Source organism: Nymphaea colorata, chromosome 4 (genome assembly GCF_008831285.2).
Source record: "Nymphaea colorata isolate Beijing-Zhang1983 chromosome 4, ASM883128v2, whole genome shotgun sequence".
In the NCBI taxonomy this organism is placed as follows: Eukaryota; Viridiplantae; Streptophyta; class Magnoliopsida; order Nymphaeales; family Nymphaeaceae; genus Nymphaea; species Nymphaea colorata.
In genome coordinates this window covers 24,804,492-24,874,194 of record NC_045141.1, presented here as the reverse complement: position 1 = coordinate 24,874,194, position 69,703 = coordinate 24,804,492, and the positions used below count along the sequence as shown (strand labels likewise).

General features: G+C 39.8%; 7 protein-coding genes and 1 non-coding gene across 13 annotated transcripts in view; 3 read left to right on the top strand and 5 right to left on the bottom strand.

Moving 5' to 3' along the window:
* Positions 1-3,259, bottom strand: part of LOC116252770 (uncharacterized) — a 4,634-nt gene extending 1,375 nt beyond the window's left edge. Inside the window, exons 1-2 of one of the 4 annotated variants that reach the window (XM_031627286.2) lie at positions 3,046-3,259; positions 810-2,607 (exon numbers count right to left, since the gene is read on the bottom strand). In XM_031627286.2, coding sequence (XP_031483146.1) covers positions 810-2,438 — 1,629 coding nt within the window. In that variant the 5' untranslated portion in view covers positions 2,439-2,607; positions 3,046-3,259. The other 3 variants (XM_031627288.2, XM_031627287.1, XM_031627285.1) reach the window with 3 other exon arrangements.
* A 7,199-nt stretch (positions 3,260-10,458) lies between these two features.
* LOC116253748 (uncharacterized) lies at positions 10,459-24,006 on the bottom strand. Its single transcript, XM_031628729.2, has 7 exons — positions 23,912-24,006; positions 22,209-22,301; positions 19,285-19,422; positions 15,595-15,684; positions 14,286-14,435; positions 11,920-13,550; positions 10,459-11,830 (listed from the first exon to the last, which is right to left on the bottom strand). The coding sequence occupies exons 1-7, from the start codon at positions 23,972-23,974 to the stop codon at positions 10,927-10,929; spliced, it is 3,069 nt and encodes a 1,022-aa protein (XP_031484589.1). The 5' UTR covers positions 23,975-24,006; the 3' UTR covers positions 10,459-10,926.
* Positions 24,007-26,295: 2,289 nt separating this feature from the next.
* Positions 26,296-29,543, top strand: LOC116253634 (uncharacterized). Its single transcript, XM_031628566.2, has 5 exons — positions 26,296-26,676; positions 26,775-26,957; positions 28,862-28,931; positions 29,040-29,111; positions 29,193-29,543. The coding sequence occupies exons 1-5, from the start codon at positions 26,398-26,400 to the stop codon at positions 29,243-29,245; spliced, it is 657 nt and encodes a 218-aa protein (XP_031484426.1). The 5' UTR covers positions 26,296-26,397; the 3' UTR covers positions 29,246-29,543.
* A 2,620-nt stretch (positions 29,544-32,163) lies between these two features.
* LOC116252153 (uncharacterized protein At2g29880-like) lies at positions 32,164-35,939 on the bottom strand. 3 transcript variants are annotated; one of them, XM_050077231.1, is made up of 5 exons: positions 35,548-35,939; positions 33,647-35,252; positions 33,166-33,501; positions 33,009-33,081; positions 32,164-32,929 (listed from the first exon to the last, which is right to left on the bottom strand). In XM_050077231.1, exons 3-5 carry the CDS (start codon positions 33,496-33,498, stop codon positions 32,463-32,465), a joined length of 873 nt encoding a protein of 290 aa, XP_049933188.1. In that variant the 5' UTR covers positions 33,499-33,501; positions 33,647-35,252; positions 35,548-35,939; the 3' UTR covers positions 32,164-32,462. The 3 variants fall into 3 exon arrangements, with proteins under 3 accessions (XP_049933188.1, XP_031482108.1, XP_031482111.1); XM_031626248.2 differs by lacking the exon at positions 33,647-35,252; XM_031626251.2 differs by lacking the exon at positions 33,647-35,252 and having other exon boundaries at positions 32,164-32,926.
* Positions 35,940-39,195: 3,256 nt separating this feature from the next.
* LOC116252277 (protein WALLS ARE THIN 1-like) lies at positions 39,196-42,394 on the bottom strand. Its single transcript, XM_031626433.2, has 6 exons — positions 42,132-42,394; positions 41,968-42,030; positions 41,614-41,730; positions 41,112-41,514; positions 40,096-40,247; positions 39,196-39,675 (listed from the first exon to the last, which is right to left on the bottom strand). Exons 1-6 carry the CDS (start codon positions 42,344-42,346, stop codon positions 39,444-39,446), a joined length of 1,182 nt encoding a protein of 393 aa, XP_031482293.1. The 5' UTR covers positions 42,347-42,394; the 3' UTR covers positions 39,196-39,443.
* Positions 42,395-51,511: 9,117 nt separating this feature from the next.
* Positions 51,512-60,367, top strand: LOC116252517 (uncharacterized). Its single transcript, XM_031626833.2, has 5 exons — positions 51,512-52,233; positions 52,557-55,499; positions 57,218-57,271; positions 57,364-57,697; positions 59,058-60,367. The coding sequence occupies exons 1-4, from the start codon at positions 51,751-51,753 to the stop codon at positions 57,598-57,600; spliced, it is 3,717 nt and encodes a 1,238-aa protein (XP_031482693.1). The 5' UTR covers positions 51,512-51,750; the 3' UTR covers positions 57,601-57,697; positions 59,058-60,367.
* Positions 60,368-60,932: 565 nt separating this feature from the next.
* Positions 60,933-61,006, top strand: TRNAT-AGU (transfer RNA threonine (anticodon AGU)). Its single transcript has one exon. It is a non-coding gene; the product is annotated as a tRNA-Thr (tRNA).
* Positions 61,007-65,663: 4,657 nt separating this feature from the next.
* On the bottom strand, positions 65,664-68,686 carry LOC116252156 (probable pectate lyase 5). Its single transcript, XM_031626254.2, has 4 exons — positions 68,205-68,686; positions 67,143-68,037; positions 66,745-66,953; positions 65,664-66,285 (listed from the first exon to the last, which is right to left on the bottom strand). The coding sequence occupies exons 1-4, from the start codon at positions 68,351-68,353 to the stop codon at positions 66,072-66,074; spliced, it is 1,467 nt and encodes a 488-aa protein (XP_031482114.1). The 5' UTR covers positions 68,354-68,686; the 3' UTR covers positions 65,664-66,071.
* Positions 68,687-69,703: the final 1,017 nt, after the last annotated feature.

Here is a 69,703-nt window from a genome sequence, read left to right as displayed (position 1 = left end):
AAAGGGTTTACCACAAATTCTATAGTTAGCAGCACACTAAAACTAAAACTATGGGCGAAAATTTTTATAGCTTCCTTTTCTAGGATCTTAGTTCAGATGTGGATGAAGACAACACTGCTTTAGCTCTAAGCACCATCAGAAGTTCGCGATTTCATCTCAAAGCGCTACAACCTTGACGAGCTTCACTCAAATAACATCAGGTGATTGAAAAGTTCTTAACCGAAAACCTTGTTCATATAATGAAAATTCCACTCATAACCTTGTCCGCAATATGCAAAACACAATGTTGATACAAATTAGAGCTAAAATCATGAACGATTACAACAATGGATTAGATTGCAACATCTGTAACGTTCAAAAACAGTGAGTTTAACACTCAAAATGTAAAAATAAGAATTTTCTGGCTTCTAGCAACCAGACACAAGAGACCCATAATTTTTTCTTCTCTTGTGTCTTAACTTTTGTTTTGCATAAATCTAGAAAGCTAGAGTAGGGACCATCCTGAACCCCTCTCTGAAAGTCATAGACCATCCAATGGTCAACGTTCACATGATAGTGATAGTAGACTTGTGCTATAGTTTATCAAACTTTTCATCACCCTGCTCGAATGGAATGTGATATCATCAAACTGATAGTTGACACATAGAGACAGTAAGTACCATTTGAAACAGGATTAAAACTACACAAGTCATTCTATTATAGAAGCCAAGAGATGCATAAACAAGAATTAGCTATACAGTCAACAGTAGCATTCAACACCAATGCACCTTCGTCATTATTTTTCATGCTTAAAGCACAAATGGTGATACCTTGACTGGGAAAGTTCCTGTAGGAAGCTTCGTGGTAAGCAGCTCCCTCAAACGACGAATGGCCTTGACCTTGTTGGCCAAAATGTCAAGAAGTGGCAGGAGCTCTTCAGTCTGAAGTGGGAAGTCAGGAGAGAGCCAGAGGACAGGTCTCAACCCTTTCTTATACTCACTCTCACGGCTGCCACCCTTTTTGCGACTCATATTTTCGGAACTTATTGCCCCTTTTTTAGCTTCTCTGTCTCGAGCTCTTTGCAATTCTTCCCCACGAACAATCTCCACTGAGTGCCTTCCAGGTCTTGTTTGAAGCCTAGATGGAGATTCACCAAGGAGGTCACTCACTTTCTCCTCAACACAGACCGAATTTCTAGGGGGAATCATTTTCTTCTGTCCTTCATTTTTCACTCCACGCCTTCCCCAATTGCCAAACCACCCTTTCTTCTCCTGCTTATTCTCCACTTTGGGACTATTTTGCATGTCCTCGATTGGGATCTCTCGAGGTTCATAACAACTATGTCTGTGAGTGATGAAGCCATCACCACCCCCATCATCAGCGGCCTCAGATGAGTCTACTTTCAGAGCAATTTCCAGTTGACGTTTCTCCTCATCTGTTAGCAAGTCCTCATAATCTTCGCTTTCAGTATCATTCTCATTACAAGAAGAGAAAAATTCCTCATCTGTCATTGCACCAGGCACACGTCTAGACTTGACACTTACAACGACATGATGCATATCATAGACTTTGCTTTTCCATGGGCCAACCATTTCGGTTTTCTCCTGCCTTCTCCATGTTAACTGCGGGAGTAAAACAGCCTGAGTGACATCAATTCCGGGCCTAAAAATGTTAGTCTGTGACATAGCAGCCACTTCCTGTGCTACTTCAGCCTCTGAAGCAGGTGTGCCCGCACCATCCAAAGCATTCATAACTTCCTTATCTTTATGAGAAACCATACACAATGATCCTGGCGGGACTTTACCATCCTCAGATCCCTCACCAAGAAAGAGGATGGTTTGGTCTGAGCGCTGAATCCTAAATCCATCAAAGCCAGCCAAGGTCATATCGGCTCGCAAGTTGGATCCTCTCTTCCAGATCTTGTATGTATCAGATGGTGCGATCCTAGAGATAAACGGAATCACAGAACTCTCAAAATTGAAACTGATTTCCATATAAAAGTCCCTCATCCTGTTCATGGTACCCACAAGCCTAGGAAGCCTTCTGCACCACTTAGCCCACGCAAGTGGCTGGTAATGGCGGACAATGATCCGTGCAATCGCTTCTTCTCTGGCACAAATGGCCTCTTGAAGGGGGCTCCATCCTTGCTCATTTTGCAAACTCCAGTCAGCCCCAGCTGCCATCAAAATCTCTGCAGCAACTGCATCACCAAGCTTCACTGCAAGGTGAAGCGGTGTCTCGCGATTGGGAACGTCCCTCCGGTCGATAACGTTGGATATCGCTTCCGCTTTTTCCTCTTCAGAGATTGAGACGGCTTCAGTTCGGATCTCAGAGGGATCACGAAGGCGAGGAAGGGTGGAGACGATGCGCCTTAGCATGGCATGGTCACGAATTGCCACAGCCCTGTGAACTGGGCTGTGAGCATACCTGGAGACCTCGACAGGCAGAGTCGCTGCCATCGTCTCCCCCCTACCTTAAAATCCTCTAGATTGGTCTTCCTCCAATTCACGGTAAAATGCCTAAGAAAACTCCACACTTCAACGTTGACAGTCCATCAAATCTACCAACCAAAGGGAAGAACGGAACGCCCCAATTTCAATTCTTCGGTTGATACTGCAAGAAACCCATCTCCCAAAAACAAGAGAAATGAAAAAGCAACAGTATCAGAATGAAAGTCAAGGGCATGAAAACCCACAACCCACCAAAACTTTCCTCTCAACCCACTCTGAATCAATACAAAGAACGCCAATTCAGACCACCAAAAAATAACTCAACACCGACAGGACCTAGATTTTAACCTCCCCTTTTCCACCACAGAAAGGAAGCAGAAGCAACACCTACAAACGCCTAATATGGTATTCATGTACAGAGGATGAAAAAGAAAAGAAGGTAATGGGTACCTAAAGATCCTAAAGAACACCCAATAATCCAGAGGCTGCCGTGGGAGGACCGCAAAGAATCTCAAGAACTATACACGTACTTGCAGAGAGAAGAAACTATGAAACATGTACCGGAAAGCCACACTCCAGGAAGTTGACAAAAAGGATCCCACAAGAGAAAGCTTACCTCATGGCAGGCACTTGACAAACTGGTGGCATGTTCGTCTATTGTAAATACGGTGGTGAAGAGTAAAATGGGGGAAGATAAGAAAGCCAGCATGAAAAAGCATGAGCAGAAAGAAGAGAGATAATAATGACCAAAATATTGGTGGACTTTAGTGTCAAAAGAGAGGAGACGACTTGTGGATATCAGGTGATCGATTGCGTTGGTCGCTGTTTTATCTTGTGCATTTTATTCTGCTTTTCCTATAAACGATATTACTTCGCTTGTTTCTTGCGGTCTTTTGCTCTTTACTGCAACGGACTGCAACGAATTGAGTATTAATGGTTGATGGAGATTTAAATTTAGATTCAAGTATTAAATGACGAAGGTGGTGGAGAGGCGAATAATGAATCTGAAGATTTTTAGCTTGGGGAAATCTTGACAAGTTTGGAATGAGAATATCTAAAAAACAGGAAAAGGAGGTTGTGGGGAAATCTGGTCCCCTCCCCTTCTTCACGGGCAGTCAAAGATGCCACAGGTTTTTTTTTTTTTGCCCTTTCTTTTCTTGAAAAAAATAGCATTCACTTGTCCCTTTATGCACTGATACGTGCCAATCTTCGCTCTCAAGCGTGTGATTCTTTTTTCTGTTTCCAGTTAAACAGATAGAAGGGCAGCCATGGCCATTTTTACGCTTTACAGTGTTGGACTTACCACTTTGGGAAGGGAGGAGAGACATTATCATATGAGTGCATATGTGTATAGGAGAGAGAAAGAAAAAAGGGGAGCATAGATGTGTGCATGTGAGAGAGAGAAAAATGGTGCAATTGATGATGCACATGCATGTGCGCGGTCACACACATGCATATGCATCATAATTATATGATCGTAATATTAGAAGAGTTTAGATGAGAAAATCAGCTTGATGGCGTCTTACAATCTTATAATAAACCAACTGGATATATGTTCCATACAAGCCCCTGGATACAATTATATGTGAAACTTTCATATTAATCATTCAGATCCAAATCCGACTCTGTAATTAATCAAATTGCTAGGCATTACCCATTTAATCAAATGGGTTTCTAACTTCGAAGCTAAATCCACTCTAAATACATCTTTTTATTCAACTCTCTCTCTCTCTCTCTTTCTCTCTCTAACTTTCCTGAGAAATTATGTAAAGGTAGCAATATGACATGGCAACATATTTATGTCCGGACTTGTCTAACTTTCTATAACTACAAACCAAAAACATGCATATGCTAGAGAGGGGAGGAGAGAGAGAGAGAGAGGACCCACAGGTTACTCGTACTTTGCTTTCAATCCCAGCGCTCCCTTCCATTGAATCCAAGGGCTGGCACGTGAATATGACGCAAAATTCTGTACCCCACCATCTTGTCTATCTTCTCAATCATCTCTGTGGTTGGCCTCAATCAGAGTCTAAAGAGTCCAGCGGCTACTCACCTACAGAACAAAATTTATACTGCAAACTTGGCAGTCTGTGAAAGAGATGGACTGATCACCAGCTAGCTGCTGCCTGCTGCTGCTGCATCCACCCCACCTTCTCCTCTAAACTTCTGAAAGAAAGTAGGGGAATCTCTTTCTCTGTCTGCCATCCCATCCCCGCCTGCAATCGTTTCTCTTGGTTCTAGCAAATGCATTCTCCTTTTCAGCAGCGTTGAACTCTTAAAACGAAGAGCCTTTTAAACCCCAAAAAACATTTACCAAAGTAAGCACGGGCAGTAAACTGTTAACCATGACAGCCCTCTACTGCGGCGCCTTTCCTACTTCTGCTGACCCCTAGTGTTCAAGCTTTTGATTTTCTTTTTGACAGGTAAAACTCAAAGAAAAGCAAGTCTTAGTAATTAAAAAAAGAGAGCAGGAGCTGTCTGCAGAGATTCACAACTGGTTCATGTTAAGAACTCGATCGTTTATGTGAGCATGTGCTGGTTAGGTTCCTTGAGAGTTCCTTTCTTTTTTCTTCTCCATAAATTACTGACTATAACTGAAATTATTATAATTACAGAAATAAAAGATTATAGGGAATATAATGAACTGGATCGGCAGAAATTACAATCTCAGCTTGGCTGTCAAAACTAGAAAGATTAAAGGAAGAAGAAACTAGTTAATTTAAAATTTTGTTTCTACAGGCGGTCAAAGTACACGTCCATTCTAGAAGTGCCAACCAATGGAAAGGCACCGGCAAGATGGATATGTGTGTGCACCAGAACCACAACTGTTTATTTCTTCTTTTTTTCAAATGCCTGTCTTAAAAATTTGAGAAAAAAATCCCAATGTAGCTAAATTATTTCTTAATTAATAGGAAGGTGCTCACGCTATGATAAATATCAGCTGTTTTTGAAAATTTTCAGGACCTCACTGTGATCTTCTTGAGAATGAGACATATATGTGTGACTGTGTAGTCTAAGGATGTATCATGAAAGGTAAATGCACATATGCACTTTTATATATGTGGCCAAAACTTTCTCTTTCTATATTTTGCAACTTTTGATATTTCCATTCAAGTTAGTTTTTTTCTAAACAAAAACAAAAGATGACAAATATATAAGCAAGTGAAAATGAATGAAGTTAATGATATATTGGTACAAATTAACATAAAATATAAAATATAAGCAAGACAAGAAGAAGCACAAAAGATTAGTTGTTGTCAATCACCCTCTGTCAGTACCTCTACACATGAATCATGACATTTCGAAAATGCAGCTGATATTTGTGACACCGATATATACTTTTGAACCTCTAGTGCATATTTCCAAGCTTGTTTTCTCGTACGTGCAGATCATGATATATAATCTGTGTGCGCCCTACCATTCATTATTCTCTCTCTTTTCCTCTCCTCTCCTGTGCAATTATGAACATAGTTCAGAGAGACGTATAATTAAGTGTGTTCGACTGACCCTCATTTGATGAGGTTGGTCTGACCAATTCTTATACCTTTTGACTATTTTTGATGAAAATCATATATTTCACCAATTTACTAGTGAATCTTTTTAAACCCTTAAAAAATCATATATGTTATATTTGCTTCATGTATCTTTAGTTTAAAAAGTAATTTTCAAAGAACAATTAATGGGACCATCCCTCTCTCACTCTCTCTCTCTCTCTCACACACACACACACATCTTCTCGACTCATAGATATTATAGCGGGAGATTCAATCAATCCTCATTAATCTCTTTTATTACAGTCTAGCTTTTTTTGTTACTTATTGATTATTATATGTGACAATTTCTTAACTTTTTCACATATAAAAAATAAAAATAGAATAAACTAGAAATGGCGTTTTTTATGTTTATCATCTCTCTCTCTCTCTCTCTTGTGTGTGTGTGTGTGTGTGTGTATAAGGAGAGAGAGGAGTTGGCCAGTTGCAGGTCTATACATGTCATATGGACATGAGGCACCATAACAGAGATCATATGGACATGAGGCACCATAACAGAGAAAGCAGTCATAAGACCAAGTGGTACTTGTGTACAGCCCTACACTTGTAGCAGAAGGGCACCAGAGCAGATGGTCATTATGGTGCTGGACAGTAACCCCACCCTTCAAATGTGGAATAAATGTACCAAGCAATTGTTTTCCTGCTTGTCAATGTCTCAAGTACTTGGACCTTTTACTTGGTTGGAAGCTGTGGCACCACAAACACAAAGATGTGATCTATGGAGCAATCAATGCATCTTGGCAGCACTGCTCCCATGCAGTTGGTCACCCCAAAAAAAATGACAGTAGGAATTAAAGAACACTCCATGTAATATCATTCAGTTAGCCCCTTTCATTTACCAGCTAATTACAATATTTTTGGTTTGTGTTCGAGTGCGCAGAGAGCAATGTGTAAAACATTAAAGTGCTAATTTGCCAATCTATTGTCAGAAAAAGCAAAAGCCATTGCTGCCAATCAAACTTAGCAGCAACTTGTTAATCTAACACTTAATTCTTCATAATATAATGAAGCAAAATCTCTCTCTCTCTCTCTCTCTCTCTCTCATGTGCAGAAGCAAACAAAAAGTGAAAGCGAGCATCTTTTGAGGATTATTTTTTGTTGGTATCTACAGATGATTATTAGCAGTGCATATAACAGAATCAATTATAGCCATGCCACCAAGGTCCATAATGCACATTTTTCTAATACTTATACATGACTGGATGCCTTATTGCACCCAGCATGTGGCATCACCTATGGACTATTTTATGTCATTTGAATAAGCTAAGGTTCTTAATTAACCATATCTCTCAGACACATCCAAATTTTATAGGGTTAGACTACACACTAACTTTATTGAGTCCCACATGGTTGTGTCATAAATTTATTGCCCTTTCTAACTTTTTATGCCAGAAAGGACCCCAAACAAAATCTCTATACCAAAATAACTACCACTAACATTTAGAAGAATTGTTTTGCTGACAGGAGACATTTGGGGAACTAAAAAATATTGATGATTGTGATTGCGGTATATATGCATCTTTCCACTGGCATGGTACGGTCCCATGTGGCTTTTTAGGCACCACAACAATGGTGCATTCAATAGATGTAGATATAGACATAACGAGAAAGATTTACAGGACTGTTTGCCTTTAGAAATCATTTCCCTTTTAAATTTTTTCAGAAGAGCTTGTCCCCGCAGATCTATGAAGAGATCGATGGTGTTGGATCTTGATGTCTATGAAGAACAGAGTTCCACGTCTCTCTAAAGTTGGTAGTATCCAGGATCAGAGATTCTCTGTCCAGCCTTCACAGAAAACTTTGATGGCTTTGTTTGAAATCTAATATATATATATACTTTTTTCACACGGCATTTCAGTCTCTTGTTTCCTGTAAATAGAACCAGAGTCTCAGAAGAAAATGCATGCTGCCAGCTTTTCTTTTTCTCACTTATCATTTGGTAGAATTCTGTTATACTGCTCCATAGAAAAGTGTGCCCTTACTTAAATCCATGAGGAATTTCTTTTCGTTTTCTTTTCTTATTAAATTTTTCTCGACGTCATACTTGTTTTGGTTTCAGTTGGTCAATTTCTTTTACTTATCTTCTTCAAATACTTTTTTCCTTCAAAAATCGCATATGCACGCGATGAGACATCCCACTTTATCTGGATAAATCGTGGCTTCATCCAGTCCCCATCCTAAAAGGCGCATCAATTTCTTCATTCATTCTTACGCCGGTACTTCATCACTCCTTTTACTCATTTATGCTTCGGCTGGTGCTTCACAGTAAAACATAGTCCTGTATCTGTTCTTGAGAAAAAGTTTGAGTTTATTTATAAATCTTAAGTGGATGCCGTCGATAACTCTGAGGGGGCCCTGGGTGACCTCGGGCTGTGGTTGCATCCTATTTCCTAACCCTAAACCCTACTGCTCATGGCGGTTTATACTACATCAAAGGGAGGGCTGTTTCTCCAGAGTTTTTCCCTCGCGTCTTTAAAACTGATAAACTCTGATGCCGTGTGACTACAGCGTCTTTGGTTTGGGAAGAAGACGGTGGTTTGAAGGTAGTATGATGCCGGTGACCCTTGTTTAAGGCACTTCGCGTCATGCTTGAATTCCTCGCCCCTTCTGAATCCCTAAGTTGCCCCATTTTTTGCCCTTTAGCTCTCGGTCCCTTTCCTCTGTTTGTTTTTTTGTTGATCAGAGTGTTGGTGGCGCAAAATATGACTGAATTTCTTTATGAATTGAAGGAAATTCGGAAACAAAGTTGGGCATTATGTGATGTTTGACAAATGGTTGTTAAGCAATAATTGCAGACTTGTTCCGAAGAGATTTTAGAATACTGCCATGCTATTCAGAACAGTTAAGAGGAGAACACAATTTTTTAGAGAGTGGTATACCATTCATCAACTTCTTGTGTGTTTTTATAGAGGTTCTGCATTCTTGATATTTTCTTGGTAGACGAGGGCGGAGTTTTTTTTGAGTTTTTACACCAAGGGGCGACCAGAGCAGTGTAACTTGCCAGAAGACGATCCTTAAGATGTCTGAAAGATTTAGACCATCATAAGGTTCTTGTTTTGTCTGGAGACCAAGATCTTTTTGGTAATGCTTTTCTTTAAGACTCATGGTTTTGGTTGCCTTCTTGATCAGTCCTCGTCCTTCGTCTTTTCTTGTTTGAAGAGAGCGAAAGATACCAATACTTTTTTTCTTTTTGTCAGTTCCGTTCTAACAAGGTTGAGCCAGAAAACATTGTCCAAACAGAGGAGGATTAGAAGGAAGGAACCAGAAAAGATGTGCACTGTGCGAAGCTTCACGCTTTGTGGGGATTGTTCCTTGCTTGTCCATCTAATTAGATCCTTTCTTCTTCTTCTTCTTCTTCTTCTTCTTCTGTTGAGAAATCCTACGAGAAACTTGAATAAAAGGGAAATTGATTCTTTTATTACTTTATTCTTCTTGGTACACGGCCAAGATCATATTCTTGAGGTCGGCAATCGGCATGTATTGGGCAGGTACGCATTGCACGTACTGGCCGCGTGCTGAAGCAAGCCAGGCCTATGAGAAGCCTGTCCTTTTTAGGCTTTTTTTTTCTTATTTACATATTTTGAGTTCAGATTTATTACTATGTTATAAAACTTAACCAAAAAGAAAAGGAATTCGAGGCAAATGAAAAATGCAGCTAATCTTCTCATATTGTTAAAAAAAACACCTTGCAACATTAACTTAAAAGAAGAGTCGTTTGTTTATTATCCCTTAGATTGTCACCAACTTAAGCTTGCAATTTGGTTAAAATTTAGCACTCTAAAATCAAGTCCAAATGTGTGTTCCATTATGCATACACCACAAGCCAAGATCAGAATTTTGGATCTAGATATGCCTCTACAACCCATTTTGCTTTTACCGTCTTAGAAAGGCCAAAAAAATGGGGAGCAGTTGCACGGAATGGATATGCCAGACTTTACCTATCACGGGCCCACAAGCATTTCCTCGAAAGGATGGCATGAAAAGCCATTCTTATCCTCATGTCCCCGTCCTTGAATCATGTTTCGGTAGCAGGCAACTGGTGGGCCCTTCCCTTTAAATGGATGGTTCAGACTCAGACCCACTTGAGAGGTGCAATAATTGACAAAAAAAAAAAAAAAAAAACCCGGCCTCTTCTTAAGACACTCGTAAGAAAAGTTATTCTTTCGCATGAAATTAGGCATTTTCCAAGCAATCTTCCAATCGTCTTCAACTTATAGGCAATCGATGATCGATGATTCTATCCTCACGTTCGCGTTTTCAAGAAAAAGGCTGTCTGTTGTTACTTGTTTGGCAATTTTCTATAGCTTACTATCAGCAAAATGGAATTATATCAACTAGAAAAATATTTGTATGACATTTACATATTCATTTCCTTCTTGTTGCTCGCTCTTTATAGATAGCCAAAAAAAATCATTTCCATGTAAAAGAAGATAACATGCAGCATAGCATTGGCAGTATTACTTCATGAATCCCACAGATGAAGATCACAAATTTCTCTTTTCAAACTCAGCAAAAAACTAACAAGAAAGCAACAAACGAATAGTTGATTATTGGTTTTCCTTGTGACAACATAGCACCAGACTCAGACGTAACCAAAATTTTCTCTTCTCCTTGGTCGTGTGGAAAACTGCATTGTAGGGTTAACGCTTATGCTTTCGACCGGTTTCCACCTGTGGCTGTATATGAGCCCTCAGTGCCTCGTGCTGTTACTGCTACAAGGTTTCGACTAAAGCCATCTTGTATATTCCTAGGTAGCATCATCATCCAAACAAGGTGTCAATTTTGAGATGGAGCGTCCCAAACGTGATCTAGCCCATCAGGTCTATTTACTCAGAACAGGCAAAGATGTGCCAAGGTAATGTGCTTCTCGTGAGACAACACCAAAATAGGTGTGATCATATGCTGCTTTAGATTAGATATTTTAACTATAGAATACAAGAATCCAATCAGCCTTTGTCCTCCAAAGCCACCAAATGAGCAATCACATCCTCAAGACAGGAGAGGTGTGTGGATAAATCATCCTGCAACTCTGGACAGCCATCTTTCTGTCCACGCCATTCTTCAAGACCATTCCTCACTATCTCAAGACCCCTCTGGAGAAGCATCATGCCTTCACCAATCACCTCAGGAAACTTTCTCTTTTTTTTCGCTACATGGTTTTCATCATCAACCTCCATAGCTGTCGACTTCAAAGCCAGATGCTCTGGTTCCTGCTTGAGCCTTCCCTGAATTGACATTGCCTCTTTTTCTAGTAAACCAAGTTGTTGCTTGCTTGGAGAATCTGCAATGAGTGCAACTCCTTTCTCAAGATACCCCTTCAACTCAGACATAAACCTCTCTTCAGTTGCCTCCAACCCTGTGTCTTTGTCAAATGAAAGCGCTGCATCTTGTGGTACAAATCTCCATAGCTGATTGCAAGAAGTTCGGGCAGCAAAATATCCAAATGCTGAAAGTGCCAAATGAGCTAATGCCCAGTGGCGCTCTCTCAATAAGCCATGATATAGCTCCCAGATTGCGGAGCTAACTGCATTCTCTTCAACTTCCGCTATTTCCATATGACCAAGGCCAGCTAGAAAAGAAGACAAAGCTGGTTTAATAAAAACCAAGAACTTGCCTGAATCTGTGGAATCCATTGAGAACAAATTCTGCAAACCCAATATGACCCCCTCCATGTCATGAGAAGAGTATGCACGCTTCATGCTTGAAATCATCATCAATGCCTGGTGAAGAAGCTGACCATAACTATCTTTTTGTGAACTCTCATTACAATCTTTAAAGGCATTAATAACAGTTATTGTGAATTTCAAAATCTGTGGTATAAACTTGGTGAGTTCAGAATCTTTGACATGGCTGCAGGGGTAAAAAGAACTCATGAAGTCAAACCTTAAACAGCAAGCCAAACTTAATTCAGTAAACAATTTTAATAAGCCAATACTTACTGATGACAAAGTGCTGCAGATAAAGTGTACAGTGGCTCTCCAAACAATCCAGAACCTGAAACTCTTGATAAATTTAGTTTTCCTTGTAGTCTGGAACTATTTTCCATCAGTCCGCAAAGTGCAGTTATTGCCCGCTGCACAAAATGCTTCTGAAGTGCATCTGACAGTGAATCCAATGGATAACCTTCCAATAGCAAAGGCAAGTATGCTACCTGAGACACAGCACATCCCTTTCCATCCAACCTGAAAATGGCTTCATATATTTGGTTAGCAGTAGATTGTGGGGCATCAATACAAAGAATATTCAATGCTCGAGCCATCTTCCTGACAGCAGAAGAAGGTGATAAAATTGTCTCAGAAGAAGCAGTAATACTGTAAAGTGAGCAGAGCTTATCAATCAAGTCGTTTATCACATCAGCCTCGGCATGACGAATCAAAAAACACCAGAGTTCCATTATGATTTCCCAGCAAAGGTGGTGAGGATGAATGATGTTGCAGAATAAAAAGTGCTGTATCTCAAGCCAGGCAGAACTTGAAGCAGCCACAACCATAAATGTCTTCAATGTATGGAAAACAAAAATAAGCATGGGTTGCCAAACAACTTCTGACATGCTTCCTGCACTAGACAGCACAGGAATGTGCAAACCTACTATTGAGGAGTAGACATCTGCACTGACAATTGCATCCAGAACAAAATTTAACTTTCTAGAAACCCCAAGAACCATCTCTTCTTTGAGATCAGAAGAGCTCTTCAGAAGATTCAATAAGATGGCAATGCGACCTAGTAATAATGTTGTTGCTCTGGGTTTATCTTCACACGTTAGAGAAAATATTGCATCTATAGCGTTCTTTCCCTCAGTGGCGACATCATGACTTTCATCTGAATTAAAAGAACAGGAATATCTCTCCTCTGGAAACAGCCAATCCAAGAGCTGGAACTTGCAATTACACTCTATTTCTGATGAATTAAGGAGTGTATGCAGCAGAAGAAAATATGTAGGTTCTAAAAACTCTGTCATGGCTTCATTTGCAGTTTTGAGATGTTTTTCCTTGCAAAAATTGAAGCCAAGAGTTGAAAACTTCAAGACACATAGTGAGATCTCCTTGTGTATTCCAAAGGCTTGACATGGATATGTAGAGGATATGCGAACTGCATTTATCAGGTAAAATTTTATAGGAAGGAAAGCCCTTTTGACTTCACCTACAACTGGACTAACGTTTGTTATCGAAACCCATGCTTCAGCAGCACATCTGAGGGATTCAGTGGCAAGAGATATTAGACTTATTATAATGCCATTTACACTTATCTTATTTGTCAAAATTTGCTTTGGAGGTTGCAGCAACATAACAACACCTTTCCATGAAAGATTAAGAATTGTAACCAGGCTTCCTCCACCAGTAGCGGCAATAATCCCAAGCTCATACAGATCTTCAATTGTACATGACAGTATTTTGACAACATGAATAATTTTTTCTTCTCTTTCACAACCTATAGAGCTCTCATGGTCTTCATTTATAGTCTCCAAGGAATCCCAATCGATGTCCTGAGAGTAATTCTTACACAGCCTTACAGCAGCATCTAGGCCCTCTTGAACACACTTCAGAACTTCTGATGCAACTGAATGTAAACGCTGTTAAGGAAAAGAACACCTAAACAATTGTCAAAGGCAAACAGCTTATAGAAAGCCAAAGCCAAATAAAACAGTAGTGCTCAGTGTAGTGAAAATAGAAAATATCATAATCATCTTACTTATAAGCACACAAAGGGTAAAAATCATACATCAGGGGTAAAAATCATACATCAGTCCCAGAAAGCAAAAGTCCTCTTATTGAAAAGATAAATAATTATAAACTTCCATTGGAAGCATAGCAAACGTATGAAAAGAGTAAAACAAATGTACTGCATGATGATAAAGAAAAATATCCAAAGGACATGCAGCTGAAAGCCTGTTACACTTGCCAAAAAATTGTTTTGTTATTGTTGTAACAAAATATATGCAGGTGATTATAAGCCATAGCAAGATATATAGTATTTTCTATTCCCTTCCAATTCATACTGAAAAAATGCAACAGAATATTCCAATTAGTTAAATATTCCTGTTTAAAGGCCATAATGAAGAGCTATTGGTTTTTCCCAGCTGTCAGATATTTATCTTTCCTCAGTTGAAGCAAGATGAAGAGCTACCCTTTGCTTAGAAACATCAAAAAAATTACCTGAAACCAATTGCTCTATAGAATTCGTTGTATGAAAATGAAAAATTTAAAACCAACAAACAGACTATAAGATCGAAGCTTATTCCAAGACCATAATAATTACATTCAAAGGATAATTTAAAACACAACATGCAATAGGCATTTTTCATTACCTTGATTTCACAAATAGAAGCCTTTAACAGCTTTAGCTGCTCGGAAACAAAATTTTCAACTATAAGCATTAAAACTTTTCCAACAAAAATAGGAGATTTTGCCAAGGCCCAAAATGTGGCAGTTGAGAAGCTCAGTGAGTCCACAATCAACTGAAAGCACAAGAGAAAGAAGAACCCATGAGTGAGGAGCATATGACATCCTGCTGCAATGTATGATTTACCACATGGATAATACACACACAGCACAGGTGCATTCAAAGTTCTCATAAAATACGTAGTGTTGCATTGGTAAGAGAGCAAATAATGAACTTCAGCACATTTTGGAAAAAAAAAATGCCTGAAGGCAATCACACCATGTAGCAAGCCAGAAATAACAATATAAGAATTTAATATGACTGATTAAGAAAGATATCTTGCCAAAGAAACCTAAAGCAGGCAAATCGAAGTTAATGGTATATGAAAAGCCAGTGTCCATAAATTTTTTCCTCTCTTTTGAATAGTTGCTCCCAGAAAAGCTTTCGTATAACTCATCCCAAGAACCAACTCCGTCAGACTGCCTATATTTAGCTAATACATGTTAGAAATGCAACCATCCAGCAAAGCAGATACAAAGAGGTCTCAGTCGGTATGCATGATAAGCTGGAAGGAGCAGAATTTGGAGAAAGGTTAAGCAATGCTCCTCATTTGGTTCACCCTTCGCAGAAACAATAAGAATCTTTGTACACTCCAAGAATACTGCACTCTCTGGAGGTAGGACTATGTACAGAAACTGAAGTACTTGTGAAGAATTAGTAGGCCATACTTGCCGAAAGCCTTCAACATGGCTAGGCCATTGCTTCTGCAGTTCTTTCTCATAGACTCATAAAAGTAATATTACCCTACATTTTCAGCAGATATGAAAGGCATCCTCTTTAAGATGTTAAAAAATCTAATGTTCAATGCAAATAGTGAAATGAATTATAAGATAGAAACAGAAATCTACATTTAATGCCTGAAGAAATTCACACATGTAATCTTGTTATCCTGCCTTTTCAGCAGATATAAAAGGCCTCATCTTTAGAATGTTAAGTAATCTACTTTCTTTAGAATGTTAAGTAATCTACTTTACAGTGCAAACAGTCAAATAGAAACTATAATCTACATTCGATAGTTAGTCACTGAAGAAAGAGGCTTAAATATTTCATACATGTACTCCTACCCTACCATCTCAGCAGATATAAAGGACTTCATCTTTAAAATGTTGAATAATCTAATGTACAGTGCAAATAAGTAAGCAAATATGACTTTAAAATGTTAAATAATCGAAAACCTGAAGAAAGAGGCTTAAATGTCGCTCTTCCTGATACTCATTAAATGATGAAACCTCCATAAGGACATGCTTTCTACCCCACATGCAAGCCTGGAAAACATAAGCAATTTTTCTTTAAGTCATTGAAATGTTAAGGTGAAACAAAATCTGCAACAAAATGACCATAATTATGTAAATCCCACCAATAAACAGTGCCATTTAGAACATGCGAATGGGAACTAACGGTGATACATTTGAGTGTGCCAATGTTATCCATATTGTACGACACACGATACACTCGTGTATCGTAAGCGTATCGCCCCGTATCGTACAATATGGGGAAAAACGCAAAAAAGGGGCCCGACAGACCCTTTTTGCATTGTGTTGCAAATGCTCCTCTCTCTCTTTTCTTGTTTCTAAAGACTCTAAGAGACGTGGGAGGGAGAGATTTTGGTCATCTTCATCAAAAATCACTGAGGAATCATCGATTTGGGAGAGCCTACTAGCCAGTGAAGAAGCTTTCTCGTAGTGGGAATGGTGGGAAGCTTGGAGAAAGAGGATTTTTTTGGTTTCTAACACCAAAAAGGTAAAAAATTACTCATTTTCACTGTTGAATTGTTTATTTCTCTTATTTCCTACAGTTAATCGTAGGCTTTTAATTTTTACCTGTTTTGTGAAGACATAATGCTGAACCCTGCATGGCAGTGGTGTACAAGGGTGGATCCCAAAAATAGGTTAAAAGTTGTGTGCGATTTTTGTAAGCCATTCATATCAAGAGGAATCTTTCACTTTAAACACCATATAGCTGGTACACACAACAATGTGGCTCAATGCATTGGCTCCCAAGAGAACCCATTGCCACCTTATGTCAAGCATTAATATTTGGAACTTATTAATGTTGTGAAACCAAAAAGGATTGACAAGGAAATGCATGAGGCAGATGTAGGATATGAGGACCCATATGAAGAGAAAGGAAGTGAAGGTAAAGACTTTGAGCTCGAAGAAGATGTTGGTGTCAATTTGGGAATAGATAGAGGGAAAGACATCATGCATACAGGTGGTTCTTCAGCTGCAACTAGAAAGAGAAGAGGTGGAAATACAATTTCACGAGGACATGGCAGGAGTCATGGTCTTACTATTAGAATTGGTGGTGGTAGAGTACCTACTTTGAGGTCGAGTATTGGATCCGACTCGATCAAGAATTTTGTCCCCCCTTATAATGGTGCAGGTGCTTAACCTGAGATTCGTACAGCCATGTGTTCAAAGGATATTATTGGCGCAGCAGATGATACCATAGGAAGGTGGTTCTATGATGCATCCATTCCTTTTAGTGCAGCAAACTCTTATCATTTTACTATTTTAGGCATTTTCAGCCTATAGCAAATGTGATCACTTCTGTAGGCCGAGGATATAAAATGCCTTCTTATCATAAATTGCAAGGAAAAATTTTTAATAATGTAGTTAGAGATGTCAAGGCATATTGTGATGAACTGAAATTGAGCTGGAAAGACACAGGATGCAGTGTAACGGCAGATGGGTGGACGAACATCAAGAACAAAACATTGGTAAACTTCGTTGTATATTGCCCCTTAGGTACAATGTTCTTAAAATCTATTGATTTGTCTGATACTCCTAAAACTACTGATGCTTTGTGTGAGATTTTTGATAAAGTTGTACAAGAAATTAGGCTTGAGATTGTTGTGAAAATTGTCACAGATAATGCGGCAAATTGTAAAGTTGCAAGTGAAATGTTAGCAGCATGATATAGGACATTTTATCGGAGCCCTTGTGCTGCTCATTGTTTAAATCTAATGCTTCAGAATCTTAGTGAAAGAGATGATATAAAGTGGACAATTCAAAGATGCCAAGAAATCACGAAGTTTAGTATAAGCATGAACTTGATGAGAAAATTCACAAATGGGCCTGAATTGATTCGACCAGCACAAACACGGTTTGCCACAAATGTTTTGATTGTGCAAGGTATAGTCAAGCAAAGAAATCTTCCCATGAAGAGTTTTCAAGTGATGATTGGGCTGCATATCCACATGCCTATAAAAGAAAGGCCACGACAGTGGTGGATACAATATCCAACACTGAATTTTGGGAATCATGTGTGAACTCATTGAACGTTTGTGTACCTCTATTGAAAGTCCTCAGATTGGTTGAAAGTGAAGATAGACCTTCTATTGGATATTTATACGAGGCTATGGACAAAGCAAAGGAGGCCATTAGAGATAATCTGAAGGGAAAAAAGAAGTTGTACATGCCTATATGGAAGATTATAGATGAAAGATGGTCTAGACAACTTCGTCGCCCACTTCATGCAGCAGTCTACTACCTAAATCTTGCTATTAGATATCTTCCCACTTTTAAGAAGGACAGAGAGGTCGAGTACAACATGTTGGATCATATTGAGATATTGGTAAGTGATTATAGAGAACAAGAAGTTGTATATGTGTCAATCAACAAATATGATACTTGTTATGGTAACAAGGGGAGAGACACAACAATTCGATGCAGGACATCCTTGCATCCAGGTATTAAAAAAACGGAGCTTATCTTTACTTTTTCATTGTTATTGTATTTACGTTCCATCTGTTATTAGATTCGCGGTGGAGTAGGTTTGGGCTTCATTGCCCATAATTAAAGAAGTTTTGCAGTTAGAATCCTCAGCCAAACATGTAGTACAACTACATGTAAAAGAAATTGGAGTGTATTTCAACACATCCGCAATAAGAAGAGAAATGGCTGGAACATAAAACGTTGAATGACCTTCTTTTCAATTGTTACAATATGAAGTTGAGACAAAGGTAAATTAAATACATTTGTTATGCAAAATTGCAAATTCTAATATATATTTTAATTTTAAACAATTTGTTATTTTTTTCTCTTGTTGCATTTTAGGCAAATAGAAGCAGCATCTGTGAGGAAGCATCACACTCAATTTGATCCCATCAGCCTTGACATTTTGATGTATTAGATCCTTGGGTTGAAGAACCTTCTGCAATCCTTGATGAGGACAATCTTGATTTTTCTGAACATTGAAGGAACAACAGAGCTTTTTGAAGAAGGAGAGGCTGGAGAGCAATGGATAGTTGGTGACATTCCAACAGAAGGGATAGAAGCGATTAATAAAGAAAATGAAGATGATGATGCAAATGGCGAGGATCATCGTTGAATCATGAAAGGTGATAACTGTATGTTTTGAACTTATGAATTATGATGTAATTTAAGTCCTAAAACTTCAAATCCTAAGACTCTTAAGTCCTAAGATTCTATAACATTTTCAAGTTTAAAATTGTAATGGATGCTTATGATGTTATTTTAAATCTCTGATTTCTTATTCTTGAATGTGTTGTTGATATACATGAATGTTCGTTATGTATGATGATTTTTTTGGTTTTATCTGATTTTTTGTTTATTTTTCCAATTTTTTTCTGATTTTTTATAACGTTTCTCTATTTTTTCTGATTTTTTAATATTTTTTAAAATTAAAAAATAATTTTATGATACGCTACGTTTGTGATACGTTACGATATGGCGTATAGGTCAGCCCGATCAATACGCATTACGCTACACTTTTTACAACATTGGTATGTGCTGCCATGAATTAAATAACAGCCCTCTCACAATTTTATGTGGTAAAGCCACAAAACTATTTTCCATGTGAATGACTACTCAAATGATCGACAACACATAACACAAGGGTACCTTGGTTGCAAGAATGAGAAATTGGGAAAGATTGTCCAGTGAGTTCCCAAGCTGTAAATGTTTCCAAGCTACATGCATAACAGCCTTGTTTAACTTGCACGAGGGAACTTCTAAGCATGTAGGCTCCTCCCAAATTGCCCATCATATCATTAAGAAAAGACAAGGCAGCAATATCCATTTCATTACTCAGAAAAGACAGCAGAAAATTGCCCATCATGTAAGATCAAATAAGAATGGAGCAAATGAGGGAGTGAAGCCACATGAAATTGGTTGCAACTATACTAGACAGGTGAATAAAAGATGGAAAATTCCTTAAAATATATCCACAATTTGAAGGTTTGAATCATAAATCCATGTCTCAAAATGACAATGATGCATTTATCTCTTTTCTGGCCAACCAGCTCACAAGTTAGGGACTATGTAACATGGGTACCTTAATTTTGGTGGAGTACCCATACCAATCGGGTGCGACACGAGTACGGGTATGGCATCGGGCATGGCTTAGGTACGAGTCAACAGGTACCAGATATGGTCAACATACCCAGGTTAGTATCTGTCCAAAAACAAACTCGGTCAATGTTCACCGAGTTCATTTTAGTCCAAAACTTGGGTTTTTTTTTGTTTTCTTATTTCCTTTCAAAAACGCAGAGCCTTAACAAAATTGTGGGCGAAATCAGCGACCTCTGGCGACGCCCAACAACTTTTGGCGACCTCCGGACTCCGGCGACCTTCCTACATTAACTATTTTTTCTTTCTATTGTTGTTCTTAATAGTATTTTTGTTTTCCTGTATGAAAAATCAACTAATGTTTATATATTTGACTGTCTAGGGGGCTGCTCGGTTGTCCATATGTTTAAAGTTTTTTATAGGTTTCTTAAAAACACTGTTGCAACTGCAAGATCCGTTGATATATATTTTCTATGTTGTTTATTTGTTTATGTTGGTATTTTTTTATTTTGATATATATATTCTAAGTATTTTTTCTTGTCGTGCCTCGCACCCAAGTTTTTTGAAAATGATCTGTATCCATACCCGCACCCATACCTATGTGACATAGGTTAGGGACTGGCCAGTACTGAATAACCACTGCATATAGAAGCTGCTGCAAACTTTGCCGCAAAAAAATTTCATGTACATTTTCCCCTTGTCAAGTGCCAGATATTGATAAACAGTTGCAGCAAAATATGCAGTAATCACAATTATGGTTGCCAAGGCCTGAAACATGAGTAGCATCCGCAAAAAATAATACCATTTACAAAGAGGCAAAGCATATTTGACAATATTAAGCTTTCCATGCAGTATATGCACTCTACTGTAATTGAAAGCAATCATAAACAGTTTACTAAAATGCTAAGTCGCGGGTGCGCCAACTATGGTGGCGCACCCACACCGATGCGGGTGCAGCCCGACACGACACCCGACTCGGTCAAACCGAAAAGTTCTTCTTTTCTCTTGTTTTTTTTTTTTATTTTTTTTCCTTCTCCTATCTTCCCCTCTTCTTTTTTCCCTCTTCTCTCTCTCTCTCTCTCTCTCCCTTATTTTATTTAATAAAACTTTGAATTTTGTATAAGATTAAGGTAACTTTGATAAAAAAAAAGTTTAAAAATATAGACAAATAAAATTATTTATATAACAAATAACATATATATGTATATATATATATATATATGTGTGTGTGTGTGTGTGTGTGTGTGTATACATTAATATATATTTATATGCTCTTGCCACAGCATCCCGCACCCGCACCCATGTGACATAGCTAACATGATTCCTTTTAACTGTTAATGGTGATTGCACTTTATTAGCGTTTGTTGTATTAGCACTTCTTTATTCATTTGAACCGTTCATGCTCATGACATCTTGTAAAAGCTTGTGACACATGCTCCATTGAGAAACTTAACAGAAACAATTTCTGCTCATCAAACTGATATCCTTAATAGAGGAACTTCCAACTCAAAAATGGGGAAGACAAGGATAACACTGTGTATTAACTAACATACTGCAAAGATGTGCATTTACTTGAGAGCATTTATAATACAAATTTTGCAGATCCATGTAAATGTCAGAGCACTATGGTACATAGAAAGAAAGCTGTTAAGTTTGTTGCATCCCATACTGAGACATTTCCAATTTGGTAAAATGACTTTCAAGATGACCAGCCAGGTTCCTCCAGAAGCAAATTTTGGAAGAATTACACATGAAAGAGGAAAAACCTGTGATGCTTGTATGCAAGGAAGAGAATATTATACACTCTGACGTTTTCTATTAAAAGCCTACCATGATGAACCGAGTTAATTGAGCATTTAAAAACCGACAATCTTGGCAACTACAATGTCAAAAACTTCTTTTACAACAAGAAATTGTTGACCACCCGAAAATAAGGACGGGACCAGTGAGCTTGAAGTTACATGAGATGTGGACAAAAGAAGACAACCGATTTGTATCAAAAAGCAAACCTTAAATCATGCAATCTCCACCTATGCATGTCAAATAGTGAAAGTGAAATATGTTTAACCAATCAAATTCTTCCAAGAGCAGAAAATAGCATCATAGAGTTCAACTGTAATGGATGCATGCAAAACTATGTGCTATGCCACATGTATTTTCACTTTTGCAGTTCAACTGTAATGGATGCATGCAATACTATGTGCTATGCCACATGTATTTTCACTTTCTGCAATGATTCAGTTGGTGAATCTGAAATATCCTTCACTATCACAAGACCCTGAAATGAAATACAGTAAAAACCTTTCCATCACTGAGCTATACATCCCTGGGGTAAATATTGTAAAAAGAATGGCCTGGCAATTGACAACATTCTGCAGAGCAATATGAGCACTTTAATGTAACAGAAAATCCATCTGATAACTTAAAACAAATCCAACAAGTTAAGCCACAAAAGAATGCTGAAATGTGATGGATACTATAAGGCATTCTGCAACGCAAGCCAGATCGAACTCATTGGATATGTGGGCTTGTTCGAGTTGATCAACAAGTGGAAGTCGAGCGTCAATTGCCTGAAATCAATAATAAGACATGTAAACTAAAATGTAGAGAAAATTATGTATACATTGAACATACATATAAGGAACGAATTGGTTCGCTATAAACCAATTCATCCAGGTAGTCTCACAAATCTAGGCAAGTCATCAATAATTAAGAAATGGAAAAATAAAAAGGAGAAACCAAGTTAAAGACATCCATTAGTTAGACTGTTCTTAAATTTGAACAGCTATTTTCTACTTCTTGTTTAATCCTTAGAAAGATATTGAACCTCTGTAATCTTCAATATACAAAAATGAAAAATTTGATATCATGCACATAAACAACTCAGTCTGAGAAAAGTTTGTGTGGACAATAAGAGGAGAAAAATAAATCCAACATGTGGTATAACAACCTTGTCCAGACCGGATCTAAATGCACAATATAGAAAATCCCAGCCTGCCCCATAGAAGGTGTCAGTTTTCATCTAAGAAGGTCACAAATTAGGGCAACTGGTAGTGAAGCACCAAAGTTTATAAACTCTTCGTGACCTCTCAACATCATTTTGATATAAGATGATTTTTAAGTCCTCTCACGTGGGGTGTTACAACCAGTAGATCCGAAAGAACACACATTTCTCGCATATGAGATCCTTGGTCCGAGTGTTGAAATCAATTCCAATACAGAAGGAACAACTTGGCACAAGAATGATATTTGTAGACAATAATATGAGGAAAAATGATTCACTATGTGGCAAAATATCTGGACTCTATCCAAAATTGAAACAAAAATGTTTGGCATGGCAAATCCAGAGCCAGCTTCTCCATAGCCAATTTAAGTTCACATCTAAAAGACTGAATCAAGAGAACTGAAAGTATGATAAGAAAGCAAGCCCCTTGTCGATTCTTAATTTCATCAATACACGATTATTTTTAAATCCTCTTGCATAAGATATTACAATCCACCCTTTTGAAGAAACATAGGTTCATGTATGGAATCCTAATATTGGACTTGGCTCACATACTAATTATAAAAACCCAACCCAAATTTAACTCGAGTGCCCGGTATGGCAGATTCCACTTGCATGATAAATGCTTTGGTTTGTTCCTCAAAAAAACTCATCGTAGCTCGAGGTTCTCAAAACCAAAAATGAGTATCGACCATCAAACGAGAAACTGCACCAGTCCCCCCCCAATGGTGAAAAGCAAAACTCATCAAAGCCCCAAAAAACGCATAGAAAAATTAATTATGGTTATCGAGTGCACGAAAATAAGCAAGATAAACGGGTGCTCGCCGTGCTCAAACTAAATGAAGACCAAGACCCAATAATGCTAGTTTCATCAAACACACGTTTTGACTCATCAAACAGAAAGAAAGAAAAAAAAATCGCTCGCTTATGCAATACTCGGAGCACATGGATTCCTTAGATTGAATCTCCCCTTGGACAACATCCTCGATAATTGGCCAAGAGAAGAACCAAAAACTCACGCGAAAATATAATAAGTGAACATAAATTCATCGGTGCCAAAAGGCCGGAAAAATTCCGTTCCATAGAATTGAGGAAAACTTCAAAAACTAAACCATCGGTCAACAAATTCAAAGTATCCATGGAAACCCAGAAGGAATCCCTAACGCTGTGAGGTACCTCCGTCGCCCTAATCTCCTCCAGTAGCGCCCGTACGTTGTTCCTCACCGTCTCCCCTTCCATCTTCTTCTTCCTCTCTTTCCCTCCAACCTCTCCCTTTCTTTGTCTCGCTCTCAAACCCCGGTGTTTTCCCGCGCGTTCTTATGAAGCCCGAAGCGTAAAATTTTGACGAGAACGGCGTTTGACTTATTTGCGGCTTTGACTGTCCACTGGTAGAACTTCTTCGAGAAACCGGGTCCAAAAAAGCTCGGATTTGGATCAGCTATAGATCGGATCTGGGTCAAATTTCGGTTCCCCAATATTTTTCAAATCCTCCGACCCGGATCCATAGTTTTAAATTTAAAAAAATAAAAATAAAAATAACTAGGGGGTCCAGGTTTTTCATTCTCATGTCGTTTTCACAAAGCAGCATTTTCTTGTCATCCAAACATTTTCAAAAAGTGGTTTTAGAGAAGAAAAAAAAAAGAAGTTTTTAAAATGGCATCCAAAGGCCCTTTTAGTTTTGAAAACCTACTTTGTGTGTTGGACAATAGAACCAAACCCCCTTTTTTTTTTTTTTTCTTTTGATGTGAATAAAAGGGGATTCTTGATTATTCACTTTCGTTCAAAACATGGTGTTTTGAACCCAAAACCATTTTTTACTTTTAATTTTGTTTTTTTTTGTATTGTTGTAAAAAAAAAAAAGTGCCTAGGCAGATTCATGTAATTTATAAATCTACTTTTGAATTTAAATATTTTGGAGTAGAATCATTAAATAATAAGCGTGCGTTCCAAAAAGTAGGCAGCCAGTTTCAAGAAACATGTTTTTTTTATATCAATTGTGGAATAATGGGTTTTTGTGTAGTTTGTTCCTGCATCCAATGCACGACATTGATTTCCAATCCCTCATGCAGTACTTGTCCCGAAAGATGTTTGCAACATTTTGAAATTTTGTTCATTTTGATTTGGCAATCTCAAATCAATCCCCCTGTCACGGACTTGAAAAACACCGTAAATATTAAATTAATGGTCTAAAAACCTACTGTTTGCTATCGGTATAAAATTTCGTCAATGTCAAGGCTGGGCACCAGAGTCCCAGACAGTCGTGTTCTGGCTGGCCCAAAGTATTTAGCGGCGGCCCATGTCCTAGCCACTTAGTTATTATCGGTTCAGGCCATATCATAGATTTTACGAGAGCCACTGTCGATGCACCAAACAGCATCATGTCAATATATATATATATATATATAAAGAGAGAGAGAATAACAAGATAAAAAATATAGAGAGATATTTTTAAAATACAATAAATTGAGCAGGATCAAAACATTTTTTTTTTCCATCGAGTCAACCCGATAAATCAAATAGCCAGCCCAAGGCCGGCCCATCACAGGCTGGGTACCTGACTACCCGTCGCTTAATGGACCCGTTGAGTACCTGACTACCCGTCGCTTAATGGACCCGTTGCCCACCTTTACTCTTGTACCTGACTACCCGTCGCTTAATGGACCCGTTGCCCACCTTTACTCTTGTATAACTAAATGTCTTCAAAAAGTTCACTTTCAATAATATAGTTCCCATGTATCTAGAATATTTTCACCAATTCAATAGTTTTTTATTAATTCATTTAACTGTATGTGTAATAACTTTGAACTAAGGGTAGGGCGGTCCAAATTATAGTTTCAAAATGTGTCAAAATTTCATTAAATTTTATTTTCAAAATTTTTATATAAGAGAAATAAAATCTTTTAAATTTTAGTTTACATATCAACTATTTTTTATATGCAAATTTTACATTTAAACTTTATATATAAATATAAATTTTATATGTATATTTTAAAAGCCCTTGACATGCATCGACTTTTGTTTAGAATGTATGCATTTTTTTACATTCTAAAAATGTTATTAAGTATTTGTAAGTGGAAAGATATGAAAACAAGAGGATACGGGTCCGCCACCGATACGTATATTGTTGATTCAAATCAAAATCCAGATGACAAGTCTTTGATGTCGCAAGATTGTCATCTTCCTATCAGTCCGGCATGTCCACGTGGAGCCATGTGCTTCGGCGGAACAGATTCCGGCAACAGGTGGACGGTGGAGATGAAGGGGAATCAACGGTCCGGCACGTTGTGCAATGTGCTCCAAGGGGTGGGAAAGGTGGTCCATATCCAAGCGGGCCACCGGACTCAGTTGGTGGGTCCAGGTTTGATCCAATGGACCGGCAACCGCCAAGGCGGAGTGGGTCCCACGTCGTCCTGATCTCCACAAGAAGGAGCCGAATTCATTGAAGACGAGGTTGTGGATAACGTTTCGTTGTCCGTTTCAAAGATTTATTTTTTCCTTTTGTTTCTTATGGGGATCGAAGGAGCCGAGTCGTCTCGAAGTCGCGACTGCAGGACAGTCCTGTCGGTATCATCACCTTCTCTATATTGGAAGGGACACTCCCCAAGCCCCAGTGCAGAGAGAAAGAAGAAGAGGGAGAGGAAGGAAGAAGGTGAAGAAGAAGTATGGCGTCTAGTGTAGTGCAGGGACTACATTTCTGCAGTCCTCCATCGATTCTTTCATCATCGAGGAGCAAAACCCATGTCACCACTCCCCTTTCCAGGACCTCTCTCTCTCGACCGCTTTCGATGGGCAAGAGAGTTGTTGTCGCCGCATCGATCGAAAGAGTCGGCCTGGACGAGAATCCGGAGGGCATTATTTCCGGCGAGTGGCCGGAGAACTTCTCGCTCCTTAGCTACGAGGACTTGCGGGCTTATCTGGAGCCGGAGATCCTCAAGGAGGAGGTGAGTTTTTCAATACCCATTTGTTGCTTTCGCTGATTTCGGGCCCTTCAAAGACTTTGTTTTTCCCTTGATATACTTTCTTTCGGGGGGGGATGCAGATTCAACCCTCTGCTCTGTTGGGAGAGGTGATGGCCACGGTGATTCGGACGGCGATGGCAGACAACAAATTGGGAGAGATCGATCATCATTTCGAGTTTGTGTCAGGGTTGCCGGTGGTCGACGAAGAGCTCGTATGCATCGGAATTGTGTCGAAGGAGGATAGGGCCAGAGCTAGTGATGGAGTAAGTCTTGTGTGTGTGCGTGTGGCGAGCGTGAGAGCTGCTATCGCATGCTTTCCTGCTGCATCTGTTGGAATAAGCGAGCATAATATGGGACCTGATGATCTACTTGTTGTAGTTACTGTTATCGCTGCGAGTTTGTTTCGTTTTGTTTGGTTAGATCAGGGGAATTCTTCTCTTTCCATTCGTCCAAACTTTGGTTCTAGTTACAGGTTCTGCTTTTTGAACCGTTTTTTGAGTTACAGCTGAGAAATGACATAGACGGTCGCGGCTTCAATAGTACTGCTGTAGTTACGCTCTATAGTTTGGGAGTCAGTTGCTTGACGTGCTTGGTGCGGCCGGGACACGGCCAGCCATGGCCGGACAGAATATTTGTTGGTTGTTTTGTTTAAGCCATCTTGCCTTCTCTCCTGCTACCATAATGAGGCAGAGGTGGAACTTGAAAGGCTGCAAGGATCAAAAGCCGTTATGGATTTTCTTGATATTTGATTGTGAAAGCACACCTTCTCAATTTAACTCATCCAATGATTGTCTTCTTTTAGTTTCACGTGAATTAGACAGTACAAGGATTGCTGGGTTGATAGCCTGATAGACAGTATATAACTAGGTTATTTAAACAGTAAAACTTGTTGCTTAGATAGTGAGACGGCTTTATATGTCTGCCAGAGCATGAAGACTGTGCTGCTAGTTTCACCCTCAACAACTCTGAGTGATGCTAGGGTTAATTAATCGAAGTGCTTGTCTGCTTGATGTACGTCCATGCGCTAGTGTGAAACCAGTAATCTAACTTATGGAGAGATGTACATAAAATTCAACCGACACAATTAGCCGGCTTTTACAGACCTTATTGATGATAAATTAGCAGCTATGCCCATCCCAGCATCCATTCCATATGTAGAGCTAATGCTAGAGTTCCTATTACAAGCTGCGCATGGCATGAGCAAACAAGTAGATTCTCTGTCTATCAGATTTTTCATCCATGAGCTAGTCCCTGATGCTCAACCTGTCAGGTAGCAACTAGGTATAAACTTTGTCACTCAAACCTGCTGGAAGTTGCATCCAGAACATCCCCGCTCAGGCCAAAATGTTTCATAATATACAAAATAGGCATCATCTATCTCATCAACGACCCTTTGCTGCACCACATACTAGCTCAACATTTGCTGTGGTTGGTTACCATGTCAACTATCAGACCAGCACATGCAAATTGACCAGTCCTGACATCTTTGGGCCATTCCAGCACCCAATTTTCAATACTACCTCATGATCAACTTGTATTAGACTTTGGAGTTTGGACTTTATGTTGTCCCACATGCTGCGCTAGCACTTGTTTTGCAAGCAACAGTGGTTCCCATTTTGCAGCAAACTCCAATTTTTGCTGGAGCAAACCTTGTACTCTTTAATTCTTACCCTTCACGCATAAGTGCCCTCTTGCTCCCATTGACGCCAAGGGCTTATACACTGTATCTTATTGGTGGCTGAATGTTAGTATAGGCCCAGAAATCTTCATGGAAGTACCATCGCATTTGTAGATCTGGATGGCTTGGCTACCCTGAGATGGTCGGCGATATGGCTTCTTAATCACTTTGACCTTGATTTGTTTGTCTGTTGCATGTAGCATATGTGCTTACGTACCGATGTCACAGCAATAAAGTAGCTTGTGTCATGTCCATTTATTCTGCTTTGCCTGTTATCCATAATTTGCAGTTTGCCTGTATGTCCATTTTCATGAGTACCTGAAGTGGGGTAGCCATCTTCAAAAATTAAGTGGAGTCAGAATTCCTCTAGTGTTCATGCATTATTGATATTAACCTTGAAGGCTTTTCCAGCTTTTCCTATTTATATAAGTGGAATCTATAATTAACTAATGCACAAAGATTGTAAACTTTTGATATTTAATAATGCAGCTGCAATCGACGGTTGGTGAGGTGATGAGCACATCTGTGATCACTCTTTCTCCTGATAAGACCGTTCTTGGTAGCGTCTGCTACGCTCATCTATCTGTTTATTTGCAACACACTGTTTCCCTTTTTATGGATGTGCATGTTCATGATAATGCTCATAATCCTTTGTCATTCTTGTCAGATGCTGCAACCTTGATGCTAAGGGAGAGAATTCACAGGATACCCATTGTTAATGAAAGAGGTCAGGTTATTGGTGAGTTCATCAGCCACATGTTTCTTCTTGACTTTATGGTGGTCGGGTATCTGTGTTGATATATGGTACTTCCTCTTTTAGGAATGGTGACTCGCAGTGACATTTTCAAGGTGCTAAAGGACATCTTGCGCTGAACATTCCTCTGCTTCAGGCTGCCTTTTCTCTTAATCCTTCAGTTAGTGTACATATACATATAGGAAAGTTACAAGAACTGGTTACTGGCACTGCTCTCTTGGGGTTTCGGAACCATCTTTCGGAAAAAGAAGGCATGGTCTGTGATGTATTGTCTATACGACTTTAAGTCTGCGTCCGCATCTGCTGCATGGAGTAAACGGACCAAGGCTTTGGATGATGTTGTTGAATGATATTAATTTGGTGTGTGTGTATACATATATGTGAGTTATGTATAAGTTGAGTTAGTCTTCATTTCAACACCTATCATGGCTCTTTCTTTACCAGCGTTAATGTCAGTGTGCATCGGCCAGTCGTATCGGGCTGTTACAAGATGACATGACAAGGGACACGAGACACCACCTGATTCACGGACGATAAAAATGAAAGCTTTGAATTATTTTCTTGGCGGCAAGTGTGATGATTCTTGAACTTTGATTTCTCGAATACAAGTTTTGATGCTTACTGAGACAAAATATGACTTGTAGACGGGGAACAATATGCCATCTGTAGGGGCCAAATAAGAAGCCTTTGGTAAATATGAACCTGATTCACCCAGCAAAAAAGGAACATCAGAATTTTCTCTTCATAAACCAAAGGATCTATTTTTCCCAGATCAATAAAAGGGAAAAAAAGATAATTTGTGCAAATGGAATAGTTATTTATTCATCAATCTATCGAACTGTCCTTTCAAACTGTGGAAGTAATGGCAGGAGAATGTAATGAAAGAAGCACTTATTCAAAGCTTACTCAAATTGTTAATAAAAAACAAAGGCATTTAGTTTCCACTTGCAGAAGTACAACTCCAAAATTGCACTTATGAGCTATTCAAATAAATGCTATAACCAGTGGCGAGAAAGAATCGGCCATTGGCGTGTCCACTTCCCATGCTACATCATTGCGTGTCTCTGTGTTCGTGTTTAAGTTCAGACCTCAGTATCTCCTTGTATCTACAGATTGCTTTGGCTTTGATGCTAGAGGTGGAACTCTTCGAAAATTATGAGTGGAAGAATTAAGCTTGTGGTAACTTTACAGTAAGGTTATGTTTCCAGTTATGATGAATTAATTTTCTTTATTTGCTGATGAACTTTCTCTGCTTTGCAGGTACAGTAACGAGTTCATACTGCAACTTTGAGGTCATTGAAGGGCCTTAACTTATACACTGCCGTTTGGGTTTGTCCCCTCAGGATCCTTACCTGTATTATACGAAAGAAAATTTTTCCAGTGTCCCTCTCGGCTTCTGATTAGCCAACACTAGGAGTCTAGGACCCATGTATCTAAGGGGCCGGAGGTTGTGTTGGTGCGATGGGCTGAAGCTGAAGTAATAAGTTAACATGATGGATTGCTGTGCGGAAGCTGAAGTAATAAGTTAACATGATGGATTTTAAAAGCAAATTAATTTGAATAATATTTATTTATTTTACAGCCTTAAGGGACAAAGGTCTGTTAACATTTGCCTGATCCAAGGTTTCAAAGGCCTTAACCTCGATCTCTGGGGAAAACTGTATGTGTGTGACAGCTAAACAAGTGTAGGTAAGTCTTCTCCTTTGAGACTTTGGTGCAACAAAAAAAAACCTCCAAGGGAGGAGACTTTGGTATGACAAGCCCATCCTTTTTAATGTTTTTATAGGAAACTATCTTCGGAGTAAAACCCCTAAAAAACTATCTTCGTCCTAAAACCCCTAAAAAACTATCTTGGTCGTAAAACCCCTAAAGCCACTAAAGCCATACCTGTATGTCTTTAAAGAATTCAGTTGCTTTGCATTTTGCATTTAAGTAGATCTATAGTACACTATTCAATTTGAGCATTTTACATGCCGATAGCTTAAGGAAGTAATGTACTGAAACATGACAATGACCATGAAATCTGAATCTTGAACCCTTGTATGTATGTTAGTTGCCTTGCCACCTAACGGTCGTGCTAAGCCTTATCTGTGCAGATAAACAAGTATCCATAAAAATTATGGATGAGAAAGTTGTTATAGACGAAGCCCTCATATTTTGCTCAAAATTAAGTTTCGGAACCCAGCCAAGAGCAGATCACAGTGGCTCGGGCATGGATTCTTATTAACTTGGCCTCCTGCACGGTATCGCAAGCGCTTAACTGTTTGTTGATTTGGTGATATAACATGTAAAACCCAAATCAACAAAATCCTCTCGACTTGCTCATCCGAATCAATCCCACTTCCATGTGTATCGTCTTCATGAAAATAGAAAGAGAAAAGCAAGAAGGGAGAGAGAAAAAAAAAAAAACAAAAGGTGGAGCTTGAATTGAAAATGGGAAAGGTAGAAACGTGGAAACGGAGAAAATACAGGAAGGTCGAACTAAAGAAAGGAGGAGATCAGAAACAAGCAAAAGCGAAGAATCAGGACAACAGTAAGACTCGAACCGAAATCCTCGATACCAAATGGTTGACCATAAAAGAAAATGTTCAGCTGCGATTCCATAAAAATCTGGTAAATAATGCAACAACGTGCAAACTAAGGTGAAGAAAACGAGAGGCAACAAGCCGAATTATTCCTTGATCTGAAGATTTTTCATGGAATTGATTAATATATTGATTCTTTTTTTCTTCTCCGTGCAGTTAGTATCCACCACGGCGTGAATGTTGCTTTCAGATGAAGTACAAGCTAGGTCTGGCATTAGAAGATCAAAATGATATTAAGGATGATGCCATGATCCACACAATGACACAAGTAAATTCCGATGCAAACTCACAGGGAGATAGGCCTCCCTACCCTTTATTAAAATGGCATTAAATAAAGATCTGTACAAATGTATATATCCAACCTAGCAGAGAACCTACCCAGGCATTTCACAAGTAAATTGAGAAAGAACCCGGAAAATCATAAAACATTATGCAGAAGATTGCAAATGGAATTCCTTGAATTCTTGCACTTATGATTGAAATATGAAAGTGGAGAACAGATGGAGGCACGAGAGTGATACAAAACATCTGGCTCTTAGGCTGTCATGCCGATTCGCTAATGCCAAGCTTACCATGAGCGATTGAAAAGATGGTAGCATTACACTAAAGTTAAGACCAAATATAGATCGAAAGCTAATAAAATATGCAGGAAAGTAAAGCTCTTTACAGGAGAACATCCACTGTTGTAAGCACAACAGTAGCCTGAACAGATGCGTATTTTGTATAATAGGCATTCACCAAAATTAAAAGATTAATCCATAGTTTCAAGTTCATTAAGCAACCACTCACGACGAAGATCTTCATCATATGTCATGAATGCAACCCGATTAAAAGGGTCTCTAAAAATTTTTGTTGCCTTCGCTTTATCTTTTCGATCTACACCAGGCAAACGCTGAAGCTCTTCCAAGCAATCTCTCACAGATGGTTCAGCTGCTGCAGTGGACTTTTGCACTGTTCGACTATCAGAGGAATAATCAAATGGAACAATGTTTTCTACAGCTACTGGCATTCTTAGCTCAGGAGATTGCTTCATTCTTCTCTCTCGTCGACTAGACAATGTGACACTTCGACGCTTATGTTGCACTGGGATCTGAGGCGTTATTGCGATTCCATAACTTGCTTCATCTTCTTCATTGTCTTCACTCATATTGCTGGATCTAGTAGCAGCTTCTTCATTGCGAACGATTGATAGTGTTTCATGTCCAATTTTTTTACCTGCTAATGTGTTCATAATATCATTAAGCCGTTTCTTAAGTGAAGAGCAATGAGAATGTCAAGAAAAGAGCAGGTTGGTTACCATCAAAGAGTGTTGCACATTGATCAAAGAGGGGGAAACATTTGTTCCTGTAGTTTTTTGCATCAGAATTGACCTGTGCAGTAGAACATGTAAAGTATTCACTAAATATATCATTGCTTGAAAGAAGAAAATGCATACTGCAGAACCATGAACTTACAGCAATATATCGCTCCCACACATCTTCATCAGCAGTTACCACCTTATATACATCATCCCAACCAAATCCACTTTGATTGCGAAGAAGTTTCACAAGTTCATACTGTTTTCTTAATATTTTGAAGTGACTTTTCACTTGAGTAGTGGTATAATTCAAATTGAATTTTCTATTAAAAGAGGCACAGACCAATTTCCACGCCTCTTTTGTAAATCCAGAATCATTTTTGTTTCCATAAACCAGCTGTTCAATTAACTGTTCAACAAGAAATTGGCTACGAGCAGTTGTCCAATCAGCTCTATCCGAATCTTGGGATACACGAGGATACATAGACATTTTCTGGAACATCCGTCAACAGGGCACGTGTTAATACAATGCAACTCTAGTTTATCAACAACACTGAATAAAGTAACATATATTCAAGTAAGACCCTAAAGTGGAAAACAACACAGATGCTGATTTTGCAGAACAGATGTTGCCAAACCTGTCAAGTGGATATGCACACTAATCAACACTAATCACCACTATGCCGTCCATTTCTTGGTCCTTTTCTTTTAGTGCTACTGCATCACTTATAACAAAAAATTGGAAGTTCAACAGACTGAAAGCTATACACTCACCTGATCCTTAGACCAGATAGAACAAATTCAAAATTTCAAATCAACAAGTGACAGAAAATGGAAACTGAAATATTTGTTACAATTTTAAGGCCAGGGCAGGTCTTTTGTTTCATTTGAAAGTATAGAAAATTGCTTCCCGATCATAGTCACAGAAAACATGTTTTTCGAAAAGAACCCACTTTATACTTCGGAAATAGGCCTGTCATATAAAACTGCAAAACGACCTGCCTTCTTGAAAAAACGATAAAACGAAAAAAAAACTCGAAAAGAATGAAAAATCACACTTTTTTTCACATTTGTTGTTGTTTTTTTCACATTTTCTATTACTGCATGTTTAATTTCGCATTTTTGCATTTTATTGTAGAATTTTCCTTTTTTTTATATATTTGCCAAGATTTTCTCAAAAAAAGAAAAGAAAAGAAAAAAAAGCTGTATTATGCTCGACATGAGAAAAACTTACTGTTTAAAACCCACAAACGGTATCTGTTGTTCCCAACAATGACCGATGACAATCAGTTGCTCAACATGAAATGCAGTATCTTTTGAAAAAAAAAAATCTTGAGTGAAACCAACTTCGGACATCCCCCAAGAACACTAACTTGTGTGATTCAACGGACATACAATAAGAAAACTAACCATCCCAATTAGAATATTAAATTTATCAGAAAAATTCAGTAAGCATACAAAAAACTTGTGCACATTTAAAGATCTCACTTTCTGAATTTAACTCAAATCTTCAGTCCCAACTCTCATTTTCTTCAATGCAACGCTTAATTTGCTGAGCAATTTATGGACCAAGGTCCAAGGACAAATTATTACTTCCATTTTAGTGAAAAGGACAGCTAAATGCATGAATTGCGATATCAAAGTTCCGAGTTCCAAGCAGGTATCGACCAACCCTCAACTTGTAGATATTTTGGCAATTGAAGGTCGAACCTCGTTTGATTATTGAACAACAAAGTTAGCTTAGTCAGTAACCGGGAACAACCATGTACAATTAACGCAACTTTCGGATGAGAGGAACTTGTATGCGGTCATGGTGGTACTTAATACCTATGTGTGGTCATGGTCGTACTTAATAAATTAAAGCAAAGATTGACATAGAGAAAATCGTGGCACTTAAGAGAGTTAAAAGATCACATTTGCGCGGATCCTTTATATGAGGCACATATTCTTTCCACAAACCAGAGGAGTACACGGCCAAACAGCTTAAAAAATCGGCATTCAACAAGCATCAATTTCTGCAGCACCAGGACTTTAATCTTCAAAGTCGAACACCAACCATATTCATATGTGCAAAGCAGTTAACCAATTGAAGTTCTGGCAATTCATTCAATCCTGAACCCACTAATCACCAATGTGTTGAATTTTGCAACTTTATGAAGATACAATAGCATTGTCCAAGTAAGTGAATTTTCACACTGTAACCGAATCAGCGAGCAATCGACCGATCCATGCTGATGATTCCATCTAAGATAGAGAAACAAAGAAGACTTAAGTCTAGCAACATATATCGAATTGTCTGCACATGCATATCAGCCTCAGCTCTTATTAGCAGTCGCCATTAAGAATTCTTATACCAACAATCGGGAGCGCCAGAAGAACAAAATTACAGTAAGTAACTCTCTAAACTTGGTTACCAATTGCTCCCAATTGAAATCAGAGGATAGAGAAACCAAAACCACAAAATATGGGGAAAATAAGGGAAGAATAAAAGAAAACAACCAATTGGGAAGAAATCCCGCGATGGATCGTAGATTCTCACCGTGCTGGAAAAAATTGAAGAGCCCGAGAACGCAAAACCACTCTCTCTATGAGATGGGTAGAAGATGAGGAGTTGGGACGAATAGAATAGCGTGGTTATCTTTCCTCACCGAAGGCTACCGGATCACGCTGAAGAATGCCGGTTGCTCCGATTCAGGTCCCCATCAACACAAGGGCCAGGGGGTTTGAAGACCAGAGAGAAGAGCGCAGGGTGGGGAAGGGGAACAAGGCCGAGCTCATCTACCATCAATTCGTCAAGATTCGAGACTCCAACCGTCAAGACTCGAGACTCCAAGAACAATGAGAGACATGCAAAATCTCAAACTTACCCATCCTATCCACTGTGCAGGAATTTGGGATTTGGATTCAAGATTTTACTGCTTTCAAGATTTCTCTCGCGCGCACACATATTCGCATGCAAGCCCACTCACATACACATATATAAGTTATTTTACAAATTAACATGTTCTTACTTAATTTTCAAATGTTTTGGATGATGCGGGTAAGTCCTGTCACCAGGTTTTATGAGAATAACACCATGGAAAAAAAAATTTCATCAAAATGACAAGGTTGAGACTTGATGTGAAATTTTAACTTGACAACGTCTACATTAACATTCTAATATTATGCAATATTAAACCATTCTTATTAAACAGCGTGGTCGGTCAAATGGCATATTCAATTTAAGTGAGAAAAAATAAGACATTTTAATTATATTAAGGGGAACCCCTGATACATTTTCTGTCATCTGTTTTACTTCAATTACTGAAATTTCTTAAAAGATAATGCCATTGTGGTGATGTAGAAATGCATGCTGGAGTTCCTTTTCTATCTTTTCTGGTCATTCGATCTTTTAAAAATTGTCTCCGTATTTACTTTTGTGAGGACAGAACAGACTTACATAGATGAGATACCCATAAACTAAGCCATCAAAAACCGCACCATGAACCTTTTTCAATTTGAAAATGGATGAAACTATTACTAGCCTTTTAACTTTTGTTTTACCGAGTTTTCATCTACGCTGCAAAGAGCAGTTGGACTAAGACCTTTAAATTAGCAGAAGTTCGTTCAAACTTTAATATCTCAGCTGCTTTAGTTGGAAGCATAGGTGTTAAAAACCATCCAGTTGGTGACCATCAACATGATTGAATCTTGAGTAGCCCAAGTGATTCCTTTAATTAAAATCTCATTGCAAATAAACTGTTGCAAACGGAACTTGTTTATATGCTATTGGCCTTGTAGCTTGTGGCAAGTTTATCTCTACCTTTCACTTAAGCATTCAAAATTAGTTTCATGGGGTTCAATGTTGACAATAAACCTTTTTTTCTTCTGCCATGCAGCCTCATCAGAAAAAAGGAAAAAAGGACCTGAATAAAATGATATACAAGTAATTATATTTGGAACAAAAAAAAGATAAATGTGCCTTTTTCAACTGTAAATGTTAGGAAGAAAGTTGTCAAACAAAATTTGGAAGGCTTGGGTTTGTCAATTGCTTAAAGGTCCAAAGGGTACTTGGAAGGAAACATGCACTAAGAAAAGACAATTTCAACTGCAGTGCCTCTAGCCAACTTATCTTCACCACCCATTTTGCTTTCTAGCATGGGCATTGTCCAATTCTGGTGATGATTCTGGTTCCCCAAGTGGCCTTCTCATAATTAACAGAAACAGTAGTGACCCCACATAATTTTTTTACCAGGAAACTAGCACTAAGAAAGTTCAGATAGGGAAGAACCAAGACTAGAACATTCTCTCGAGAGACAGCAATTAAAGCATCCTCTCTTAGCTGCTAGGAGGATGCTGAGAGATGCTAGGTGGATGGCGAGAGGAGGAGGAGAAAAGGTTGGGGTGGAATTGAGCAGACCAACGACCACCAACATCCAGTAAATTGTACCTCATCACATGTATATCACTTTTATGAAGGAATTGGATTCTTCTGCATGAGTTACTACTGTTGTGGACAGCAATCTTTGTTAATCACCAAAACGTATTTTCCACAGTGCAATCTCTCCTTTTTTGTGATGTTTGGTCAGAGGCACTCTATGTGCTCTTATAATTGAGTGTTTGAAGTATGCATTGGCTCCGTATTATATGGATCTTCATTGCTTTCCATGGCTGGAAGAAAGTCGAAGGAAGCAAAACAGCGGAAAAGGGAGTGCCTTCATCCTCCTAATTGAAATTGCAGCGGCTTTTCGCAATCGATGGTGGTCAATGCATTCCCTTTATGTTTAAGTTTTTATTGGCAAGTAGAGACGGCCAGACCTTTACAACAGTATGCCCAGCCACGCGGCAATTTGAGTACTGTTGAGCTCATGATAGATCTCTTTCCAACCAAAAATTTAAGTAGGAAGCTCTCTAGCACTGACTTCAAGATAATCTGAATATCACGTTGTGAATATTAATGCACCTTGTTACATATATAAGAGAAAGAGAGAGAGAGGCCATTAAGGCACAATAAAATGGTCTCATACAGGCCATGAGTTAAAATTTAAACATTTTCTTTGAAAAGACAAGTAGCTATTGAAATATTGTGCCAGTTAACAGACATATTTCTTGATAAGTATAGTTCAGGTAAACTTTAGTAAAATGAGAGAATCTGTGAGTGTAAAGACAAGACTTTGGATCAAATCTCAACTTTACCATTCTGCTGCATGCCTGAACTGTATATTCCATGTTGTTTCATACAAGCTTTGTCATGGTCTGAACAGGGGCTAAAGTAGGATTCATGAGGTTCAAATACTGAAATTCACATGAGCTATACATCATGTGTGTTGTTCTTTTCAAGATTAAATGAGGCATCAGAATAACCAGTACAGGTGTCATGCCCCCAGTTGGCATCTAATCCAGAGCATTCAGAAGTTTCAATGTCCAAGCAAACAAAATCTTGAGCCGTTTATTTAATTAGAAAAGACAGACTTTGGTGTAGCATCAGACCCATGCTCCCACTGCCAGTACTGTTGATCCGGGGGCCAACAATGACCAACAGCCCATCCCCAATCAATGGTCCCAAGCGAGGCTTTGAGTCATCTTGATCAGCATGGTCCCCTGAGTTTGGCAAAAGGGTCATGCATGACAAAATTTGTCCTGCTTTCTAGCCAAGGCATTGGCCACTGATGTGTCCTCCTTTATCTTGCCAAACACCAAAGTTAAGTTAGGCTTTCTCTTGCATGTGTGTGTGTGTGTGAGAGAGAGAGAGAGAGAGAGAGAGAGAGAGATGTGGCACTGAACCTGCATGGTCTATGACAGTATGATCCTGACTTAGATTGCCAATTTAGTTAGTTACAAGAAGGAAAACTGAAGGCTGGACAAATTGAACTTGGCTGTCATTTGTTTACAATTTTCGCGCTGCTTATTAAAGCTGTCATCGCCATGATGTTTTCCGTGCTTTTTTCACCATCTTTTCCTTCAAGAAACGTAATTAGCGGCCACTTGATATCCTTCTACCACATTAAAATTTGAGCATTATGATTCATTAGTCAAGTTTTAATGTAGTTAAGCGGGTCATCTGAAAAATTATTTTTACGTCAATTATGATCTACCCTTATTAAAATTTCTTCGTCTGCCCAACAGCCATTGACAACCATATTAAATGTGCCATTCCGAGTCGCGAGAGATCGATCTGACAGAGAGAAAGAGGCAAAAGATATATAGGAGGCATCTTCCATGAAATATCATTTCGAAATAAATACACAAACGGGATCGAAACGCACGCCAGAAGAAATAAAAGACCCATTTTCTGTACGCGAAAGAGAAAGCAAAATTAGTGCAACCCCTAGCTACCAACTGCTATGACCTATACAGGCTTCTCTTTAGAATCTTTCATTGCTCGATCATGCATCATCCAGATGCTTATATATCAATATATATATAGATATATATATATACGCCATGAGGAAGGGCCTAAACATTGTCGGTGAAGGAAGAAGGTGGTAGGAGCGGCTGGGTGAGAGCAGAGCTGCACGAGGAAGATTGTTTGGGCCCTTCAGCATCTAAATCCAGCCTTCTGCGAGCGCCTTGTCCCTCGTTTCTGTCAGTGCCCACTATCAAGACTTCCATCGCCCTTCTTCTTTCCTCGTTCTTACCCCACAGAACAAGGTACAGTCCACTTATTATCAGCACCGCTCCAATTATTCTGCAGTATATATTCAACCATTGCTTAAAAGAAATTCAAATGATGTTATATCATCTAATATTTTATTCTAACTGTGATAGAAATTTGTGAAACAGTTCAATTTGTCATGAACCCAGTTAACATTAATGCACCCTCTTATTGGCATGCATTTAAAATAGATCAGTTAAACCATGTTTTCTGATTTAACAGTGAAATGAAGTTTTTAGTCAAAATACATAAATTTCCAGAAAGAAACTGCATTTACATGGCAACTAAGCAATCCAATAATTAGATTTCTAGAAATCTATAAGATAAAAGCACATCTGGGGGTTAATTATAAGAAGAACAAACATAAGTACCATAAATGTCAGTTTTCATGTTTCTGTGCCATATATATGTATATAGAAAGAGAAAGAAATCTAGAGAGAGAGAGAGAGATACCCTCCCAAATAAAATTGTTCACCCAGGGCGACGGACGCCATGATGGCGACAACTAGGGTCTGTACTGGTTGATAAACTGCGACGAAGACGGGCCCACCCCTGTCTATGCACCAAATCTGAACAGCGAAGGCGATCCCAGAAGCCACCAAGCCCTTCAATACATCCAGCACAGACACAGACAGGCCCAAATTAATGGTGAAAAGAAGGCACGAACACGTACTGTCAAAACTGAAACTGTAACATGTAGTACTCCCCATACTTTTTTGTATAATGTCCCTACGATCAAAGAATGGACCTAAGTGCATGTGTTGGAGTTCTTGAACTTAAATTATCTGGGCCACCACATTCTTGGTTGTATGTTTAGTTGGAGACTCAATAATTGCCTAATCTACCAGTAAGGCTCTTGTTTTTCAAAGATAAATGAAAACTTGGAAAGGAACTAGTTGGTCACTTCGCTGCCGAGCTTATCAGTACAAAAACTATGCTTGCTTGGAAAAACTAGAAGTAAAGTTAATCATGTCATGCGTTCCTACAAGTATTGTTGCCATCAGTACGCAGAATTTTGCTCTGCCAAAAAGCAGAGAAGTTTACCGGATAGCACGCTACACAGAAAGACCATCTTCAATTTACAACTGAGCAACCTGATCAAGAGTTCAATTTTCATGCCCAAGATCATATCGATTAACTCGCTGGCTGTTCGGATCTTTCAAGTTGTTTGGAAAGGTCTAACCATGTTTGGTGAGATCTCTTTCATTCGAAGACCAGCGAATTTATAGCGGATTACTTGGTTCGATAACCTACAAAAATTGAAAAATTTTTGACGATAGGAACATGAGCCCTTCCAAATTCCTACTGGAGCATCTAAGTAACATGTTTCAAGAGCCTGCTTAAGATAATCTGTATGGTTAGACTTGTCTAAGTTTTGACAGCGTCTCTGCTATATATATATATTTATGATGACTGCTTAGAAAAACAACAGTACTTTGCATAGAACAGCATGAAACATATATTCTCACCGCATATAAGATGGTGAACAGTTCTCCGCCGGAGCGTATAATCCAAGCTTGAGAGTCTCTCTCTATGAAGGCTGCAATGATGAGAAACTGAATAACACCAAAGAAACAGGTATAGGAGGTAACAGAGAGCCTTGCAGGGTATCTCTTTAGGACGGGTGCCTGCAGCACCAACCAGCCGGACCAAGAAAGACAGTGCCCAATAAGAAAGAGGCAACCAAGCGTCCAGTTTTTGCCGCCGGTGCTTCCTAGCTGCAACAGGAACTCGTTGCCTGAGTTGGTCAGGTATGGCCTTATAATGGTTGGTCCTTTGTAAAGCGTTATAATTGATGCACCACCAACGCAGAGAAGAGTTCCTGCCACCTTAGCTATCCCATCTTTCCTGTTCAGATGAACCTTTTCCAACCTATGAGCAATCATGTATGTTAAAAACAACTAATTAGAATAAATTAGAAAGCAAAAATTTGAAAAGGAAAAAGAGATAGGCTGAGAAGTTAATGGATGCCTTAGTAGTGCTGCCATGAGGAATGTTATAGCTGGGACTGAGTTTTGAATGGCTGATGCAAACGTTGGGGACGTATGTTCCAGTCCCAACAGGTAGAAACCTTGGTTGGCAGTTATCCTGCACCGAGATTGACCCCATGATAAGTTTATCTTTATGCGGTAGACAAGAAAATAATGATGGAAAAGACAAAAAAACACTCTTATCTGCAAATATGTAAGACAGCAAAATATGTACTGTATTCATTTCTTCATTGGAAACAATATTTTTTTTTCAGAGACTAGATTGGAGCAAATCCTATCTATCCATTTACTAAGGAAGAACTTGGCTTTCGAATCTTGTTTATTTATCTATTACCCGCAGAGAGCTAGGAGGAAGAACTGGATCAAGAATGAGGGTGTGATCTTTGGTCTCTCCTTCCTGCAGAAAAGTTACTGTCAGCGACGTTGTAAGGTGCTGAGGAAATAGAGGATATATTTCTAGAGAGAAACTAAAGAGAGGGAACCTTGGAGACTACTTACTTTTCTAGAAAATAAGCGAAGGGAACAAGTAGGATTAGAGCTATGATGTTTCTGTATACAGGGAAGACGACTTTGCTGACCCCCATGTTGAGGGCAGCCCTGGAGACAACATGGAAGCCTGCGTAGCCAAACTGCAAGGCCAGCATGGCCAAGTGCAGCTTGGCACGCTCTGGTATCAGGCATTCTCTCCTCTCTGTGGGCTCGTTATCAGCCATTGCTAGAGATAGAATGAGAGAGAAAGAGAGATGACTGTAATGAAGATGGATGGAGGTTGACGATGGAGAAATGGGATGCTTATATACTGCACAAGGTGGAGGAGATGATGACCAGATCTTGGTAGAGATCCCCCCAGCGTGTTGGTGGCTGGCGGACCCACAAGCGCTAAAAATGAAAGAGGAATTGCATCAACCTGTTATTTTTGGTTGTCTCCCACATTCTAAGCTTTACTCTCTCTCTCTCTCTCTGTTTCTGTGAATATTCTACACAAACCTGCACTCTTCAAGCTGACACGACAACTGGTCTTAGCACTAGCGTCAACTTTATCCTCTCTCCCCTTTTCGCTTTCCTGGTCCTCCCTGCTTTTTCTCCACCACATCTTCACCTTTTCTGAAATGAAATGCCTCCTCATCTTTCTGATCTTCCATATTCTAGCTAGCTAAGCTTTAGTGAGTTTATAATAAAATATAGCCATGAACAGGTATTTAGTCATTAAGATAAGCTCCCATTTCAGTACCATTCCTCGAAATTGACACAAATCATTACTCTCTCTCTTTCTCTCTCTCTCTCTCTCTCAATATATATATATAATCAAGAGAAAGAGGAGAGAATATGGGCGTGACTGGGGCATGGATAAACAAACACTGAGGTCGATGATATTTAATGGTGTGTAAGAAAAAGGATGCTGAAACTGCATACAATATACAGACCGACGAATGAAACGAAAGTTCGAGGCATGCCATTAAATCTCTTGGACTGTCGGTGCTTGAATATTTGTCTCGGCATTTATGTACATCTTAGACAGTCGGTGCTTACACATACCCATCCTTATATTCACAACTATTATGGTTCATCTCTGTGTGCGTTGCCCGCGCTCCTTAGGCAGGTTTCAGTAATTAATTCTGTTAATTGTGGCTGTTTCTCAATTAAAACTGGAGGACCGAGTTCATCATCAGGCACAGAAACATCCTTTAAGAATATTTTGAGTTGCCCTTTACGTGATTCATTAAGATCATCAAACAATTAATGGCTTCATCAACTTATAAAAAAGCGACTAACAGAAGCATAAATATTTACTATTTCAACAACAGAAACGGCACAACTTGTGAAATAGTTTTGGATTCACATGGTGAACCTTTGATCTGTCAAGGCCTGTAGCTTTAGACGCGAAACAGGCCTGTCAGCAGCGCCTACGATCTTGGACCCTCTCTCTCTCTCACACTCTGGTGTTAGGTTTCAGCAAGTTATGCTTGTTTTTTAATGAAAGAGGGTACAGAGAAACAAAAGTTGTTGTCGATTGGTGTTGGTGCAGTGAGTTGAGTCCCAGACAATGCAGAAAGCAGTCTTGTCTCCACATAAATGAATGCTTGCACGGGGTTGGGCCCTCGGCCACCCGCCATTGTGCTCCTGTCAACTTGCATTACCAGCAGCAGCAGCAACAATAGCAAGTTCTGTATATCAAGTTGGTGATCATCCCATTTGCACACGAGGGGGCTTAGTGTGGGCCGCCACGCTGCACGTGGCCGGAGCTCCGTTCCTCACGGCAGCCCGGCCACCACCACCCCTCACTGGCAGCCTGTAGCTGCTTGTCATCTTGTGATGCTGCCTTTACATGTACACACGTTGCCCACATTCACACGCATGAATATATGCAAGAAATACTATTGAGTTGGTCTCGTAAATCGATTCAATAACTTAAATTTATCATATGATCATGTTGAGTGGATGACTTTTATATCATGCATAGCTCAACAAGAGAGGCATAGAGTATTCAAGCTGTTAATTTTTAGTACATTTAAGTCCAAATTGAGGTTTTGGATCTCAAATGCAAATTTGAAACTCTTGAATTCACACCTTTACACATTTGCACGCGTACATGCACACGCACAGAGGGGCACACGCATATTTGCACGCGTACATGCACACGCACACAGGGGCACTCGCATGCACCAAGCAAACAAATCAGAAACATTTATTAATGGAAAAGCTAGCTTAGAGCTAGTACTAATTGAATTATTATGAACTTTTTCATCGTGCCTACACCAAAGCAGGCTGTCTCTGTGGCTCTCTTTACTTCGCACAGCTACAATCTTGTGTCCTTTCTTAGTATTTGTTTGTGGGCAAACTTCTCCTTTGGTTAACTTTTAGGGACATGGTGCCTGCTGGTTCGAGACCGCATCATTTTTTTAAAACGGTGGCCTGGTAAAGTAGTTCTCGCCTTTGCTGCATCAAGGGGATTATAAGAAAACAAAGAGAGAGAGAACTCAGACTAGTTGGTCAGGCTTACGTGAGATTGCGTGGGGAAGTGATTAAAGGGTCAAGACCCACTTTTACTTGGTCAAGGTCAAGAGATCCCACCAACCGGGAAGATGACCTAGAGCGGTCAAGACTACGTGGGTGCCTAGCGCTAGGTCTACTCATGGGACTATCATTCTGTAACTACTTCGAGAATGCTTTCCATGATGAACTCACACTTCGTTCGCTACCTGGAAATGATGTTGCCTAACTTTTCCATTTTTTATTCGTTTCTTTTTTATGAGCTTTTTAGTCGACAAGAGCAACCGTAAGGGACGTGTTTGAATATATAGCGGCGGAGAAACTTGTTCTCAGACAAAACAGTTCTAAGGCGAACTGTCTCCCACTGGAAATTGAATCAAACACAAGACCAAGTATCTTGAAACACTTTTCTCCATGTTTACCGCGTGCATGCCACTGGGTTGTTTGCCCTCGGCCTCCTACCAAAAGTTCATTCGGCCAATTTTCTTCTGGGTTTTACAGTAAGCAAATTTAGAGCTGCATATTGATCATCAATTAAAACCTCTTAGTTGTTGTCAGACGCTGGAGGCTAACTTGGTAGACCACAGGTGCCACAAATCTCTATTCTCAAGGTGCATGACATAGTTGAACATGCGGGTTTCATAAAAGACATGTCGTCAGTTCAATTCATATGGGTGCTACTTTCTTGAACTATAAATGATGAGATCGTGTCAATCTAGTTGATGAATGTACCGTATCCCACCTATATCTAGATGTAGCCTATGATCCTAAGGAGAGGGGGAATGGGGGCCTTCGAACCTCTTTCTGAGTGGTAGGTTGTTAACCTCTTGGTCATAAGAAACTTCAAATTAGAGATCAAAGTCACAAGTTTAATATCCAAACTTGAGTCTATATACCAACCGTTTTGATAATAAGAAGGAAATAGAAAAACTTCTTAAAAACAAAATGAGAGTAGTTTAATGATTTCTATGCAATGTTGCAGATTGAGATGATCTTAGCTCTTTATGCAATATCGCCTGATCCACTGTCATATACCCATTTTACTGTAAGCATATAGTGAATATAACTGAAGAATTAATTATACACGTACCCATCAGCTCTCCCTTGACATAGTGTACAATCTGATGCACTCGTAAGGGAGCCAGCATCAGTACTTTATAATCTATCCTCCATTGGAATCGCAGATCGCCATGTGAACTTCAAATGGTACAAGTTTGAACACATCAGCTGCCGCTATAAGTTACAGTCATGAGCGTCTAATCCAAGAAGAAAAAGACAAGTTGATACCCAATTGTAATTATTAAGTATAAACGCAAAAGCGAAAAGGAGCTGACAGAATTAACCTGGCCAGCCATGAAATCATAGAGAGTAGAGAGGAATAAAACCTCGCGACAGAATTAACCTGGCCAGCCATGAAATCATAGAGAGTAGAGAAGAATAAAACCTCGCTTCATGAGCAGACACTGAAGATGGATGTACTATTGTTTTCTCAGGCGATGTCCAATCCAGATACGATATGATTTTCCATCTAACAATCACATTGTGTGCGAGAAAGAGGCATCAAACAAGCAAACAAAAGGAAGACGTAACTGGTGTTTCTTTTTTTTTTCTTGCCCGGGGTAAGCGCTATATGATATCTCAAATTTTCAGACTTGGCTGCATTATATCTCCCGGATTAAATATTAACATCTTGAAGTGATCAACACTGTTAAAAACCAAATTTCTACAGTCAAGGTACTTTTCATCTAGAAGAATTGAATTTTTTTTTATATTGAACCACAAAACTTTTGTAGTTAATTTGAATTAACACACACATGCACACATATTAAGCTAATCTGGATCGAAATGACTAACGCCAATGAGCCGAAGCGAGGATTTTTTTCAAGGGCAGGCCAAACTGTCCAACAAACTTATTCGGATATAAACTCGAATCCAAAAAATACATTATCGCAACTAAAAAATTTCAATTTATATATATATATATATATATATAAATTAGCTAACAAGCCCCCTGTCACTCGGCCTCTGCCTATTGGAATTGAATTGGTGATATAAATGTTACCTACCCATCAAATCTAAAATCGAGAGAGAGAAAAGGAAATTGTCTTGGGGCCATTTTTCAGGGGATTATCAGGATTTAGTTGGACCCTTTTCCTCTTTATGCAGATTCTACGCTTTTGAAAACGTGAAATGGCGGGTAGTGAAGGGATGCTGCAGGGAGGAGGAAAAAACAAAATGCAGGCTCAGTGGGTGGGGGGCCCTAACCTTGTTAATTATTAACATTGTTCCTGTTGACGCATGATATGAGGTAGGTCCCTTCTCCCCTCCCCCGCATGAAGAACAACCATCTTCTGGGGCAGGGCAGCCTCGTTTCGTGCAAGGCATAAAGCCTCCAACTTTTCAATTCCAATATTTATTTGCTTGGCTTCTTTTTGGGCGGAGGGATTCCATATTCTTCCCCCGATTATTGCATGAATCAGTGCAGTAGTCTTCTGAAACCAATTAGTGAAAAGATTTTCCTGCATTCTCTTCTTCTTTTATCTTATCTCCTTTTTTCTGATGGGGAGTTCTTCAGTGTGTCGAAATCTTATTAGCCTACGATAAAGTGGGCAGTCCTCGAAAATCTTTGGTAATGGACAGGCTCCCTCTGCCATGCTTGTTTTCCCTTGGACCTGAGATTTTGTGGATTTCAGCTTCTCTCTACGGTCATCTGGTCTTCATTATTAATGAGCAGAAAGAAGAATGTATGTACTGATTTTGAAAATCTCGACACAAATGAATAATCTTCTTTTTTTTCGTGATTTTTGATAAATTTTTCAGTTCTTCATTAGTTTCTCATTTATTTTATTTTTTTCCAATTTTTTTTGAAAAAAAAACAAGTTCACTAAAAAAAAAAAAAAAAAACTTGAGAAAGACCTTGCCGATATTTTTTCAAGAACGATTATTTGTGACATACTTTGAAGTTTACGAGAAAACTTCGTCCTTGCGCTTTGACATGATTTGCATCTATATTGTGTTCCCAACTCCTCGCTCATGAGCAACAAATGAGAACATGGGTGAGTGTTGAAAGCGAGTGTTTTTAAGTTGGCTTATGGAAACAAAACACCTCAAATCATGATTTGATTGTGCTCCAGACATGATTAACAACCATAAATGACGACAGAAAGGGATGGGCGACCTTTCTTCACATATAATAAATTTGGGACATCACCTGATGCTTTCATGAAACTAAATATGATCATTGGAGGTAACTAGAGAAAAGCAGGTTCAGGTTCCTAATTTTAATAATGTGACAGCCTTAATTAAAGCGAAACCATCATGCATTACATAAAATTTCCCTAAGTTTTGGAGATATGTGGACAGGGAGCACAGAGGGATTGAAGAGGCGAGAGCCCCTTCTCATTTCTCGCTGCATCCAAAGTGCAGAGCTGCTTCGAAATCTGGTGGGAAGTGAGATACCCATCAACTAAAGTGCCATGTATCCAGTGTTTGCAGTTCAAAATAGTAAATGCCCATGAAAATCGACCTGACGACTAAACTTTCATCGGCTCGCTAGTTCAACCAACTATGCTACGCTCTTCGGAGTCAACCACGCGTTAAGCTGACATTAATTGTGAAAGAAAGGCTTCTAGCTAACTGGATATAGATTAGTAAAGGTGTTCAATTTGTAATAAATTGGATATCTCAATTGGAGATCTCAAGTCTAGCTTAGATTTGTAGTCCGAAGGGGGGAGGAGTCTGAACATAGATTCATGGTTTTAAAATCTGTGGTAGCCTCATATCTCATATCAAACATAGCTTAGCGCAAACACGTGAAATTCTTATAGTGGTTGGTAGAGGCCCTTCTCTTGTAGTGACTTCGGACCATATTCCTCACTGACATATTAATTATAAAGTACATCTCAGTAAGGATGATAACGATGTGGTTTATTAGATAGTTGATATTTTGAGATGTAATAATAAAAATTTGTATCCAACATTCTATATCTTGGATGAAAAACATGTTTTGCACTTGGTACCTTTCTAATTGTTTTTGCATGAACTTTTCTGCTTGGAAGTGAATATGAGTAGGTGAAATGATGCTTATCAATGCAATATGCATATTTTGGATCTATTATCTGATTTTCTTCTATCTCTGCTACAAGACGAAGATGGAAAAGTGCAAATTCCATTGAAGAAGAGACGATCTCACTAGAAAATTCGAGATCGACCCATTTAGTTGTTTCAAAAATGCAATACAGGAAATATTTTTAAATATGAGTGAAAAATTAGCGATTAACTTGTATTCGGCCCAAACACTAAGGGTCCATGATAAGTACATTGATATAAAACATCAAGGACTTCCAGTCTGAAATTACATTACTCACATTATTTAATCGGGATTAGGGCCAGTATCGGCCGATATTTTAAAATAACAATGTAAAAATAAACATATTTTGTGAGCCCAGCTGCCCATGTTGCTCCGCCACTGCTCATATTCCGTCTGCAGATTTGAGATGTGGAGCGACGAGTTCTTCTCTCGGGGTCCCGACGCAGAAAAAATAGGCCTTCCAAATCAAATCGGTAGTAGACTGGACTTTATATTAACTGGTGCTCGTTCACTTTTATTATTTTCAAATGATTTTAAATTTTTTACTGTAAACTTTTTCATTTGTTTAAAAGAATAAATATATTTCTTACTGATTCACAATCTTCAGTTTACAAGAGATTATTAAGTGTTGTTCATGAAAAGAAATCATTTTATGGAGACCACTACCAACAAATTGAAAACTACTTACTTCTTTATATTCTGAATCACGTTGCACGAATTAAATATCATAACAAAGAACTCAATGCAACATGCTATAATCTTCATCTCAGAGTTTTGCTTTTATTTCTTTCTTTTTTGTTTTGTTTCGGGTGTGGAGTGAAGCTGACTATTGGCGTAGCAGGAATTGCTTCAGTTTTGGCACGTAATTCTTATGAAAGCGAAAGAGCCCAAATCAGACCCTTGATTGGTCATTTCCCTTACAAGTATTGAACTCCGGAAGTCGATGATTAATGACAAGAAATGCGATGACTAAACAGCTTACTATGTGCACTCAATCTCTCTAAGATTTGTTGCAGAACACCAAATGTATTTAGTGGGATCCCAATCCCATGAAGTGAAGCCACAGCAATCTACTTCTTATAATTGCGCTCGCATCGTCTTTGACTACTTTGGATTTTTGCATTTTTTGTATATTTGCAAATGTCCTTACCTGTTGTCAAATTTTACCAGTAAGTTCTTGGAATTGCTTTGGTAGCTTTCTATTCGTGTTCTATCCTCCACATATATATATATATATATATATATACATATATATATATTAGAGAGAGAGAGAGAAAGAGAGAGAGAGAGAGAGAGAGAAAGAGAGAGAGAGAGAGAGAGAGAGTATCCAAGGCCACTTATATCTTGGATTATTCATAGGCCACATTTAATTTGTTGCGGTCTTTTATTGGGACTAAATACATTAAAGGGATGCTTATTATAAGATTTTCAAATAAAAAAGGTCAAGAGTTCGACAGCTTGAGTACTCCGTCTATTAGTATTGCCATCATAGGATCTTCCGTCTACAATCTCCAAACAAGTAATGAGACATCGATGCACCCGACCATCAAATGCTCGGCCAGTCAGACCTGTCTCATGAGTAGCAGGTTTGCACTATCCAAATCGACGCCACACTAGAGAAGATGGAAATTAATCAAGTTTTCTTAGTTCAGTGATTCAAAATGTAGTGTGGAAGAAGCAGTTTGAGTATCGGTGACCTTCATCATCCATTCTGCAGAACTTGTTTAGTTCTTTTTTCCTTCTGCTTACAGTATCTGATAATTGGAGAAGACTGCACATTAAACTGTGAAGTCAAGAACAAGAACTTCAATTTCATCTGTATCGATCACAAACGGCCTTTAGCTCCCTTATCTATGTAGTCCAAACTCTTCTTTTGAGACAGCAAGTGAGAACATCTTTCCTCATTTCTGAATTTGCTTCATTGTTTCCACTTTTTTTTGTTGTAGCATGCTTCTTCGATTGAAACTTGTTCGTCAAAGGTCACGAGAATTTCTCTCAAGGCTTACCCGTGCTTTCTCTTTTTCGGTCCGCAGAGATCATCTTTCTGGTGATGGGTCTGAATGGAGGTGAGCACATTCTTTCATTTTCCTTTTAGCTCGACTACACATTGGTTGCCATAAAAAAAAAAGTTCACTTTCAATCCCAACTGTTCGCAATTAGAAGTTAACCAGATAAGTTCTACGCAATGTTGCATCTCTTACCTGTGAATCAGATCTATGACTGTCTATTTTCAAAGAAACCATTTGTTTTTTAATCAGTAGATCATCGATTATTGCTAAGTTGACACGAAACACTTTGCTGTGCCTTCAAAAAAGTATGTTGTCGAGTATCTTCAGTCGCGTTCCAGCTACTTTGCCTACAGCTTGCTACGTCCTTATCTGCAGAATTTATCATTCTGAACACTTCGTACAAACTCATCGCACCCTTGCTTGTGGAACCCTGGACTAAAACAAAACCTGAGATTATAAACAACCTCTTTTGACTATCCCCATCAAGAACAGATGACTTTTTATCTATCAGGGTCCCAAATGAGAATGTCCCCCCACATCTATAAGAAAAATTTACACATGTCAATAAAAAATTGGATAGAATTTTCATAGAACTTCCCAGAATCTTAATGACCGACTCACCAGAAGAACCAACGACGTCTAAATGAGACTCTAAACGACACCCTGTGCTCAGTGACCTGCAGTTCATTTTGTTTAGCTTTCCTGGATCGATCTTGTTCATAATTTTGCCCAAACCCAACATGAGTTTGATACTTCAGCACTTAACGATTACCCTGACCCGTGTGTTCTCGAACCATTGCCTATCCATCTCCTTACATTCAATTGATTGAAGTGCCTCTCCATTGTCAATAATCGGGTCACGTACCCTAGCACCTCCGGTTGAAGTCAATGATCTGAGCCGACCCAGGGAAACCATCGAGACTTTGTGCAGCGCAGACACTCAATCTCAACGAAGCCTTGGCCATTGGGGGCGGCGAGACACCTGCACCGGCCGATGAGGCGTTAGCCTCCTCCCAAATCTCCTGCTATGGAGCACCCTGCTTCGTCCACGCCCTTGCGCGTGTTGGTGAGACCACCACCACCACCTCCTCCCACCTCTTCCTCCTCCTCTTCTGCGGCATCCTCTTCCTCCCATTCCCTCCCTCCCAACTCCACCCAACCCAACCCACCTTCTTCTGTCCAAAACAACGACGGCGTAATAGTCATAGGTCTCATTGGCCGCGACCCAGATGAGGCAACGCAGCTGCTCAACCGAATTCTCGATGCCAACGTCTTCGGATCCGGAAAGCAGGACATCGACATCCATGCCGACCTCAGGAACAGTGAGAACGATGGTGGGGAGTCGATCTCCGACTGGTTTCGGAGCAGAAGGATCAGTTACTACTTCGAAAAGGAGAAGGGGATCGTCTTCCTGCTGCTCTCGACGTCCGGACGACGTCATTGTGCGAGCGGTTCCGCGTTCGAAGAGTGCGAGTCCGATGACCTTCGTGGGATTCTAGTCTTGTTTTTGGTTGGTCTTCTGATTCTATATTTCATTTAGAGTTTCTTGAATGTTCGGTACACAGGAGGATCATATGGTTTTCAGCGACGGATAGTTTTCTTTAAAAATGTACTAATTATGAAGATTTCATGATTCCGAGCGTTCCTAGGATTGACGGTGAATTAGATTCATTAGTTTGTTTGTTCTGTCTTGTTCGGGTTTTCGTGTTTTTAGTCTCTATGCAGAAAGTCATGCTACTAGAGTTTTTCTTTAGTTAAAACAGAAACCATTCGATTGTTTTTCTTGTTGGGTTTTCGATTTTCTTAGTTGAATTTGAGGGATTGCGATGACAGGTTTGCCATGTTATCATGTTTCTAAACGAAGGATCCCACTTCGATACGAATTTGTTGAAGAAATTTCGGCTGCTTCAATCTGCTAAACACGCATTGGCTCCATTTGTGAAATCTCAAATTACGATTCCCAAGTCTTCTTCGTCTTCCTTTTTGTTGTCATCATCACAGCAAGCTAATTTAGGAGCCAAATCATCTAATAAATCCCCAAGCAGACCTGCGGCAACCGGCGGCCGGCATGCAGCTTCAGTTTCGCTCATGTCGGGATCTTACTCGTCACTGTTTCCCGGGCAATGTGCTCCTGTTCTTCTTTTCATCTTTGTCGATGATTTCTCAGACTGTGCCAGTTCTGGATTGCAAGCTGAGGATCAGACGGATGAGTTGTCGTCTGCAAATCAATCTGGCGGACCTGTTGGACTGTTGAGAGGCAATGTGTCTTCAAATCCTTCAACTTCTGTAGTAATGTTATCTCGTCCAGCAAGTAAGAGTGAAGGTGGTTTCAGGAAGAAATTACAGTCATCTCTTGATGGCCAGATCCGATTCTTGATTAAGAAATGCCGACCATTGAGTGGAGGTGCCACAGAAGGTGGACATTCCGGCTCCAGCATGGGCTCGAGAGGAATGGGGCATGGGGGTTCAGGAGCTGGAATTGGAGGTGCGTTGTTTTCTATTGATGCTACAAGGGCTGTGGCTCTTCTAGAGAGGTCAACAAACCATAAAGGGGAGTCCTTGAATTTTGTCACTGATCTCATTGACCAGGTGTTGGAAGGAAAGGCTTCCTTGGATATTCTTCATCTTGAGAATAATAGCCACAATCCATATAAAGAGGATGTTCAATCGATCAGAGAATTTATATACAGGCAATGTGATATTCTCAGGGGCAGAGGAGGGTTATCAATGAATCCAAGTAGTGGCTCTGCTGCTGGTGTTGGTATGGTAGCTGTTGCAGCTGCAGCTGCAGCTGCTTCTGCTGCATCTGGAGGCAGTAGCGTTGGTGTTGGTGGTGGTTCAACAAAGGCAATTTGCAATCCTCCTGAACTTCCAAGCCTTGAGAACTGGTTGTCAGCAACTCAGCTGCTTCTAGATGCATTAATATCTGTAAAACACAACGTTGTGAAGGAAAAGGAGGATTTTGCTTTTGAATCTGACCGGTCAGGTGACATGAGTAGGCCCATTCAGTCGAATAGGAAAGAAGTTACCTCCAGTGGAAGAGATGCAATTAATGCTGCTATATCATGTCTGGAAGGTGGTAAAGGACTAAATATGAAATTTTCAGTTGGATGGTGCCAGAAGGCTCTTCCAGCTGCTATACAAGTTTATATGGGAGGATTGCCACCTTGTTATCCAACTACAGTTCATGAGGAGCATTTAGAGAAGGCCTTGCGTGCATTTTTCTCAATGGTGAAAGGATCAGCAGTACAAATGTTTTCTGAAAAGCTGAAAGAAGAATGTAACTCCATATGGAAATCTGGGAGGCGGCTGTGTGATGCAGTCAGTTTAACTGGAAGACTGTGTATGCACCAGAAACATGGAGTTGAGCATGAGGACGCAACGTCACTCGTGTCTCAAAATTCAACCATTTGTGACCTTGATGTTGATGCAAAATCAGATGCTTCTCTCAAGAAACATTGCAGTGGTTATGTTTTCCTTCATGCCTGTGCCTGTGGCCGTTCAAGGCGTATTCGTGAGGATCCTTTTGACTTTGAGAGTGCCAATGTTGCTTTCAATCATTTTCCAGACTGTGAAAATATTCTTCCGTCACTTTCTCTGCCCACTCTTACTGAGAATGGCCCTTTCAAAACTTCAGCATGGAGCCTTATTCGCTTGGGAGGTAGTAGGTATTATGAACCTACAAAAGGATTGGTCCAGAGTGGATTCTGCAAAACTAGGAAATTCCTGTCAATATGTACAATAGCTCCTAATAGGCAAGGTAATATAAATGGATTTTCAATGGGAAGCACAAGGAAAGCACCAATGTCCTCGAGCTCAAAATCAGATCCCAAGATTCAGTCGGTTCCTGAGGTGGTTAACAATCTGCCATTGCCAGTGGAAGGTCAAAAGAAAGGAGCAGGCAGCATTTCGTCAGGTGACCAGAGGATAAGTTTTGGTAGAGGACTTCCTATTCTTGAGATGAAGAAACCTTTTACAGCTGCAATTACTGGTACTCTGGATCAAGATTCAGCATTTCCTCCTCTTCAACAACGGAAACAATCAGGAACAGGCATGAAACAAAATGTTGAGAAGGTTCAAAAAGAGAATGAAAGCCCTGGAAATGCTGGAAATCAGTGGAATTTGAAAAGGAATGAAGTTCCCATCCAGGAAAACTCACAGAGTAATGAGAGTGCCTGCCAGATGGAAGACAGCCCATTCCTACAGATAGGAAGCAATGTGGTGCCAGTCTTTCTGAATGGCAGTAAAAAGGTCCAACCTGCTAACTCTTTGAAATATGCAATTGTATACATTGGCTTTGAGCATGAATGTCCGCACGGGCACCGTTTTTTACTGTCAGCTGAACATTTAGAACTACTTGGTGCTCCATATTCATCATCTGATGATGCAATAACCTCTTCGATTGAAAACTCACAAAACCAGTCTACAGCAGTTGTGAATCAGGGGAAGGGTCATAAACAAGAAAAGGTTCATTTGCATACAGTAAGAATGGAAAAACCTGCTGTAAATAGGTCAAAGGGGATGATTTTAGAACACGATCAATTGAAAGAACATGGCCAATCATTGATGGTTCCTGCTGCACTTCCTAGATTTTGGAAAGACTTTGATGAATCTCTTCAAGATACTATCGTCAATGATGGCACTGAAGGGTGTATTCTTTTGAACAGACATTTGCCTATATATATGAAATGTCCATACTGTGGGATGGTCAAGAGCAAGAAGCGGTCGGATGTGAATTTTGCAGGCATGATTTCACAACTTCAACGCATTTTCCTGGTATGTGAATTTTTGAATGTAGTTAACGGAATATACATGCTTGCTACATCAGTTCTGTTTTTTATTATCTGGTGACGACACGATTACATTGGGAAATTGAACTATTTGCATCAGTGTAATGTCGTTCTTGGGTTTTTATCGGCAATATTTTTCTCAGGTTTTTGACAGCAAAGTTGTTTTCTTCGGAAAAATCTCAGGAAAATCTCAGAAAATTTTTAAAAACAAAGAAATAGGTATAAATGAAATAAATTTGAAACTAATAGGAAACATGAATAAAAATATATCACAGTGATAAAAGGAATGTTTTAATGATAATAAAAATGATGAAAATAATTTAGTTTAAGTTTATATTTAAATCCATGATAATATCAATGCTAAAAAATGGAAAAATGAAAAAATCGGGGAAAAATGAGATAATAACGCGATAAATATTTTTTTTCCGATTTCTCAAAATATCGTGATTTTTCCCCCTTTTTTCGTTTTTCTGATTTTGACGTTAATATCGCGATGCTTTCATAAATGTCACGATATCTGTGAGACTGGTTTGCATATATAAACAATATACATAGATAATATTATTTTGTGTTAGATATGTCTTTGCATGTTAATCATAGTAAGCTTACAATATGTGCATATGTTCTATTGGGATGGTCATCTTGTAGATATGTTGTTGGTTGTCATCTGAACTATGCTGTGGGGAAATGTACCCATAACTTCTGATGGTTACCAGAAATTCCTGTTGCTGACAAGCACTAGATCTTTGTTTACTATGTGATTCCTTATGACTAAAGAGGCACCCATATTTTCAATCATTTTCTTTGAGGTTAAGTATTGTTCTATGCCTACATACATGTGCCAAAAATGTACTCCTGAGAAATGATCAATCAGCTTTGGAACTTGGCCTACTTTATTGACTGTGTTATTCAGTTAATGTTTAGTGAACACATGGAACTGCCAAAAATAATTGTTGTTAAGGTGATTGCTATTTGTTAGTTAACTATATACGTTTGACATATTTTGAATTTTATCTTGTAACATGTTTGTTAAGTTCATAACTAGAGTTTTTAACAAAAAGAGTGTCATTTCACACTTTCTGGTCCTGCATGTTGGTGCATTCATTCACCCATCCTTTTTGAACTTTCCGTATATTATTATACTTTGTAATCTCGTATAGTGCCACATGCTTGGATCACACCTTGTAACATTAGTCTCAGAGGTTGTTAAATAATGGAGCTTGCAAGGATGAGAGCTTCATGGGAAGGATGCATTTGTTATTTTCTCTACAAGGACCCAGTTGGTAAATTTTCATAATGCAATCATATGAAAATATTCTCCGGTTTTGGCTTTGTGTCATGTCATTACTTTTCCCCGCTTGTCTCCGACAGCATATTTTCAGAAGTAAAAAGTCCACTCAATGAATTTCCAGTCTTTTTTGTTTTGAGGGAGGTACCACTGTATTTTGATTTCTTCTCTGGCATCCAGTATCTGGCTTGTCGCTGGTTATCCAGATTCCATTTCATGTTCCCCTCTAAAATGCGAGTTCATGTACCTAAATTCCATTTGTTAGATTGCAACAGCCCAAATTTGTTTACCTCTCACAGGATTTGGTGTTCTGGCTTCATGTTGCCCTGGCTCATGAGAAACCAAATACTTTTTATGTCAACAAATTTCTACTGTACATATGGACTAGCTTCTATTTATCAATTTGCTTTGTGTAGGTTACACCACCATTCCCCACAGTGCTAGCTACCTGCCCACTTGTACAATTTGAGGTATGCGGCAATTCAGATATCTGATTCTGAGCACAATTTTTTTCTTATTCTGAATCCCTGACGACTTTGTTTTTTGTGGATTTGTTTCTCAGGCATCTTTACTCCCACCATCAGTTCATGACCGTGAAAGTCAATCATGCTTTAGCCTCGGTTCCCAAGTTATCTTGCCACCTGAAAGTTTTGTGACATTAAGATTGCCATTTGTCTATGGTGTACAACTAAATGATGGTGTCTCTCGGCCACTACAACCATCCGAACATCGGCCTGAATCAACTGCCTGGATTTGCAAGGGCACGGTCTTACAGGTTTTGTCCAAGGGAAACCTATAGATGTGATGCTTCATTAAATCTGAATTTTCATATCTCCAGGGGATATATTAATTCATCCAAGGGATCATCTTGAAATTCAGTGCCGTGTCAGCTTCCAGTGAGTATTGAAATGACCTTGTTATTTTTTCTCGCTTATCCTGTATGGTGTAGAATGTACATGTTTGCTTAGTGCCATTAGGAAAAGAGCCATGATAGTAGTTGCAAAGGTAAATTTTTTTGAAAGCAGTCTTTTCCTCTTGTCATCTGTCATCTTACTTTAGATTCATTTGGTTACTATTACCAACTTATTTGAAAGTTGAAACTGTACTGGCTAGTCAAAATGTTAGAAACACACGATCAGAACTCTGAATTTACATGCTCTAGGTAACTAATGATGCATGATTCGTTGTTGCAGAAAGTCAGGGTTTTCTTTTACCAAAGTCGCAGAAATAGTGATATATCCTTTCTGTTAATAGCATCCACAGAGGTCTGTCCTTAAAAACATAGTTCGCCTGAAAAATTCAAAGAGTGAGCAGTAATATCTTAGTTCTTATGGAGAAGATTTTCCTCCTTGATATGTTGTCTAATCATTTGAATCCTTTTCTTTTAATTCCAAAAAATGTTTACGGGGTAAAATAACTTGTATAATTCATGTAACATGGACAGCCCTGTTTGAGCAGAGTACAATGTCGACTCATGTCAACATGGGCACTGGTACTGGTACCATGTTGGACGCTGGCCTGGACACAGTGCTGACCATGTCGGGTATGGTCAGCACAGCCAGGGCTGTGTCCGTCCTTTTTGGCTTCAGTCAAAACTTGAGTCCAATTTTGTCTTAAAATTGGGGCTCTTTTTTAATCCCATTCTGTATATATGTATGGCCATTGTTTTGCTTATATTTTCTTTGAATAATTTCTGGATAATATGAGTTTATAACAAGGTCGAGCATACGTGGTGGCTGCTGCAGTCATATGTGCTGAACCCTGTATGTTAGATGAACTGACCTTATTTCCCCATCATCATCTTATGCTTCTATTTCATACTTTGTTTATTAGTTTCTTCTTCATAATTTATTAGTTATGGATTCATGAACGTACTGTCTTGTTTGTTTTTTGTTATATATATATATATATATATGGCAGTGACACTGTACCCATGTTTTTTGAAAATGCTTTGAAAATATACCCGTGCTTATGTGACATGGCCTGTATTCTTTTTTTGGGTTTTTTCTGAATCCTTTTGACTTCTATTATAGTTTATAGTGTTTATATTTTATCTTTCCATAGAAAGTAGAATTTGTTCATACACGGTGTTATTTTCTCATTTGCTTTATTTTCTGCTTCTGATGATGAATATATAACATTCATGATTTCTTTTATACGTGGAAATTACCGGAGTGCTGCAGTTTACAACTGGACTGCTGCAGTTTACAACTGAATATATAACATTCATTATGAGTTACTTCTTTCTTTTTGTAGGGGTGCTGCAGTTTACAACTGGACTGCTAGCTTGTCGCACTAGTGCACAGTGGATGAAGAAAAGGTTGAATGGAAATTGACAGTCGTGAGCGACATGAGAACACTCCATTTAGAGGGTGGGGAAAGATGGATGACAATTTGGAGTTGCAAATCTTAGGCTGGGGGTGACGTACTTGATTGCTGCAGAGGCTTGACTGCTCTCAAGAAAAGAAGAGGGATGTCCATATATGCGAGCCTATCCTACTTTTGGTATGTTGACTTACCATGAATGAAGCACAGGTCCACAATTCAGGAACTTGTCTTTGGTGTTCTTCCTTACTGGGACTGCAACCAACAGTTACTATTGCTTGCGGAATAGAGTCAGTTACAGCTGGAAAAGTGCAATTCATAATCTGCATTTCAGCAACATCTAGCTTTTCTGCCAGCACAAAATTCGAAAATGAGAAGTGGAAATATGTAAAATGTTTCGTAAATAAACATTTTTGACTGGTGGGCATCTGCCAAAGGAAGAGGTGAACTCATGTAGTAAGATAATTTAACGGCAAGGGATGGATGAATTTAGAGTTGAAGAAATGATCAAGCGCTTCTTCATGTTGTTAGCTTTATGCTTCCATCTTAGCAGATTTTCCTGGTCAATAAATTTGCAAATTTAGCCATGTAAAGGGACCTGTTAAATATTGGGATCTCAGTAGCTTCAAGGGGCATAGCGTAGCTGGTCAGGCTAGGGGCTTGTATAAGGCAGGTCTCTAGTTCGATTCTCGTGGGTATTATGCTCCTGTGTCTTAAGGTGGTAAGGTGCGACATCCAAGTTGAAGAGTGCATCGTTCTATCATTGTCATCAACGCAGCTCAAGACCCTCGAGGCAGCAGGAATGGGGGGGTTTTTTGGCCTCGCTTCGGGCGGTGAGACGATCCTCTCGCTCACCCGAAATATTGGGATCTCAGTGGAGAAGGTTATCGTCTTCTTTTTAGGATTGTTGTTTCAAACAACATCATGGATGTGTTTTCAGGGAGAGGAAGAGCTCGTGGTATCTTGTAAATTTGATTTTACTGATAAAAAACAAAAAAATTGGTGGTCGACAATCAAATTTAGGTCCACCATGAAAGGGTTCTACTTGAAAACGATGGGACTGTCGATGCCCATTTCATTGGTTCTCTTGAGGTTGCTTAGAAGTTGGAATATTTTGTAAGTGTTTCATGAATCTGGTGTAATATTTGAGGTATAAAAGACACTTATAAAATGTTGATGTTGCCAAACGATCCCTTAAAGTCCCCATTGAAACTTAAATGCATAGCATCCAGTTACAGCCATAGCATTTATGATCAATCCCTTTTGTTTGAATTTCAAGTATTAGCCATTGCATTTCTGATCAATCTCTTTTCTGCTTCAACTATTGGTGTTGTCTAACACATCTGGTTCACAAAGGATTTCTTTCTGTCGTCAGCCTTTTATTGTTTACACCCTGCACATGAGCAGTCTGTCCTATCTACTCCCCAAATTTTGAAGTCCCATAGCTTGGGATAAAGGTGCCCTCAATCACTCCAGGCGAGCAGAAAATAAGATTTTATAAATATTATAATCTTATTACCGCATCCATGGCTATGGATCGTATCGACAGACATCAGATGAATTGACCGGTACGGTTCCCGTCTGGCCGGCATTTTGGCCTTTATAAACATTGCTCTTCGTCGGTCTCGTCTCATGTGGCGATGATTTTCTGCCATCCGACCTGTGGGTAAATCCGACAACGATTTTGTCCGAATCTGATATATATCACCTGCAGTTATTGAATTAATAACGAATACGCTACGACAACCATATTTAGCAGCGGATGGCTACGGACTAGTAATTTTTATCGTCGACTAATCCCACGACGCTTTCATAGCTCAGTTGGTTAGAGCACCCGTTTAGTAAGCGGGAGGTCTTGAGTTCAAATCTCAATGAAAGCATTCTTTAGGCCGTTGCACTTTTTTCAACCACACTTCCCTCTTTTGGAGGCCAGTTCCGCGTATCGTCAAATTAAGCAAAAGGTGCAAAATATTCGCCCAATTTTCATGGTGCTCAGCAAATGTTTCTCGTTGCTTGTTCTTTTTTTTTTTGGTTTTATATGCATGCAAGTGGGCTCGACTGCGCGAGCAAACGACCTCGGCGAAAAGCTAATTTCTCTTTCACAAAGAGGACTGTCTGGGATTTGACTGAATACTCTAAAAGACTACTTCACATGAATGAATTCGATTTGGGACTTCACGTGACATGCATGGATGAAAAACAAAACTCAAGAGCTCGAGTCGAGCTTTATGAGCTCAAGCTTTACCAACATAGCCCAAAGATTAACAAACATAGAACAAGTCGAATCGAGTTTAAACAAGTTGAACTCGTGTAACTCGAACTCAACTCATTTATAACTCGAGTCAACTCATTTATTAAACAAGTTCACTTTGTACAAGCGAGTTCAAGCAGAGTCCGAATAGGCTCGACTTGCTGTAAATCCAATTTGCATGCCAACGGTGTGTGAAAGCATTCTATTTCACTTTGCATCTTCGAATTTGTATCATTTTGTGCCGTGACTGCTGGGTTGTTACACGTTCAAACTGCTTGAATATGCATAACGACATCCAGCAAACTCGTATTTTAGTCGCCAATCATGCATTTTAGCGATTAGCAGCGATTGTGAATTTCTTGGAAAAGTTAGCTTAGCTGCCTACTTAACTCATGTCTTTGAAAAGTTAGGCGGCCATTTGTTATTGTCTCATTCGTTGGGCGGTGCTTAATGTGTTGAATTAGTAAGTTGATGACATTGATAACTCGTGTACTAGAAACATTTGCTTTCGAGACTGAAGTGATGGGTTGGTGCATCCATTACAAGTTTTCTATTAACTCACAGGATTTTTTAAACTGAGAAATTTAAACTTTCAATCCTGAAAAGTAATCAATTACCTGACCGTTTGCAACTGGTTGCAAGTAAAAATCTCGTTGCAGCTTTTGCAATATTTGAAGTAATACCGAGTAAGTATCGTGATTTTAAGTTGAAATGTCAATTCTGTGAACACAAATCTTCTTTCTGCTTCTCATTCTTGTAATTCATGGTTTACTTATATGTAATTCAGTGTCATGTACATGCACATACCTTCAAAGAAGACATCGTTCAATTTCTAGTTAAAGCTCCCTCTTGCTACCTTAGCCTTCTGAATTCTACGTCCTCACCTGCAAACTTTTTTACATACATCCTTCAATCTTTTTGCGCCATTGCTCAAGAAGCCATGGGAGATTGGCACAAAGAAATTTGGAATGCTCCATGTTCATTGGAAGGAAGGAAGGGGAACAAAATTACAGGCACCTTTTTAAGCTTCTGTCTGTATGCCTTCCTAATCGTCACAGATTCGAGGAGTATGTGTGTGCTTATCGTATTAGATGACATGTTGAAAGCATGTATGAGTAGAAAGATGAGATATCGGATCAATGCGCATCTTTAGTATGCCTTGTCCTGATTATCTTTTTCAAGTATAAAGCCCGCAGATGCTTTCTCCCCATGTCTACTTTGAAATCCTATCCATTGCTTTGGACTTGCGACAAAAGGATACCGTCAGGAGGAGGACGAGCTCTTACCAGATTCCTACTCAATCTCTACTTTCTGAATCGTCAGAATGCGTTGCTGATTCAACTCTTGTACTGCTTCCTGCTTTGCCAACTCCCTTACAAACATGAAAAGTGAATTCTGACTCGAAAATGCTTGGGAATCAGATGAATCGATCGCATTTTTTATTTTTACCAAGTTGGTGCCACACCATGTTACTGTTCGATCTTGGCGTTTCATACAGAAATTCACTGGATGTTTTGCCTTCTGTCTTTTACTTCTTTTACAGTCAAGTTTTTTTTTGGGGTGAATCTTGGGAAGGCTGGTTATTTCTTTTATGAGATCAAATTTGCGGATAAGGACTTGAGCGATCTTCCTGAATTCACGAACAATAATGTTCAACTTTCTGGGTCCTGCATGACATGAACCTGCCTTCTTTCCACGTCTAAATTTCACGGCTTTGAACAAAAAAGTTGGGGGAAGATGTGCACATCCACTCGAGCAGATGAAACAGGAAACGGAATTTATAAAAGAGAAGGGTCCTGTTTTGCGTTTGACTTTGCTCAAAGTTGAAGATATACATTTACTATATGCTTCCTTAGAGTTTGTCTCTTGTTAAAATTATTGGGTGCATTAAGTGGTGGCTTTTGGAGGGTAGTGAACTCGTCTTAGCAGAATGAACAAGAATTCCTTTTAAAACAAGGGGAGAAAAAAAATATAGTGTTGGTAAAGTCGGTACGTAATATATATTCTTTACAAAAAGGGAAGGTAAAATTCCTCTTTATGGAGAGGAATGGTGTTATGGGCAGCCCGCCTGTGGCTAATTATCTTTGACTTGTGACGGAACATAATGGATTTTGATGCTGGCATGTTTTCGGTGACAGTTTATAGTATTTTGAAACAACTAAGAACGTGAAAAAAAAAATTTGTTCCTAACAAAAAAATTGTCATCCTTTTTTTGATACTAAACATCATGTGAGAAGTCATCCCAAAATCGTGAGTGCTCTTTCTTCTTTTATATCCATTAATTAGGTTTGAATCTAGTCCACTTAAAAAAGAGTAGCCATCAACAACAACTCTATGTATTTAAAAAGAGATAAAAACAGAGGACACCGATAAGTAAGTTGAAGTATGGCGAGATGTCATTGAGAAGTATCGAAAACAGTAATAGATCACATTGGAGAGATAAAGAAAGACTTCTACCTTCACTCCGGTGGTAGAATTAGCCTTTTGATCGATGACCTCAAAAACTTCTTGAGAGGTGAGGTTTTACCTCTCATTCGAGTAAAGAATTAGGAATCTATTTTCAGCAGTGTTGTTAAAGGTGTTCCTCAATTTGTAAATTCTAATTATATCAGTGGCAAAATTCATTGGCAGTGTTTTCCACCAATACATTATTTTCTTTTATTTTTGTTATCTAAATAATTTTAAAGATCTGGCTGACGACTCAATGTGGCTTCTAATTGGCAAATGCATTGTGTATTGACTCTACCTTGAAAAAAAATAAGGAAACTGAAACAACTCCCATTGAATACCTACGGATATGGGACCGTATCGACTCAAATGATCAGTTTATAAGTTTTTGAAGATTCCTCATGACTAAATTTTGGGATGTTAAAAAAAAAACCTACCATCTGATGAATAGCAAATTACTGCGCAGTTTTGAAAGGTTAATCTCAACTTTTTTTAGAAAAGTTCTTAAATAACCGCTTATTGAATAGAATACATTAATTTTTTATACGAAATGACAATTATCCCTTGTAGAGATCAAATCCTCCCAAATATATACATATATACTTCAGAAAAGCCAACATTTTCTGTCGATATGTGGCCCCTTAAGAGGTTATTTCGACAATGGAGTGCTTATTTGTCAACTTTCAACAGTTGAAGGTGACTTGTGACTGGCTCAAATACCAAGCGCCGGTTTCTAACTTGCTCAAATGTTATTTTTATCCGTGAATTAATCACTCATGGACATCAGCAAATCAAACTCTTCAATTTTTCTTCTGTAATGCATGTGTTCTAACGAGTAAATCTACCGCAAGAATTTAACAAAAAAAGGAAGAAAGTAATTTTTGCCAGCGCCTAAAGAGAAAACTATAAAAAGATGCACTGTATGGGAAGCTTTCATTTTCAACTGAACGGCATGTGGAGCTCAGTAACGCCCTCGCCACTTGTAGAGTGATTGGTCTCCCTTTAGTTGGAACTCGGAGATTTTCGGTGTCCGGTTTGGTCAGCACACAACAACATAAGGGAATCCACTAGTGCGTTGCAATAATGCAGTCGCATTGAGTAGGGAAGAAAGTTTGAGGGACTTTGAGGATATAAGGATCCTGCCGTCCCCACTGCATGGCAAAAGCACATGCACCCTTTGAAAACTTTCATAAATTCTCCGGCGAAAAGGCGACGGAAAAGGAGACTAAAAAAAAAGATGTCGTTGGACGATCAACACTACATCCCAATCACCACCAACTTGATCTTCAACCTCTTCTAAAATTCATTTATAGAACCCAGGAGCTTCATCCTGCCGTTCAGCTTTTGTGTGGGGGCTAGGCACTGGCCCGGGCATTCTGGCTGGCATTTTGTGCACTGGCCCGCGGGGCCGGCGGCGGCCAGTGATGTAGGACCCTGCTGGCAGCGTGACCATCGTCCAATTCAGCAGGCCGTCACAGGCTCGTGTGCTAGTTCAAAATGGGTCTTGGCCGCGCTGGCCCGACCCTACTTGCCTACCATGGTCTTGGACCTCAGTTGCTTCGGCCGGGGACTGGGCAACCCGACGGCCTGGCTTTATGCTTGTGTTACTTTCCAGCTACAGCGGGCATGGCCGCGTTGTAGTTTATGGTCTTGAGACTGTCCCGCCAAACGCTACTTTATATGCATGGAATATTTGACTTCAGCCGGTGAATAAATAAGTTGGAAAGTAAGAGCAGAAACAGGACACCAAAGCGACAAGACAAAATAATGCACACAAGTTTTATAGGGTAGGCAGATCATCAGGCTCCGAAAACAAACCAATAGATTTAAGAAACATATACACAGAACGCCAAAATCTTTCATAAAGCTAAAATCTACCATATCTAGGAATATAAGGCTTTTCATTTTGCATCTGACAGATATTACAGGAGAGACATTTTTCTGTATGCGAAAGAAATAGACTCTCAGTATACATAACAACGGAAAATTTCCCCACTCTAACCATTGCCTACATCGTGACAAATTCCAATGGCACCACCCCCGAAAATGAAGGGACGCATAGAGTTTGAGAGAGAGGAAGAAGGAGATCAGATCTGATGAGATTCGGACACTTCGACCAATGGAAGGAGCTTCTTCAAGAAAAAAAACAAGGCCCCAACCTCCGTCCGAGTAATAGAGATCTCGAAACTCCAAACACCAAATCCTTTCACGCGCTTGTGATCTCATCTCATCTCATACACCATCAGCTAATAATACAGGACGGAGGATGGCAATAATAATTCGAGCAAGACAAGAACGACGGCCACCGCCCACCAGCAATTCGACGGCGATGAGCGAACCGCACCGCCCCTGAAAGTCATACCCATGTACCCACCAAACCCACCGCCGTACCCACCGTCGACACCGGCATCGCCGCCGGTCCCCCCTCCCGGGTACAGCATGCTCACGCCGCCGTTGCTCCTGCAATTAATTATTATGTATCAGACAAACCGGAAATGAAATAAATCATCCTCCCGCTTTTGTGCGAGAAACAGTTTCCTCGGCATTCTAAATCCAAAGAATCTCGAGTCCCACTAACCCAAACACGGGAAAACAACCAGTCGTTCGGCGCAGGCGGGCCCCTCCCGTCTTGCTGGCAAGCACCAACGGGGATCGAATCTCTGTTCGCCGTACGATCAGGCTCAGCCGGAGCGCGTGACCGTCATCATTATTTCCATCGAATTTTAAATTTTACCACGGCCACAGAGAAAAAGGACTCTCTGACTCAACGGAAAAAGAAACGGGAGACCAAAAACAGCCGGATATCAGAGGTGATCTCGGACATCGAGGCGTTTGATCTGAGGACCTCGAGATCCTCATCCAACGGGCGGGGTAGATTTTTCCCGCCAAATCGGTCAAAGTCATTTGGGCGATTCGAACCTGGGAGTGGAGCCGATAGCGCCGGCGTTCTGGGTGAGCTGGTCGATGAGGCCGGCGGACTTGGGCTCGACGCTGGATGCCTTCTCGTAGGTGGCGCTCAGCCCGTCTCCCGACGGCACGAAGAAGGCGCCGTTGACCATCTGGTCGCCCTCCGTCCTCCAATTCCACCGCGCCCAGTCCTTCTCGTCCGTGTCCACCCTCTTCGTCACCTGCAACCACAACCCCACCAGTCAATCTGGCCCACGCACCAGCTCCTCACCTCTTTCGTCTTCTTCAACTCGACTCTGTTTCGAGTTCATTTCGATCAGCCTAGTGGGAGCACCTCCTACAGTGGGTTGGGTTCATCAATGGTGGCTAATTAGTCTAGTGGGAGAAGAAGGAGGATGTTAATGTTATACCTCTCGGGCGTTGGGGTCGGTGGGGGCGATGTAGCGGTTTCCCTGGCTGTTGATGGTGGGATTGGCGCTGCCGCCGATGGCGTACATCTGCCACTCGGTGAAGTCGTTGTTAACGATGTGGAAGTAGCCGAGGCGGCAGCGGGGCATGCGCTGGACCAGAGCCTCGCCGAAGCGGTTGAAGGCGATGGTGACCTGCATCGAAGTGTCCGGGGTGTAGGAGTCGCTGTGGCCCAGCAGCATCACCTCGTCGTGGTGGGAGAAGTAGTTGTTGGAGATGGTGATCGCCGTCGACCCCATGATGGCGTCGATCAGGCCGTCAGCGCAGTTGGACAGCGTGCAGTGGTCTACCCATATGTTCTTCCCTGCGAATATCGACACCCCATCGCCGTCCGACTTGCTCCTGTACCCGTAGTGGTTCGGCGTCGACCTGACGTTGGCGTTGCCGGCCGGGACGCAGTCGTGGATGTGCACCCCGTGGATGATGATGTTGGACACGTACTGGATAGTGATGCAGGCCCCGCCGGCGATGTGCACGTTCGCCCCCCGCCCGTCGATCGTCTTGAAGCTGTTCATTATCAGCTCCTCGTTCAGCCTGATCACCATGTCCCGTGCGAACACGATCCACAGCGGCTCCGTCTGGATGACGCCGTAACGCAGCGTCCCCGGCGCCGGGTTCACCGGGTCTCTGTCCGACGGGTCCGTCACCACGTAGATCCGCCCATTCCTTCCCCCCAGCGCGTCCTTCCCGAATCCAATCGCGCAGTCCGCCAGTCGCTGCCGGTTCCTGCCCCAGTTCGGGTCGCACCGCCAGCAGTCGTCGATTGGGTTCCCCGTCATACAGGACCCGCCGCCGGAGCCCAGCATTCGCCGCCTCCTCACCGATTCCTCCACTTTCCTGCAACCAGCAAAAAAACAAAACGAAAATGGGCACCTCAATGGAACCCGATAGCCCCCGTTCCCTTCCCCCCTCCAAGAAAAGAAAACCCAAAACCCAAAACCCAGAACAGAGCACAACTTGAAAAGAAACACAAGTAAGAGCTACAGCAACAATGGCGGACTTACATTTGGACCGAGCGAACAATGGCTTCAGAGTCATAGACACTCACATTTTGGTGGTGGTGGGGAGGTGGTGAGTTGGGGAGGGGGAAAACGGGGGCTATGTGATATAAGAGGATGATGACACAGAGGGGATGGAGTAACATCATCACCATTCCTGCTTTCCCCACCTCGGCCTCTGTTTATTGAAGGGCAAGAAGTAGGAGGAGTAAAGTGACGAAGGGGGGATAAAGCTGGCACATGGTACAACATGAGTTTGTGTGTCCCTCTCACTGTCTTATTTATATTTAAATGCTGCCGAACATAAGCTCCAATGCCCCTAACACAGTGTACAGAATAATGGAAAGAAAGTATTGAGAGAGTATCGCGTGCTACTGAGGTTGATTAGATGTATAATCAACCAAAACCAAAACCAAAAGTTTCTTTCTCTAATTTTTTCTCTTTGTCTTTTTTATACTTATTTAGTTCACCAGAGATGAGAAAATGGAATACCAAGATGTTAAAAGACGGCATTTGTGTTATCCATATGGCGGCCCCTTTTGTTTGCACCTTTCATTCCAAGCCAAGTTAAGCATTTGTGCAAAATGCAGGTGTTTTCTGCATCTTTTTTGAATGCTGGGATGAGTCAGGATACCATGTTCGCTTTCTGCGAGATTGAGATGGGTTCTTTGCTATTTAGCTTTTCTTTTCTCCTTCTTTATCTGTTATCTTTCCGGCTTTATAGCGTTTACTCTGCTTCTTCCGATGAAGATTGAGGAGGGGAAGGTTGTTTTCCTTTTTCTATAGTGAATGTTTACGAAGGTAGTCAAGAATCATGAGGAGTGTGCAGTTTGGAAGTAAAGGAGGGGGAAGATGCCTTAACCGCACGGGCTTGTCTTGTTATATGCGGCTCGAAAGGGTGAAGTTGGGGGAGGTGACATGAGAGGGTGGGGCCTTATCTTTTTAGTGGTTTCTTCGGCAATGAGATGTAGAACAATTATTTGTATGTGATCAGGTACTAGATTGGTTTCTCTCTTTTTTTTTTTTCATAAAGTATTTTTATAAGACCAACAGATGTTGTTGTTTCTAAGCGGTTTACATTTGTTTATGACGATTTTTTAAAGGTTTAATGTCGATAATATAAAAACATAAGAATAACCATTCATTGCAGTATACTATGAGAGGGCGCAGGTGCAGAGTGCAGAGGCAAAAACGAGGAGAATCAAGGCACTTGCCTCTGCCAGGTTCTTCAAGTTGTCATAGGCCCATTTGCTGCTGTACTGGACCACAAGATCGATGCCTCTCTTAAAGGGAAGAATGCCTTTGCTGAGTGTATTTTGGATGTGTGGTGTGCATATGCCTGCATCTATGAGGGAGGAGGAGAGGGAAAGAGAGAGTAAGGATTCCAAACGCCCCTCGAAAAAGAAGAAAACTTTGAGGCCTCAGGTTTTGAGTGCTGCTTTCCATAACAGCCACTTAAGGTGGATCTTCCAATATCATTGCAGAATGATTTCACTTTCACCTCC

Coding starts and splice junctions, on each gene's coding strand:
- LOC116253748 (XM_031628729.2), bottom strand. CDS start 23,974: ATGGAAGGGGAGACGGTGAGGAACAACGTACGGGCGCTACTGGAGGAG. Junction 22,302..23,911: donor AGGAGATTAGGGCGACGGAG/GTACCTCACAGC, acceptor TATTGATTTCAG/GCAATTGACGCTCGACTTCC. Junction 14,436..15,594: donor ATTTAAGCCTCTTTCTTCAG/GTTTTCGATTAT, acceptor TTGTGCTTTCAG/TTGATTGTGGACTCACTGAG.
- LOC116253634 (XM_031628566.2), top strand. CDS start 26,398: ATGGCGTCTAGTGTAGTGCAGGGACTACATTTCTGCAGTCCTCCATCG. Junction 26,677..26,774: donor CGGAGATCCTCAAGGAGGAG/GTGAGTTTTTCA, acceptor GGGGGGATGCAG/ATTCAACCCTCTGCTCTGTT. Junction 29,112..29,192: donor TGAAAGAGGTCAGGTTATTG/GTGAGTTCATCA, acceptor TTCCTCTTTTAG/GAATGGTGACTCGCAGTGAC.
- LOC116252153 (XM_050077231.1), bottom strand. CDS start 33,498: ATGTCTATGTATCCTCGTGTATCCCAAGATTCGGATAGAGCTGATTGG. Junction 33,082..33,165: donor TGTGGGAGCGATATATTGCT/GTAAGTTCATGG, acceptor TCTACTGCACAG/GTCAATTCTGATGCAAAAAA. Junction 32,930..33,008: donor ATGTGCAACACTCTTTGATG/GTAACCAACCTG, acceptor TGAACACATTAG/CAGGTAAAAAAATTGGACAT.
- LOC116252277 (XM_031626433.2), bottom strand. CDS start 42,346: ATGGCTGATAACGAGCCCACAGAGAGGAGAGAATGCCTGATACCAGAG. Junction 41,731..41,967: donor TTCCTCCTAGCTCTCTGCGG/GTAATAGATAAA, acceptor ATCTCGGTGCAG/GATAACTGCCAACCAAGGTT. Junction 39,676..40,095: donor GAACAATTTTATTTGGGAGG/GTATCTCTCTCT, acceptor TATATACTGCAG/AATAATTGGAGCGGTGCTGA.
- LOC116252517 (XM_031626833.2), top strand. CDS start 51,751: ATGGAGCACCCTGCTTCGTCCACGCCCTTGCGCGTGTTGGTGAGACCA. Junction 52,234..52,556: donor GGATTCTAGTCTTGTTTTTG/GTTGGTCTTCTG, acceptor TTGCGATGACAG/GTTTGCCATGTTATCATGTT. Junction 55,500..57,217: donor AACTTCAACGCATTTTCCTG/GTATGTGAATTT, acceptor TGCTTTGTGTAG/GTTACACCACCATTCCCCAC.
- LOC116252156 (XM_031626254.2), bottom strand. CDS start 68,353: ATGGTGATGATGTTACTCCATCCCCTCTGTGTCATCATCCTCTTATAT. Junction 66,954..67,142: donor CCGACCCCAACGCCCGAGAG/GTATAACATTAA, acceptor TTGTGGTTGCAG/GTGACGAAGAGGGTGGACAC. Junction 66,286..66,744: donor GCTATCGGCTCCACTCCCAG/GTTCGAATCGCC, acceptor AATTAATTGCAG/GAGCAACGGCGGCGTGAGCA.